Below are 72,089 nucleotides of genomic sequence, written 5' to 3'. Positions count from 1 at the left end.
TAGTAACAGACTTTAGGAAAACATGGAGGTTTTTTTTTTCTTTTGTTAACTGAACATCGAATTTTGCTATTGCATAACATTTTGGTGATTAGCATGCATACAAAGTACTAACAATGTGTTCACGTACCCATATAGATTTGCTGGCACAGTTTGTGCTTATTTCCATTATAAGTCAGAAAATAGAAGAATGAACACTTATTTTGCCCCAAAAGCTTACTTCCATCCATTGTGAAGATTAGAGAGAGTATTGTAATTTATTTCACGTTTTTTTTGTTATTTTGGCTTGGGTTTTTTTTATTAAGCCCTTTTTTTCAATACAGAAAACTACATATTTGAGGGTTCTTTTTTGTTTCATGCAGGATTTTTTACTGATACAGTCTGCACAGAAAGAAAGCTTCAGGAGAAAAGGGAGTGGTTTCAATGTGTAATACATGACAGAAAAAATGCATTTGCCAAAAGTGTGCCCCTGGGAGAAAGACACGTTTGCCATAAAATGAGGACGGGGGTGAAGGATTTGTTTTCCTCTGCAGAGGAGACACATATGAGGTACAGACAAATATGCTGACTAATGCAGTTAGAAGTAAATGTTGAATGACTTCTGCATTCCCAGAGCACACTGCCAGTTCTCCAGTCAGACCCTACCTGAAAAACAAGCTGTGCTAGAGGTGGTATGTTATCCTTGTCACTGAAGAAAAAGAATTTATGCACAGAAGAGGGCACCAGTTTCCTACCCATATATTTATCCAGCCTCGCACATATGCTTACAGTAGGGGTTATATCAGAGCATAGATGGCAGCCAGGAGCCAAAACATTTGAATCTATGAGTTGCTGTCTCAGCTAAATTTCATGCCCACTCTTTTGATACAGCTCATTTTTTCTTCCTGTAGTAAAAGCAGTTAGTCATGAGACTAATTAATCAGAAAGTTCAGTTACTAAGCTGAAAATACTTTTTTCCCCCATTCAGTGTCCAAATTCAGTGGTTTAGCTACCTGATTTCTCACCCATAACAGTAGCATACAAGTTTTTGAGATGCTTGGCTCATACCAAGTTGGATATCCGTGCCCAGTTTCACACTCTGCTTATCTAGCCACTCAGAGACTGATGACTGTTCTTTACTGTATTTCTTACCTCAAAAAAGAAGCTTTGAATAACCTAAACAAGATAGAGGGAAAGTTGACATATAAACAGAACCATCCAACCTGTCTATTATTTGAATGTGAAATAACTAACAAGGATTTAAACAATAACTAACAACCCTTTCTAACAAGGATTTCTGTGTAGGATAAATGAGCTATGGGAAAAGAAGTCTTTCCAGATCAACAGCTTACCTGATCTAAAGAAATCGTGTGGTCTTTCTCACCAAAAATGAAAAATGTGGGATTTAGTAAACGGTATCTTTCTTCAGAGTCTCTAACTATTCCTGTAATGTTTTGAGAAACAGTCCATTAGTGAGGTTAGCATTACTGAGAGATAAATGGCAAATAAAAGAAAACATTTCTGTTTAAGTTTACTCATTAGGTACATTACTTAGATGAGGACACTGGCTATGGAGAATAAGCATTTGGAAAGCATATTTCCCTGCTCTCCTAAAACAAGGAATAATTTTTTTTTTGCTTACAGTATCCTTAATATTTTTGTATCAATATAGCTTATGGCTGAAATAACCGTAATTAAAATCTGCAACTCACCTTTGAGTTGAGTATTTATAGAAATTGTTACAAAGCAATGAGTAGAATTACAAACAATGCATAGTCATGTGAACCCAAGTAAGTTTTCATGTGTTCTACACTACCATAGAGGGACACCCCAGCGGCTAATTGAGGATTTTTCAGCATCAAGTGATGTACTGCCATTCCACCCCAGGAAAACCCAACGATACCAATCTTCTTTGCACCGCATTGTTCCTTTAGATACTTCAAGACAACATCAGCTTCCCTAAGACATATAAAGAAAAGTAAACTAAGGAATCTATTGCAGAGCCAATACTTGACAATTTAAGAAGTAAGTTAAAAGACATACATGGTATTTTTTCTGTGGCTGCACCCTCAATGGCTTAAAACAGAGATTACTTTAAAAAGCACATTTCAGGCTAGAGCAGTGGATTCTATTATTAAATGGGAGTTAACATCTCTGGTCCTAGTTTAGGGAAGTACAGGTGTAGGCACTTAAATACTTACCTGAATTGTCACCTGCTCCTTTGTTTTCAAAATTAGTAAATTTTTATTTGAATCACTTTGTCTAGGACAGGACAACTAAAGACAAGACATATCTGCAAGTAGAACAACATCTTGCATTATGGACTGTAGGAATAGATAAGCTTCACTGTACTATCTCTACAGAGTTCACCTATTTAGATAAAGATTTTTCCTGTCATTTCTGTTACATGAGTTAATACTAAAATATCTTACCAAGCCTACATGCAAGAATGTTATGCTAAAATAGCGTTTACTCAAATTACATTGTCAGTAACAACAATGTTTAAAAAAAAACTTTTACATGAGGTGCAATGAAAAAAAACATGAAAAATATTTTTATTATTGTAGGTGAGAGCAAGTAAATTTTTCTTAAATTGCTGACTTCTGAGGTCTCAATAATTTTATCTTCTTCATGGCCTACAGAGTTTTAAATTAAGTTTAAATGCAGAGTTCATAAACTATTAATTGCATTTTTGAACATTAGGTAGAGTTGTATGGTCATTCAGGTTTGGTTAGGCTGACCAAACAAAACCCAGTATGGCAGTGACATGAGGAGGACATTGTGTCCTGGGCCTGTGGCCATGCTCTCTCAGGTTTGGTTTGTTTGAAAGGAAACTAAGAAAGCCATGGATATGTTGGATTCCATGTTCTCTGAAAGAGCAATGGATCTGAACTGGAATGTTCACCTACAAGTGATTCCTCAGTTAAGACAGCAAAGGCACGTCCTGAGATCTCAATTTTTTCAGACAGTGCCCACATATCTGCTCTTGTTTGGGGGGGATTTTTTACAATTGTTAGTAATTTGTGTCTTAAAAAAATTTGGTCACAGCTTCTGGAATTATATGGTCAAAATCTTTGCTGAGAGTGATTGAAGATAGACTGTGGCTGCTGAATATCTGGACAGGGTCAGAAGAATACTTGTGGCTTGCAGGATGGTAGCTGAGTAATAGGGTGTCATCATCACCTCACTATCATCTGAAGTTTTGAGCTGTGGTGAGAGATGCTGAAGAAACATCAATGCCTCCCATGATTCAGGGAAGCCTTGTTACAGGCACTGTTAGGTTATGCAGATAATGATCCCTCTATTTCACACTGAAAAAAACAGTAGAATTTATCAGATGTTTCTTAGGTTTTTGGTCAGTCTAGCAAATTTTTAGGTAGTGCTGCTCAGTATCTATCATAATCTGCAAGGCAGAGAGCAAGATGGGCATGTGACAACTGGCAGATAGCATCTGCAATCGTAGAAGAATTTTCCTCTTTATCTTGAGGAACTGAGTGCAGAATCAGCACTTGTGGGTGAGAGTGCTGGGTATCTTGTAGCCTGTGAAACACTGTGAGCCTGCATGGCCAGTGTAACATAGTCAGAAAAGGGCTCAGGAACACAAGATGGGGACAATAAGCAGAGTGATGGGCAGAGCAGATGATGCTATTCAAATCTCAGACAAGACTGTGCCCAGAACCACAGAAGAATCACCCAGAACAATAAACTGTGGTTGTGCAGCTAGCTTGCCCTGCTGTGAGGTGCCATTTCTAACATTTCATATACATTCTCCTTGTCTGCTTGATGCTTCTTAAAGTTCAAGTACAAATATGTATCTTACTTGTCTACTTTCATAGGATCATGATTTTTCAACCAGTCAGGAAAGTCAGCCCAGTGATCAGTAGATGTCCAGGGTTTTGTCCCCTTGAAGAAGTCTGGGCAGATGGTTCTGTGTGAGATATGGAATTCAGTCAATTTTCATTAAAACTGTCTAAATGTCTCTTAATATCTTCTAGTTGAGAGTACACATCTACATGTTCACTGTCTGAATCATGTTTTACTCGTCCTATTCTGGTAATCAGCTAGCTAAAAGTATATGTCTTTGTATGGACAACAAAGACACAAATTGTTTCCTTATTATTTCCTTAGACACACTTAATACAAAAATAAAGGGATTAAACAAACCTCCTGATTCTATATTACACATATATACCTCTTTGCTGTTACAAGGCAAAGCAAATATTCAAAAGGTTTGGTTCTGAAAAGTTTATACATATTAAAATAGATACCACTGTTTCTCTTTGGACCACCCATGTTGCTTCATAAGCACAAACACAGGCACTTCAAGACTCTTTGTGCCTTTGTGCTCAGGTAGCCATTTTCCTGAGTCAGTTTTAGCATCTTTGGTGGCTCCATGCAAATATTTTGTTCCTTTTCTTTTTTATTTGCTCAGACTGAAGTGGTATGGTTGTCTGTTGGAAACATCACATGCTATGCCTCACTTTGGGCTTGGTGGTCTATCAGTGCATTTAAGGGGAAGATAAGAAAGAAATTTGCTTACATATATCCATGACCTGCTATCAAATCGACTATGTATCTAATGTCTGGGAACTGCCATCCAAATACATCATGGACCACAATCACAGCTTTGTCCGTGGAAAAAGATGGTCTACAAACATATGCCTTAAGGTAGTCAATTTGTACTTCATGGCCAAGGCACCCATAGTGAGACCTTTCTCCAGTATTATATAGAAAAGGATCAGCCATTTGAAAACCTAAAAAACAAGAAGAATATAGCAAGAATGTAAAAATAATTTGTTAAAAATCATTTAGGACAAACAGGCAAATATTGTCTTCCGAAAGTAGTTTGATAACTTCTGTAAATAACATTGATGTCCTTGTATGAAGAGAGAAAGTAGAAAAAAGCAAAAGCAACGTTCCAGTGAAGAATGCCTCTTCATCTATTATGTTATTAAGCTGAGAATGAAGAGAAATACCAAAATCAAAGTTGTCAAACTACAAACAACCTGGACATGTAGATCTTGACACTCATGTCACATTTGTTTTGCTGCCATGTGGCTCTGTGAGCACAGGTGTGAAGCACTATGGCTTCCCGTGTCACTGTCTCCTGAGGTATGGGGCCATCACCCGTGTCTTCATAGGGAATCCTGTGCTGGCTCCTTTATTTGCAAAGACAACAGCACTCAACTGCTGCATTGAAGTGTGGTGTTCAGTGCTTCTCTTGGTGCTGGTAGCTCATCTGTAGCGCCATCACAGCTCTTCTGAGGGCAGGAGGACTGGGCATAGTTAATGAAGAGCTGCAGGATGGATTTGTAAACTAGATTCCAACGCCATGTGCCCCTATGCCCTTGAGAGGGATTGCAAGAAAACAAGCTTATGTGCAAGCCTCATTCAGAATATTTGAGAGTATATGGTTTTGTCCTTCCTGCAAAAGTAGCAATTAGAGACAATGAGCCAGTTAGATGTGCTAGACAGATTAAAGTGAAAAGTTGTTCTGACTCTCTGTGTCAGGAGTTTGGAATGGACTCTGTGCAAAAAGTAGATTGTGATCCTGTAATTAAAAGTGGTGTTACAATGCATCTATACAAGGAATCCAATTAAGTCTGCAGGGGCAGTGATAATAGTAGCACTTCCTAGCCATATACTGACTTTGTGCTGACTTTGAAACTGTCCTTGGGCGTGCAGTACACAGGCACATACACTATGCCTGTCTCCATCATTTCTACATCAACCTGTTATTTTAGTTTGTGTTGTAACATGGACTTCATACAACTATCTAATCTTCATGGAAGAGCAGCAAATTCCCCTAAAATACATGCCTTCCTCAGCCCTCCATTGACTAGTGCAGCAGAGGGCTGCATTTCACAGAGTGATGGGTAATTTTGCCTGGGCAATGCAGACACATTTGGAACCATGGTATGGACAGACTGAAGAACAGACAGTTGGTGCCACAGAGACTCACCACTTGCTTTTATGCCCTGCACAACACTTCCCAGTTTGCATTATTCACTCTGGCACAATAAAAGGATCCATATTTTATATGCATTTAGACTGCTTTATATCCAAATTTTATATGCATTTAAACTTATTAAATGCTCCTCAATGCATAGTGCAGAGACACTCCTCTCCCAAGCCTGGGGCTGCTATCACCAGATCTGGCAGGGCCAGCACAGAGTTTGAGCAAATATGATTGATTACAACCATAACCCTGGCTAATAGTGGTGTAGACATACAGGAACTGGGCAGACATGGCTACACTGCTCTAATCAATCTCATTCAGATAAATCCACAAGATGGATGATCTCTCATCACCAGTAATCCTCTGTCCTGATAAATGAGAATTGATTACATGTGTAATTTTCATCGCACCTTTCTCAACATCTGTCAGGCTTGGTTCTAGGAAGCACAAAGTAGCCTAATCTTCAGGATTAAGACCTCCATTGTTTTGGCATTATATGAAAGGGAAGGTGTGTCACACATGGGAGATTATCTCCTAGTTTAAGCCCCCCCATAATGCTTGAAATGCCTGAAAATGCTTGAGGGAGGTCTGTTCATACAAAGTGCTTCCTACCTCTCTTTTTTATAACCTTAGCTGAATGAGCTGGTTTAAGCACAGGAGGCTGTCTGGAGAAGCCACAGACACTACCTTCTGAGATGGCAGCCACAGTCTTACTCCACTGTGGTATTTTGTTGAGAAGGGCACAACCTGTGTCCCCTTCAAGGAAGTGTTGCATAGGAGTCACTAAACTCTGCAATAATTGTGAACCAGCCTACTCCCTATCCATTGGTTGCTTCCCAGAAACCATTTCTTTGGCCTGTGCTGACTGAGGCCGGGCCAGCTGGCTCCTTTCCAGGCACCAGGCAGCAGAGAACGTTAGTAAATAGTCAGCCACACCTGAACTGCTTAGAAGTTTGATGGGATCCTGTTCAGTCAGGAGATTTATTTACTCCCGCCTGCTGTGTCCCACGCAATGTGGTGTGGCAAAGCAGCACGCCAGGATATTTCCTACTTTTCCAGTCTCACCTCATTCCCTCTTCCCACCAATTTCATCCACTACACTTTTCCTTTTCCTGCTTTCCCCATGGCACAGTTCCAAGCCGGCAGCATCTCAGCTTTATGCCCCGCTCCGCATCACTGTGCTGCAGCACAGAGGGGATGCAGCACCTGCTGGGAACAGGGGGAAAAGTTATGCTGCTCATAGGGAAAACCGCAGATATTGATGAGTCTTGTGATATCCTACTGCTCCTTGAGAGAAAGGCTTCTTAGACCTTCTACTTCTATCCAGTAGTTCTGCCCTTCTTTGGGTGTCTTGATATCATTCAGCTTTCACACAAGTAACTTAAAAACTGACAAGAGTTATTTACACAACACAAAGGTGGGCTCCACAAAAGGTGGTAGGACAGACCCGAACTACTGCATTTCTGGGAGCAGCAAATCACGTAGTTATATTCTGCTGTCTTAGTTTTTATCAGGAAAAAACAAATCTCTACTTGAAAAGTGAGGTTAAAAATATTTTAAAACACAATCAGGTTAAACAGAGGCAAAGATCCTGCTAAGGACAATCTCCACTTCTCAGAAAGTGAGTATGAGCACGTGATCTTAAAGTGCTGTGCTCTTTGGCAGGACCTTGAACTACTGATGCCAAGATGTGACATCTCTGCCCTTTTCCTGGGTCGAGTGATAACATTTTAAGCTACAGCAGCATTTCATTTCAATGCTAAGAGCTCAGTGGACCAAACAATGAAAAGAATGAAAATTCATTACCATAATGGTGAAAAAAATATTATGGTCCTTTAATGAGAACTTGATGAACATAAATTATCAGTGTCCTCAGAACTACTGCTGTAACCATAGTTTGTAGCAAAGACTCAAAATGAAATTTAGACTTTCCCAAAGTTGACAGCCTTTATCTTCATCTTATCTGCCCCTTGATACTTGTCTTTGTGCATTTTTTACTGAAACCAAAATAATAGTCTCTCTTTAAAGGAGTAGGTTTTGCTGATTGTTTCATGCCTTTTCAAAGAGCTACATCTACTTCCTTAACAATTTCAGATTTTCCCTTTCAGCACAGGTAAAAGTAGTTATCCTTTTCTGCTGTCAACTCAGTCTGCATGGACCAGTTTGCCCTCACATACCTGGAGTGCAGGATCCTGTTTCAGCCCAGCTCACTTCTTCTGCTCAGTGAGACACCAGCTAGATTTCTTTAAACAGAAGAAGAAGAAGAAAACCAGTTCTTGCTGACAGTTTTGCTCTTGGTGTTGCCCATCCAGTTTTCAGGTGCTCTTCAACTCTTCTGCAGATTTTGGGATTGGGAAGCGAGGAGGAGAGGCTTCACTCAAGAGTCATCCCGAACGGAAGGGGTGGGGACAGATCGTGCACAGAGGCAGTCTGCAGCAGGCTGCACATCAGTTGCCTTTACTCCACCTTTCATTTATTTATTTATTATCTATGGAGTTGAGAAGGAAAGATGCACCCAAACACTGTAATACACTATGATGTGTGTAATACAGACAATGAAGACACTGCAAAGGTTTTAGACTTCAGTATTTATAACTGAGACATTTAGCATCAGTGGTGTGTTTGCTGATGCATTTTCTTGAAGCATATTCATATACTTTCTTGACTATAATAAATGTCATTAATGAAATTTGAGGTGAATTAAGATGAATCTGTCCTGGCAAACTTGCAGCTTAAAAAACTTACTAAGTCTCCCTAGCACACACATTTAATATACTACAACCACACCCATAAGTATTCTCAACAAGTTGAAAAGTGTTCCAGGTTATTTGTGATTAGACTTGCATTTGACAAGTGAGAAAGACTGCAGTCTGTGGTGCCTCATTGAAATTTTCCATTCCTATTTCCACAACAACACTGTATGCAATGAACATTAACTTAGCCCTTGGTCTGACATACACTCCTTTTCTCTGTGTGTACACATGGTCTGGGGTGTGTGCATATTGGGGGGGCATGCAAATGAGAGAGACAAAGAAAATTATAATGTCATTTCATGACAGAGGTCAGTAAAGAAATTTTTATTCTTGGTGTATATGAAAAAAAAGTTCCCCAGTCACCCAGCAGATGCCCAGGAGTACTCTGTGAGTTAGGGACCCTAATCTGAGGACTATGTTAAATAGGTGATAGATGGACTCAGTTTTCCAAATTTCAGACATTTACAATGATGATGTCTTCATGTCAGCAAGGTGTCTGACTCCCACAGTGTCATCAATATTTAGAGTATGACTCACACTCCATGGGTGTCTTTTTTTGAATGAAAATAGGTAGTCCCCTAGATGACCCAACTAGGGCAATAAGATTGCTGTGGGGAGTGCATAATAACCCAGGCAAAAGGAGTCCTTCCTCTCTGTGCTCTGGCAGCTGCACACAACTCAAAATTAAGGTTTGTCATGACCAGAAAGAGGGTGTTTGTCCTGTTACACCCGTCAGCAGATTTGCACATCAGGATTGTACAAGAAACCATTAAAAAGATTGCTTGTGTTGCAAGGGAGGGAGTGGGGAGACTTGACTGAAAAGATCCGATTTGTACTTTGATATTAATGGCATCTTGCTTGCCCTTGTGTAACCCCTCCCAGGTGGGTATCTTGTACTTAGAGCCACAAGACTGAAGTATTGTCTTCCTGCCTTGCCCCCATGGAATGTGAATTCATCCAAGCTGCAGTCCCCTGGAACAGACTGGGTCAGCAGAAGTGTGTACCTGATCCCACATGCATCTCATGACTGTAAACCCTGTCCTGGTGCCCAGCCTTACTCGCCTTTTACCTGTGGCTAGGGTAAAAGGAGAGCAAAGGACTCACTCTGCTCTAATGCAAGCCTTTGCCTGCTCATGGTGTTTATGTTCAACCTGCAAACCCTGTATCATTCAGATCTCCTGTACTTGATAAGACTTTTTCCCTGTCAGATACAATCACCTATGTAATGGACTCAGGACTATACAGATCATTGCATCCATGAACTTCCTACAGTCTCAAGGAACTTGTGTATTTAATTTTTTATGCCTGCTGTGAACATTTCTATTTTCAGGGTTAAAAAAAAAAAGAAAGAAGACACATAACTGAGTTGGAATGAGCACAACAGATTTACTTGTTCAAACACACAATGGTGGAATTTCTCATTCACCTGAGGCACACAGCTGGTTTTTGTCTGGTTTGACTTCTTTTGCTCCTTAAGGCTTGCACCATTACTTCTGCAACTGCTCCTCCTGGTTTTATAGAAATGGGCATAGAATAAAGCCTAAAAATTAATCCTCACAGCTGCTGGCTGCAATTTTAGTTGTATGTCAATAAAAGAAACAAGATCCTACGACATGCAAGGCTGCTGCCCTGAGGCAAAATAGAAAGGTATTCTCTCTGAGATGACTACTGATATCTAAAAACCCAGATAGGCAGGCACTCTGGTGGCATCTAGTGCAGAAGTGAAACACTCAGATGGAGAAACCAATGAGCAGGCTTAAACATGCCCAATCTACAGTCATCCCATACAGTATTTGGAGTGCTGCTGGTAACAACAGACTTTGAAGTTGAAATCATTGCAAATGTTGTATTTTATGTTGTGAAAAAACCTGTTCAAAACACCTCTGTTGAGTGACAGGATTGCAGCCTAGAAGCTGCAGATGAGGCAAGAGGGACAGTAGGGCTCCCTCTCCTCTTACACAGTGCCAGCCAGCAGTAGCAGCCTTGTTCAGGAGCTACCACTGCCCAGGTGTCTTGTGAGGAACCGCTGGGGAGGCTCCTGGGAAGGGCCACAGCAGAGGCACAGTGGGATGGAGACAAAATGCAGCTCTGGGGAGCCACCTGTAATGCCACTGGTGAGTCTGTACCCAAGATCTGCCTTCATAGCAAGAGAAATCCTTTGGGACTTGTGTCTCTTCAAGAGGGAGTGTGGAAACCCAGGGCACTGGGAATATTTCTGTCTGCTCTAGGGTGTCCTGACCCCCAGGGGAGCGCTGACTTTGGCCCTCATTCATGGAGAAAGTTCCCTAGACTTCAAGATAGACTAGACTCCACAAAAGTGTGAAATAGATTATAGAGAGTAGTATAGGCATATCACTTAGTGAGAAATTTAAGTTTTGAGATTTTTAGTATAGTTGTAGTATTTTTAGTATTTTTTTATAGTTGTGGATGCAAGCAAGATGAAGGGCATAGGGCGTCGCCCTGGGTTTCTTCTTCATGCTTCTTCTTCCTTCTTCACGGGTTTGGGTGGCGTTTTGCAATTGGGCAGAAAAGTCCACATTGTGGGCTCTTTGGGATCAGTTATTTGGTAAAAAGGGAAAATAATCTAAGTGTCAGTTCTTAATTGGATAGTTTAGTCTTAAAAGAGCTTGTAAAAAGAGATTGTTGGCCATTTTGTTCCTTCTAATGAAAAGCTGCCAAACTCACAATAGTGAGACTGTTTTACTGATAAGAAATAATAAACACCTGTGTCCAAACGTGAAGTACCATCTCAAGTGCCTTCAATCCAGACCCAGAGGAACCGACAACTAGAACCACCACAGGGGCGCATAGCTATTCCTTCTAATAAAGCTTCACTGTAAGAACGGCCTTCCCAGTGAGCTTGTAATTGGGAGCTTCATTTGATGCTTTTTCTTTTCTATAGGTTAACCCAATTCCTTTCCCTCCATCCAGTAAAGTGGTTTGTATCTAAAGATACCTACTGAGTTATCACGTGGGAGGGAAGAAATATTTTTTAACAAATCTGATTTAATACTCCAGGTTTCTTTCTTGGGTGTCCAGTCAGTGTTTGAAAAAAGACCCTTGGAAATCAGGCCAGCTCTTTTTATTGCAAAGAGCTTGGCAGGAGGTTTACATGTACAGATACTTTCTTTATCATCAATGAGAACGTCTTACACTTACAATTCTGTTCTTTACCATTTACTAGCATGGTACTGTGGAGCTGGCAGCTGCCTTTGCCCAGAGCACTACAAAAATTCTCCAAGAAATCCCCTGATTTGGTTAGTAGTGAACCATATCCCCACTCTTTCCCAAGCTTCCCCATGTGTCTAAGAAGAAAGGCTCTGAAGTCTGTCCTCTGTGGGAGTGAGTGACCTTATCTGCTCCATCTGGTGCATCGTTGGCAGGCACCACCGTGTTCCCTGCGCTGATCAGAGCACCCGCTGCTCCTCACAGGGCTCCAGGACCAGGGTGATTGCTGCTTCTGCCCCATAAATCTTCGCATCTCTCACCAGGCTTCCACTCCCTTGTGATTTTATTTGCTGCTAAAAAATAATAGGCTCAATCTGTCATCATCTCTCCTTTTGGCCATCTCCCCATTGCATCCACCCCTTCTTCCTCCTGTTCCACTCTGTTCCATTTATGTAAGTTATTTGAAGCCACTGGTTTCAGTTGGTTTCTGGTTATCCCTTTCAATGTTCCCAGGGTTTTTTGGGGTAGGCTAGGGTCAGCTCTCAAAGCATACAAGTACTTATCTATCTAAAACCAATATTATGACTTTCACCACAGGATGATCTGCAAATTATAGTTTTCCATAGGTATGTTGCTAGTTTGTGACATAGAATTGGTTGACCCCACAGCTTCTGGGTTTCTTACGGCTGTCTTGGATTAATTTTTACTTAAAAATAAATTGTTAATGTTTATTCTCAAATTTTCTATTTTTCCTAAAAGTGTTTGTGGGATTACAGAGGGTGTGCATTGTGAACTTTATAGAAATTGGGTGGAGTACTTTAATTATGCCAAGCAACAACAGGAAATCTATTGTAATGTTGTGGGTGACATGCAAAGAGGGGTATTAAAATCACTTATCACTGGGCAGGTGTTTCTAGGTTATTCAGTTGCTCTTCACTTTATTAAGGAACACTTCCAATTGATTTTCAATACAAAGCAAATTATTCCAAATAATAATAATCTCTATTAATAACAGTATACAGAGATAATAGTACATTCTGGAGCAATGGCTCAAAACCAGGTACCCCAGATCAAAAGTGGCATCTGTTTTTCACTGAAGACTATAAATGCAGCCATGAGCAAGACAATAGAATTAAGAGTACATGGACAACTGCGTGGACTAAAAACTGATTTCCTTCTCTAAAAAACTAGACATCTATTTTGTGCATGATTTAAAAATATGTCTTTTGTCTTTCTCCTACCAAAAATTTTGTCTTCTCTAAAGTAACAAAAATTTTAAATCCAGTAATTATTAAAAAATGCTTCTTTTTTTTCCAGTTATCCACCACTCAGAGTACTGCTTTCAATGATTAATTAATTCATTGTGTTTAGTCTTTGAAACAGAATTTTATATCCAGTATTTTTCTCATAAGAAGACATATATTTGATCAGTTTTATTCCAGGGCATAGGTCCTTTTTTTATTTCCCTTCTATTCCTTTATTTGGTATGTGCTGTCTCACACAAAACTCATCTAATGTTCATTTTATATTTCAGGAACTTTCTGGGATTAATCATCTGGAAGGGAGTGATTTTGTTTCCTTGTATTTGAGGCCATATTTGCATGGAGATGTAAATACTGTTTCAGTCTTCAGTACAAATAAGCTGCCTGGACAAAAAGCTGCACCTTCTGCCCACAGAATTTATCTTAATTTTCAAAAGTGGCAACTTTCATGTATACAAATCTGGCTTCTCCTCTATAAACTCCGAGCATGCACTTAAACAGCTTTGTTTAACTGGGATTTTCCAAGACATCCTTTCTAAAGCCAAGAGGACCCCAAAATTTCCACCTGCATGTGATCCCTTACAGATTAGACATGTTTCAGATGAACTTTTAGGGTTTTTTTCCCAACTGGAGAAAGGGAAACAATCAGGAACACGCATTATTCAACAATCAGTGATAGCAACTATCACTGAATATTGAACAAATCTGGCATAAATTGCTATGCTAATCAGTGTTTTAAACTCCAAAACTTTAAACAAGAGTGCCAGGAAAAAAAACTTTAAGTCTTTTAGTTTTAAAGTTTGCTCTTTAAAAACATGACTTTAAAAGTCCTGTTTTGCAAATATGTCTATGCATTAGTAATCTTGGAATGTATCCAGACAGCTTTGGACTCTATCCCACAAAGTAATACAGACGCCCAAGTGCAACATCAAAGCAACAAGTTTAAGGAAAGTATATTTAAGAGCTTCTAATTATATAACAAGATAATTAACATACATAATTCAGAGCAATCAAGGGGCTTTATTAAATATGTTTGCAGAGAGCACCTGTCTCACCCTTTTTCTAAAATGAGATAATGAACTTTGCCCTAGCAGAAAAAAAAATTACATTTTGGTGTAACCCTGCAAATGCCTGGGACTGTGCTAGAACTGTTCTAAGTCTGTGCCAGTTGACGAAATGAGTTTCTAAGACTCCCTGAGCTGCTGCAAACATGTAATGGGGCATCTCAGAAGACAAAAGGGGTCCAGGCAGGAAGGGGGCCAGCCCCCTGTGTGAGTGCTGACCTGCAGCGCCGTGTGCAGGTACAGGAAGGCACACAGGCAATGTGCATCTCATGTGGGAGGGAGCACCTGGGCCTGGTAGGCCGACCAGACTGCAGTCACTGCCCACCCTACCTGGCTCTGATGCTTGTGGCATCAAACATCATGGTGTGGAAGAGGTTCTCTTCCCCTGCTCACTGGGACAGTTCAAACATTTGCAAGCACTGTGTGTGCCAAAGCAGGGGTGCCAAGAGTGCTTGCTCTTCCACAGCTTGGTTGTGAACTAGCGAGTTCCAAACTGGGTGCCACAGCAAGTAGAAAACATGAGCTTAAGCAGGAAATTCAAGGCCTGATCAGATTTACTCTAAAGGGCTGATATTGGCACTTCCAGACTTCACATTTTCCAGCATGCTGCTTCCTTCTGGTCTGAAATTTGATCTCAGTTTCCTGATAGGCCCACAACGAGATCACAGAGAGCTGAGGTGTTATAAGCCATGAGACAAAATGTTTAGGCCCATCTTATTTAATCCTTTACAAGGTTCATCTCTAAGGTGCTTTGATTTTCCCTTTGTTCCCTGGAGGCTGCAGAGGTGGTAGCCTGTCTTTACTTGACACAGCCAGTACCATAGGGCAGATTCCTTCCAAAGACCTGTCTTGGGCTGCAGCTTAGACCTCAGGACAAGCTCAGGTGTTCATTACAGCCTGTTCTCCTGGTTCAGGGGGAAAACCAACCCAAACCCTAAGCCTCAAGCTGAAATCAAATCCCCAGTCACCTGCCTCTTCAAAGGGAGATTAGTCATCTTCTCTGCAGAAGGAATTCACAGTGTACCTCTACCATCACATCCTTTCTCATGAGTGATAGATTGACATTCATGGGAAGCATTTGTCTGAATGTCCATACAAAATATAAAACTCATATAAAGCAGGTGGGATAATGTTGTGAGAGGAAGTCTTGGACAGAAAGAAGGACCCAGGACTTTCCATCTAAGACATGCCCTCAATGTAGACCTGAAGATTTAACATAAACACCCTGGGTCAGAGATCTGTGCTCAAGCTACTGCTCCACCCTGCTCATTTGTGCAGAAACTGCCGTACCCACATGGCAATTTCTCTGCTTCTGTCTTCTCTGGAAGATTCTGCCTTGGTACAGCCACTTCTGTTTTTATGTGAGCCAGAATCAGAAACCTGACTCCTCTTATTCCAGTCAGATACCAGTACTATCAGCTATTCCAACACTCCCTCTCTGGTTTTAAGCAGAAATTGCTGCCTGCTAAAGATATCTTCTCCAGATATTTGTTCAAAGGTGTCACCAAAACTGAATTTTGACTATGTGGATTTTTCTGATGATGCATATTTGTCCGAAAATAATCACATCTAGATAATTTCAATTCCTCAAGAGTTAAACCTCATGATTTAACTGGGCACAACCACTGCTGTATTTATTCAACAATTGTGAAAGTTTATTCCTGTGAGAAAAAAGACATAAATGCCAAGGTTTTCAAACTTAAACCTCTGAGAGCTAAATTAATTTCCAGGGACAATTACACACGTGAATTGAGAGAAAACAATATGCATGGCCTGACTCAGAAAAACAGCAATGAAACTATACATCCCTCAAGGAACTTGTAAATCATTTCTGTAAACAGAAAATCAGAAATTAAACAGGCTCCTTCTTGGCGTGGCAATTAAGGCTCTTGGTTACCATGCAAGATGCTGTTATAAAAAAGGTTTGTTAAGAGGCCTATTTTTGTTTCATGCTTTGATGGGATAAAAAGATTTTGTTAAGTTTGGGAAACAACTGGCTTCCCTAAATGCAATCTAGATCTTGCACATTTCACCTGGGTACACTTCAAAGTAATTTTTGCTGTGTTTATGTTAATCTTTCAGGCAGCTGAACTACTGTCAGTTGTGTTGATTACTCCTGGAAACCTCCCAGAGAATCAGTGAACTTCTTTAAAACATTGTTAGGAATTCTTCATGTTCTTTAGGTATGGTATCTTTCCAAGGAATTCTTCTTTCAACGCTCCCCCAACAACAGCTGAAAATAAACAGCTGTAATCTCCTCATCGCACTTGTAACTTTCTTTACTCTTGTACTAAGTTACTCTCCATTAAATGGCTCTCTATTTATCTTAAATGAAAATTTTACAAAGAAGAAAATATATTTTTCTGATTTTTATTATGACAGCAAGAAATATATGGGGATTTCCAGTTTGTTATCTCCAAATTTAAAAGAAACACAAACATGACTGGGATGCTGAAGAAGAAACCATGTTCAAGTCCAGCTCAGAAGAGCCAAGTCAGTACAGGTCCTAGTCCTACAACACACAGCACTTGCCCAAGGTCCCACTGATTTTATTCCCTGGGCTCCAGGGAGAGCTTTGATTTATTCATGAGCACAGCACTAAATATATGTGGCAAATTTCTAAGTACAATGGATCCAAGTGAGTGAGAACTTATAACTTTCAGCTTTCAACTTTCATTAAAATATGTTCATAATAAATAACTGAAAATGAGTAGGCAAAGAATCTTATTAAACATCTGTGATCATATATGATACTAAAGCATAGTTCATTATTGCTCTGAATGTTTTAAATATGGTTTTTCAAAAACAAAAAGGGATTGTTAATGTCTTCCTTCTCATGTGTCTTCAAGAAACATTCTAAATTCACACCTTTTATTGGTTGTGATAGCTGCTCTGGAATTGATTCCATATCCAAAACCTACAAGCCAATCTGAAGCATGCTGCAGGTCTAAGAATATTTCAGATATAATCATTAAAGATGTATGAACATAGCTAAATTGGAGTACTTAACATAAGTACACACTCTCAACCCCAAGTTTTGGACTGCAGTCAGAAAATCTGTAGTAGAAAATCAAGCACAAGCACTTCTTGGTGTACGGATTTCCAGCTCACCAGCATTAACAGATCCTTGTTGCTCAGATGATTGGAGAGTTCTGGGTCACCTCTCTTGGCCTCTTGGACTTTCTCCTGTCATTGCAAGGTGCAGGCTGCTGCTGAGAGCACACCAATTCACAGAGGCACGCTGCTCCGTAGGGCTGGGCTGGCATGCTGAAGCACTCCCATACCCCTTCCTGCCCCCTGTGCCCTTCCTGGTGGAGACCTAAAGCATATCTCTTTCCTCTTGGCTTCATACTGCTTTATTACTGTGGACAAGACATTTCAGCAGTTAGCATTTTGCATAGAATTTCCTACATTTAGACCAAAAATTCACTGAATGTCATTGGAGTGACAGGTACCCCTACCTGGGTCCTCATCAATAAGGCCAGCTTAGAAATTTATGACATGTACTTCCCCATATCCCTCTGAACAGGGGGTTTAAGGGCCAGTCCTTGGTATGGGAGCTGGGAATGGTCACCTCTGGGGCTCAAGGAGGGCAGCACTTTCTGCAGCTGAAGCAGACGCCATCAGCCACTGTCACCCCTGGGCTCCCAGGGAAAACCCCAAGTCCCCACATATTTCTCCCAAACCACTCCAGCCCCAGCTGAACACAGGCAGTGACTGACCCAGCTCAAGGCACTCTGGCAGTCATGGGATTTGATGTGGGGACTATTCCAGTGATTATTCAGGAAGATATGGCAGCCTGAGACAAGACAGCAGCTTGGCAGCCCCTGGTGACTCAGTCATTCAGCTGCCACCAGTGCTAGTAGCAAGGTGCAGGGCAGCTGTGCAAGATGCTGCTGCAAATGTTGAAGGCTTTAGACCCCTGGAAATGCCCAGTGGCCTCTCATGTAGAAGTCTTCCTTAATCAGGTGGCAACATTCAAGGCAATAAGTTTCCCAAAATCAGCAGCTCCTTGTTTGATGGCCCAACAAATTGTCGGGTGGCCCCAGCTTGGGGGCAAGCCACCATGGTCCCTGCCTGACTGGCCACTGCAGGCCCCAGAGATGCTCCTTCTCCTCTGCCACCTTCTTCTCAGGGTCCCCAAAATCCTCCTCCTGGGCCTGGAGTAGAGGTGCCCTCTGGTGGCACCCTTGGAGTTCTGTCACCTCTCTGCATCGGTCCATGCTCCTGCTCCTCGTGTCCAGGTCCCTGCTGCCATGAGATTCTTTCACTGCACATTGCATAATCTTGCTGTAGGTTGAGATAAGGCTGACTGACCTGTAGTTCCATGAATTCTCTTGTTTTGCTTTGAAAATTGTTGTGACACTTCCCTTTTCCCTGTTTTCAAGCATCTCTCCCTATTACCATTTTTTACTTAGGATCATGGAATGGTCTGGGTTGGAAGGCACTTTAAAGATCATCTTGTTGCAACCCCTCCGCCATGGGCAGGGACACTTTTCACCAGACCAGGTTGCTCAGAGCCCCATCCAGCCTAGCCTTGAGCAACGCTTCCAGAGATGGAGAATCCACAACTCCTCTGGGCAAATTTTTCTAGTCTTTCCCTTAGCCCCACTCGCACTCCTCCCATCTTGCCCTGCTCATCTTGGCCATGCTATTCACCATGATCCTTTCCACCATGATCCTTTCCACTATGATCCTTTCCACCATGCATCTCTCTGGCTCCTGGCTGATCTTCCTGTACTCTTCCATGGTAGCACCTCTATCCACAGAAGAAGCTGTATTTGCCCAGCTTCTGTTTACCCTCATTGGGAGTGAGTTTGAGGGAGAAAAAGAGTTGTCCGTGAGCCTTTGCTTTCATTGAAGCTACTGTGAGGTTGAGGCCTCCCAAAGAACTCCCTGCCCTTTACTGTATAAAATTCTCCCCTACCTTTCCATAGAATCAGGATCAAGAACTTGGCTCAACATGACCAGGAGCGTAAGGAAAGCAGAAATAAATTAATCTTCTCAAGAATCCATAAATAATTTGAAGACCCCTGATTTCCTTCCTGTAGAAGATCAGTAAAAGAAGAGGTAAAAGGAGTAGAACGAAACTTGGCAATCCAGAGAAAAATGAAAGAGGAGAACCCAGTTTGTCACCCTGAATATGTAAGACCTTACTGGAAATTTTGGTAAAAAATTTTGGCAGCAGTTTCTGCTCTCAGGGCTGATGTGATAGTGAATCAGAAAAGACAGGCTCTCAGAAGACTTTTCCACCCTAAACAGTCATAAACTCCATACTGACTTTTAAGGTAGGAATTTTCCCAGATGTTCTCAATTGATAAGTGCATATTCCAAACAAGGTTGTTCTCAGAAACTGAATGGTGATACTGAATGCAGCTGCTTAAATAGTCTTCAGACCCACTGAGGACCAGGCCATCAGAATGAAATACCATGCACTGCCATTTCTCTGTGTGTTGTCATCTTTGTGAGATTACTTCTTCTTTAGCACCTCTAACCAGGCTGAGGCCCTGGCAGAGGCCCACATTACATGACTACGCTAAAAAGTGAGTCTAACAAAAAAAAAAAAAAGTGTAATTGATACACAAAGGAGAGTGAAGAGAATGTACCTTTTGAGTAGAAAGCATGTTTGACATTCCATATCAGTCACCCAACTGCAAATCTACTTCACTGAGCCAAGCACTTTTTTTAGACAGCAAAAACATTGAGTGGTTTCTTCACTGCATTCATTGACCCTGCATTGAAGGCAGCACACACAGCAAATATGTTCTTACCATAGGGAAATGAGTAAAAGCTGGGGGGTTTGGCTGGCCTGTGATGCACATTCTGTGTGCAAGCTACTGTGAAGTGAAAGTCACCACAGAAATCGGACAACCTCACAAAACAGAGGTCATTGACTCTGACCACCCTGTAATAACTCTGACCTTTAACCATGCCTCACAAACATTTGAGGAAAAGCAATGACAAAGTTACTACAAATCGAAGCCCTTCTGTACTCCTTTCCCAATCAGTGCTGCAGAAGCGCAGGCAGTGACACAGGTGTTGTGGCAGAACGTGTAACTATAGTGACTATGTGTATCATTCTCCCTAGCAGATGCATTTTCTTTTTGGCAACTCTCACGGTTTTAAATGAAGTAGAACTGAACCTTGCCCTGAGGAATTAAATTTAATTTGGTTGCCAGTCATAATGTTTAATATTGCCTGGAAGGTCAAGATAAAGGTTTCTGGGAAAATAAGATTGTTTCTTCTAAATACGGAGGATAATCCTAACTGCTGTCATCTGCAGGGATATTTTCACAGAATTTTAAAGACATGAGAACCAACATGTCCTCAGAAGCACTCATACGCAGTCACTTGATGATGGTAGTGTTTCACACCACACCTTCTATTACCCAGGAGATCAAAGTTCTAGAAGTAGGAAAAAAAATCTTTCTAATCTAATGACACAAATATCTAACTATCTAAAAGATTCACTTGGACATGATGAAAGTGTTTTAGGTGAAGAACTGTATACTTCAAATGATAAGACAGTTACTAGGAATGGGATATTCTGAAAGACCAATACAGCCTTTTTTTTTTTTTTTTTCTTGAATGCAGGAGGCCTCCATCGAGTAACCACAGCCACAGAGCTCTGAATCCCAAGTAGATTGATTAAATTTAAAAGTTAAAAAAAAATAACAGCCATTGGCTCCATTCCCAGCATGAAGGCAGCATCCTAATCAAGCTGATGTGGCCTATTTTTCAAATAGGAAATCCACTGCAACACGTGTGAAAAGATCCCTGCTGTGCTTAAGAGAAATAATTTGGTGAAGCACATTCTGCAGATCTTGAAAAGAGCCATGAGGTTCAGCAAATACTTCTTTACTCCATGGAAATGGCTTGTGTTAATTATCAAAGTATTGCCTAGGTTCTTAAAATCTAGACATATATAAACAGCCTTGTTTGTCTTTTCAGTCAGACTCATTAAACAGTAGCATCATCTAGACTGGGTTTATTTATCTCATCTCTCACTTAAAATGCTAGTGGAAATAGGTTTTTTTTCTTGGTTGAAATATTAATAATCCATAGAACAAACAGGAGATGCGTAGCCAAGCATCTCCTCAGAAACAGTTTCTGAAATAAACAGGTCTAGAGCCTGTGTCATGGCTGTGTCTGATGATGCTCAGCCATTATGCCCATCCTTTAATTTATGTTTAGTGCAGTACTAAACATTTCATAGCACAAAACATGAACCACAAGTCACACATTCATTCAGGAAGTTTGACTCCTGCATTAGCTACTAATCATAGCCCAGGTTCAGTAAGAAGCAAGCACCAGCTGAAGGGAAACACGGTTCAGTAGCTCACATACTGAGGTGTCAGAGTCAGTATTTAGCACCAGGGCAGCAGCCTGGCCAATCTCCTGGTGCAGCAGCAAACACCATTGCATTCACTGTACATCTGAGAGTACTTCTCTCCATCTTCATTCCAGGAACCCATGGCCACAGCAGCTACCTGCTGGTTTGGGATGGTTCAGGAGATGTCACGGCAGAGCACCACTGGCCAGGAAGCACGTGCTCTAAAGCCCCTGAGTGCACAGGGAAGATCCAGGCTGGCAGTGTTTTTCACCAAGACCTCTGTGCTTTCTGATTGTGTCAGGCCAATTTTCTGTGGCCCATATTTTGTGCTACACACCAAAGAGCCTGTTTTGATGGCTTTTCTCCTGCCAGGGAAGCTCTGGGCCTCCCTAGTGATGGTGCATCATTTAGGTACCAGATGCATGTTCACTCCAAATACTGCTTGGTTTGTCAAGAAAAGCTGACATCCACTTCATTTTACTTAAGATAACCCACTGTGTTTTCCACATTTCTGGAAGTTGCTGTTCATAACTAACTGAACCAATTTTGCAGCGCAAGTGAGGTGAACAGCTGAGGGAAAAAAACTAGGACAACACTGAAAAAAACCTCAAAACCACTGGTTGAGAAAATAAATGCATTTTGAAGTGTTCATCTACAGAAAAATTGAAAAGCAGTAGCTTTTGCTGTTTGGTTTTTTCAATGCTCTGAACTTCCAAAATAACTAAGAGTGTAAGGGAATCATTTTTATGAAGCCATTTGAAAATGACAGGAAATATGCAAATGTCACTACAAATGCTGAATAGTTTTCATTTTGCAATTATTATTTTGTATTCTCTTAATATAACTCTTGAATTAAAGTGCATTATCTATGCATTTAAGTCATGTAAAACCAAAACTAGACCATTTTGAAAAGAACCTTGTCTTTTTTTCTACTCTTACTATCCCCACTTATAAACGTGCCTTTCCTTTTGCCATAACCTTCTGTCATTTGGAGTTATATCTATTACTGTCTTCAGTTTACACCTGTACAATTACCATGTTTCCTCCATAATCTAGATAATAACTTGTATGGATCAGAGACTTTGGTTTTTCAGCATATTTGTTCAGCGCCTGTTTGCAGTAATTCTTGACCTTGTCAAGAGTCAAAAGCTAATAATAACCTAACGTCCTTCTTTACCAAAAAATTAAAAGCTACATAAGCCATGGGTATTTCTTAAGCAAAAAACACCTAATATATTACTAAAAAGACAAGGCTTAATAACATGTTTGCCAAAAACACCAAGAAGGCTGAGAGATGCTTAATTTAATTTACCCTACAATAACATACTATAGGTTTTTGGTTTTTTTACTGTTTAAATTATAATGGTCTGCCTCCAACTCACGTTTACTGGTAAGTAAGCTAACTATATAGCCCATATTGAAACACTAGGTATGAACAAAATTTTGGGATAAATTCTCTCTAAATGCTGAGAAGATGGTACAAATGAAATGTTTGGTAAGTAATTTAAATGGCTGAACAGACAGATACACACAGGCATGAAATTATTCACTGGCAACAGACAGCAACTCCTTTCAAAAGCTTTAATTAAATTTCAAGAAGCCTACCATGAGGGACTGAAATTGAAGAATTATATACATTAATCTTGCCATGGTCTTTGAATGCAAATTATAATTTAGAGACTTTTATTGACATTTAATTTACATTTATCACAGCAGAGTAACCATGTTGTAGAAGAAGAATGGTTAAATGTTTGGAAAATAAAGAGTGGGAATTAAGAATATACTTGGAAATTGAAAGTCTCCGTTTCTTGGCTTTTTCTCCTGTTTTTTTCCATTGATTTTTCCTTGCATTGGCAAAATTAGTATTGCAGCATTTCTCACATTCTCAGTACTACGCTGGCAGATTTTTAATAGGCCAAGATAATTTGCTGACACTGAGCAAAGTGAAACTCAAAAATGAGCTTATTTTAAAACAAACAGATTTTTATTGGAGTTATAAGCGGGAATTTTTCCACCTTGCCTTTCAGAGCAGAGGGACACAGAAGAGCTGAGTATGGTTGTCTAGCCCAAGTGTATTTATTGCAGGACTTTACTGTACTTTTTCAGCTATTGGAGAGCTATATGAAGCCTTCACTTTTTCCTTAATTTTTTTGGTTACACAGGCCAGTATCATACACTCCACCAGCTTGAAAAATGTAATTTTGAAGGAACGAGCATGGTTGCAGTTTAGGAAAATAGAGTTTTAAAATCACAAATTGGGCACGTGCCACCTCTGGCCTCTAAGGTCAGACTTGAATTTCCAACCACTCTGCAGCTGACACAGAGCCTGAAGGCTGAATGCAAAGGATTTAATGACTGCCTGGACACAAAGGTCATATGCTAAAGAGAGCTGAGGGTTGCTACGACTCATTGATCAACTATAGGTCTTGAAGCAGCTGCCACAATGGAACGCTAAAACAAGGCACGCATACATTTCATCAGGATGGAATTCATCCCTACCCTGAGTAAAACTAAATTGTTTTCTTCCTTAACAGTATTCCTGCCAACTCAGCAGAGCCCGAGCGACAGCTCTGAGCGCACGTGGCAGAGTACAAAGTTTTAATGCGTGCTGCCCCGGCTATGTAGGGCAGCAAGACATGGAAACATAAATGATTAAGCTAAGAGAGAATTTTGTGCTTTGCTTTGCGGTTTATAGCTCGGTTGAAAAGGTCCAGCTCCGGAAGGGTTGGTGAGATTTGGCAAACAGCACAGGTAACGCTGAGGAGGAGCTCAGCTGTTTCCAGGGCTTACACATCCCTGATCCCTGGAACATTGATCCTCTCAAAATCTGGCCGACTTCACCTAGGGATGCAGCGTTTCTCTCCGGTTTGGAGTAGAACTTAAAACCAGTTTTGGCTACATTTTGTCCGACTCCCATGCTCTTCCCCTGCCCTTCCCACTGCCCTGGACATGGACCCGCGCGAGCCGCGCTGGCAGGGCTGCAGGGACAAGAGCTGAGTCCTGAACTTGGGTCACAGCAACCCCAGGCAGAGCTACAGGCTGGGGGAAGAGTGTCTGGAAAGCTGCCCATGGGAACAGGGCCTAGGGGTGTTGGTCAGCAGCTGGCTGAACATGAGCCAGGGTGTGTCCTGGTGGCCAGTGGCATCCTGGCTTGGATCAGGAACAGCAGGACCAGGGCAGTGATTGTCCCCCTGTACTCAGCATTGATGGGGCCACAACTCGAGTGCCATTTCCAGCTCTGGGCCTCTCAGTTCAGGACACTGAAGTGCTGGAAATTGTCCAGAGAGAAACAGTGAAGTCGGCGACTGCTGTGGAACACCAGTCCCCTGAGGAATGGCTGAAGCAGCCGGGGTTGTTTAGCCTGGAATAGAGGCTCAGGGGAGGACATTATCACTGTGCAACTGTGAAAAGTGCATATTATATGGCTCTACGCAGATATTTAATATATGTATTTTGATGTACTGATTACTAGTGCTGTATCAACATTTTAATAATATGATACATGTAGTCTTGTAGTTAAAAGGTAACTTTTGTGGTTAAAATAAGAATTATGTAAGTGAGATATCTTTTTAAGAAAAGTATGAAGCACTCACACCAGATAGCAGCCACAAGACACCTAAATCTTTCAGAGAAAAAGAATTTATTGTTCTCTTATCAGAAGAAACTGAATTCTTCCTGCCTAGCTAAAGATCGACGGTGCCTTAAGATTAAGAAGTAGTTTACGATGACCAAACCAAATCCTTTGTTTGAATAGAATTTATGCATCATGTAAGAGGTGTATGAATTTTCAACAAGCTATTGCTCTTAAAAGTTAATCCTTTGTTAAGAGGTGTCCTTTTTCGGGCTCGTGCTGCCCAGAAAAACGTACCTGGACATCCGTAACTCTTTGTCTCTATTGTCTCATATTGTCCTAATTCAAATTGTCCAAATTATTATTACTCTAATTGTATTACTATTTTTATAACCATTTTATTGCTATTAAACTTTTAAGTTTTTTTTAAAAAACCCACAAGTGATTGTGGTTGTTTTTCACACAACCACATGAAATGAGGTTGTAGCCGTGTCAGAGTCAACATCTTCTTCCCAGACAAGTAGTGATAGGAGAGAGGCCATAGTCGCAAGATGCAGCAGGCAAAGCTCAGATTGGACATAATGAGGAATTTCTCCGCAAAAAGAGTGATTGGGCATTGGAATGGGCTGCCCAGGGAGGTGCTGGAGTCACCGTTCCTGGAGGTGTTTCAGGAAAAGCTGTATGTGGCCTTTAGTTGACATGGAGGTGTTGGTTCACAGGTTGGACCCGATGATCTCGGAGGTCTTTTCCAACCCAACTGACTCAGTGTTTCTGTGGATGAGAGCGGGGCAGGCCCGCAGCAGCTCCCGCCCATCCCGGCCCATCCCGGGCCCCCAGCCCCATCCCGGGCCTCCCAGCCGGTGTTCCCGGCAGGCGGCGCTGTGGGCGGGCGGGCGGCGCTCCGTCCCCGCGCCGCCGCGCTCTGTGGCCGCGGGCTCGGCGGCGCGGCCGGTCCGTCCGCTCTGCGCGCGGCCCCGCCCCCCCGGTCACACCACCCGCCCGGCCGGCGCTGCGTCAGCCCGGCAAGATGGAGACCGCTGAGGAAGGTACGGCTCGCCCCGCCACCGCCGCCAGTCCCGGCCGGGGGCTCTGCCGGGGCAGCCTCGCAGGGTGGAGGGGCGCGGGGGAGGAGGCGGAGAATGTCACTGGGCCCGCTGTGCGGTCTGGGGGCTGTTCACGCCCCGAGGGGCTTCTCGCATCGGGGCTGCAGGTGCCCGGGCCCTGCGCCCCCCGAGGCCGTGCCGGGCCCGCCGTGCCGCGGGGGCCGGGCCGGACCGAACCGGGCCGGACCGAGGGGGCAGTGTGTGAGGCGGAGCGCACGGGTGCCCCTTACATAACCACGGGGAAAGGGGGGCGGTGCTGGCAACACCCGGAGCGGGGCTGGGACGGGCCCTGCCGGGGCACCGGGGCCTGCCGGAACCTCCCGCTGGCTGAGGAAGTGGGGCCCGGGGAGGAGTGAGAGCCTGGGGCGGGGAGCAGCGCAGCAGCGGGGTGCGCACGCCGGGGCAGCGGGAGAAGGGCACTGCCCGCGGCTCCCTCCTGGCCAGCGGACCCTGTCGGACCCGGCCGGCCCGGGAGCCCAGGGAGCCTCACAGTTCCGCGTTTGGCTGAGGAGTAATAGCTGCTCCTTTCGCAAAGCTGGCTTTGTTACGTGCGCTGGGCAATCTGCTTGAAAAATTGAAACATGCCGGAGCTGACATGTTTTTCTGTCTAATACGTAGTCACTTATCTAACTTTAAAAAGGCTAATATGTAGTCACTTATCTAACTTTAAAAAAAAAAGAATTGTCAAACATATAGTCATGAGGTGGGTTTTGTGTGTGGTATCCATTTCTAAGGGTATTGCTTCATTTGAGATCAAGCATGGATATGTTTAGTCAGCACTTTCGTTATGCTTAGATAATCACAAAACCACAGCACTTTTAAGGTTGTAAGGGACCTCTGGAGTTCATGTACTCAAAGCCCCCTGCCAAGGCAGGGTCACCTAGAGCAGGTGACACAGGAATGTGTCCAGGTGGGTTTTGAACGTCTCCAGAGAGGGAGAGGGACTGTGTCGTTCAAGCAGATGCTGGGGAACTTCGACAGATCAGCACTTCATATTGTAGGGTAAACCAAACTAAATAAAGCATGTTTGTTGTGCTGTGTTTCCTGCAGTATCTGAGTTTTGTTTGTCATCTCAACAATGAGTGCAAATACATATTGCAGTATCAAGGCAGTTCCAAGGAAAACATTTTGTGTTTTGGCTTTTGTTACTTTGGCATCATTTTGAATGTAGTTTTTTATCAAGTGCTTGAGAGGATTTAAAAAAAAAAAAAAGAAAAAATATGAACCACTGGATGAAGTAAGACAGCACCTTTGTAGTAGTGTTCTTTGGGTTGTGCTGTAGGCATCCTTAATACCCATGATCACTGATGGTTTATCAAAATATTAGTGTTTCTTAAATCTAACATTTAAAATTGCTTGCTGCAGACCAAGTCACTTACACCAATGAACTCAACAACAAAGTGAAACTTAGATTGCTTTTCCTCTGGTAGCCCAGAAAAACTGGTTTTTTTGCAAGCTGTGAAGTGGATACTCAGAAATGACCTCCTGATTTTCCACCACTCCAGCAGCTGGTAAATCCATCTCGGTGGATTTAATTCAAACAGCGTAGTTGATAATTTGTTACAGGCTGTTACCAGTGGTAGACTTTGATCATACCTGACTTAAGTAGGTGAACAGACCAGCAAGACAAAGAAGAGGAGGTTTTTAGTTACATCTTAAGGCATTGTTGTCTTTAACTAAACCTTTGTGTTAAATTCCACGCTTGACATTTTGACTTTTCTGGTTTTATATACAAGCACACCCCAAGGCACATGTATATGCAGCCTTAGATATTCTGTTGTGGCCTTATCAGTGTTGACCTCAAAAGCTCCCAGTGGCAGCGTGAAAGTAACCGGTCTGGTCTATATCCTCACTTTCCATAAATACCACCAGAATGTTACAACTTCTTCTACGGTTTCAAGCCTCAGATCCTACTATTAGAACTTCACGGGGCTTGCCAGAACGCTGAAGAGACTTCCCAAGGTTAGAAAGCTCTGAGCAGCAGCAGCAGCAGCAGCAAACACTGTGTTAGTGCCTTGAGGAAGAGGAAATACGATATTATTGTGTGTGCTTGAGCTTCTGCTGCAGAGTGTCAGGTGGACTTTGTGAGCTGGTGCTTGTCTGGTAGCGGCGTTCCTGCCCTGTGGTTCTGATGCGTGACTGAAGTGTATTGAGGAGCTGGGAATGGAGCTGTGTGGTGAGAGCTGAGGTAAGAGAGGCACTCTGGGGTCAGCTCAGACCTGAGTGGGAGCTGCTTCCCCTCAGAGCGAGTGTGAAAGTTGCTTCTCTGCAGCACCTGAAAGCACCAGATACCCGGCTTTGCTGGAGAGGTAATTCTGGTTCTTTCTAGATAAATCACTTTGTTGCTAAATAAGGTAATCTTCACTTTTTGGTATTCCAGTGTTGGATTCAGTTGGAGAGATAATAGGCAGTGAATCATTCTCGGGGGGAACAGGAAAGAATTTATTATTCAAGGTCATTTTTTCCAAAACATGTGCCTGAAGAACAGGATGCAAAGTGTGGGTGCACATAGAGAAATAGTGACTCTTGCGCAGTGCAATTCTCTGACTATGCCTGTAGGTCATAAGGTGCATAGCTTAACACATTGACCCTCAGCAGAATTTATTGATTTGAAGCTATCAGTTACTTAACAGTCCAAACAATTACACTCATAGTATGTTTATTTGGATTTATAAAACAAGTGGAAATATCTAGAAATTATCATAGCTTTGAAAAAATAAAATTTAGGTGTATTTTAGTAAGCTAACAGGCAGTCTTTTCTCAAGTAAAGAGCTCTTTTGCTCACAGTAATGCAAATTGCTTTTCCCAGAACTTTTGACAATAAGTGAAGAGTTTGCTGTGAGAGTCAACAGGCCATTAAATGGACAGATTCAGAGAGCTGTGGGCATCCTTCAGGGAACAGTGTGCTTTCAGCTTGCTTTCATTGGAGCCAGAGTGTCCTTAGAGCAGTGGTTTCGTGTGCTGTCTCGTGCTTGTCTGGCCCCTTGTGAGGCTGAGCCGGCCGCCAAAGCTGCCCAGTGCTGCAGTGAAGCAGCTCCCGTGGAAGGAATGCCGGAGGAGGTGGGCATGCCACAGCCAGGGAGTAGGGCAGGGCCCGCCTGTCAGCTGGAGAGACTGTCCTGTGCCGCCATCTGGAAGTGCTCTCTGGGATAAAAGAATCGTTTGTTGAGAGAAGCAGCGGTTCTGATCATTCTTGTCAGCAGAGGAACCGGGCACTCCTGGTGTTGGCAGCAATACTGCCAATCATTGCTGCTACATGTCGCAGTGATGGAAGTGCTCTTTATTCTCCTTGCAGCATCACTGATGTGGTATTGAATCCCTGCTTCTGTTAATGCTGGGCTTTCATGCTGCATAATGAATTCACTCAACATTTTCATAGATAGAAAATTGTTTGAATTTAATAATTTGAATTCTTATGCTTTATGTGTAGAAACTGTCCTAAAAGTCTATAAACTGTGGGTATGGTCATAATGTGACTTCTTTATAGAAAAAAAAAAAATCAGTCTTTGGTGCCTTTTTGAAGTTTTTGTAGAAAAGCATAAACTTTTGAAGATTTTGGCCAAGAACAAAGATAGGTGATTTAGATTTGGAATTGCATATTTGCAGTATTCTCACATCAGCCGGTATTTTTCTGACAAAGATCTCTGATATTCATGTGTTCCATTCTTGCACATTTGCTGGGTAGTGGCTGATAGAGAAATAATTGACAAAAGATAAAATCTCAAACTCACATATTCTATAAAAACGGGTATTTTATGTTCACTTTCTTAATAGAAGTAAAAGGAAGAGTCAAGGAAAGATGTATCTGTCAATAAACAGATAAAATTTGATTTTTATTTCTATTTAATTGTGTGTTTAGAGCTCTGGCTAACTGAATAGTTTAGATGGAAAAGTTTATGCTCGCTTCTTTATATCCATAAAACCTCTTGCAACCTTTAATTGCAAGAAAATGTCAAAAGTAGGGAATAAAGAAGGTGTGGGATGTATGGAAATATTACTGAAATTACAAAATAAGAAATAGAAAGTGACTTTTCTTACTAGACAGTAGCCTGTCTCCAAGTTGGGTAGCAAATTGTAAAATACCTGTGTCTGTTATATTGGATTTTTTTCCTTTCATCAAGAGCACCAAAGAAATATGTGTGTTAGGTTCAAGCAAAGTATTTAAGTAATTGTTGGACATTTTTAAACATCCAAACTGAGATGGAATTTTTCTGTTTCAAAGTATCCACATTCAGGAAAATTATCCTTAACAGTTTTTATGTTGTTTTAGTGATAACTCTTCAGGTAGAAAACACATCCTCCTGTAGTTTTACTGTGTGTATTTCCTAGAAATCCTAAAATTCTTTAAGACGTGTTTTGAGTTTGTGTAACATGATCAGGCAGATAATGTTCGTGTTGCTCTTGCTGGTGATCTCCCCGTCTCTGTCTTGCATCAGATGAAATCTCTTTCATCCTATTTCAATTTATCCTGGCTTCATTTTGCTACATGGTAAAGTTTCTAGCATGTAATTGTGTAATTTGTCTTGAAGATGTAAGTTCTTTAAGCAGAAGTGTAATAAGCTTTTTGTCCTTGTCAGCAGATATATGCAGAGTGTGTCGGTCGGAAGGAACTCCCGAGAAACCCCTCTATCACCCGTGTGTGTGTACTGGCAGTATTAAATTCATTCATCAGGAATGGTGAGTTCTGTGTCTCTGTGTTCCTTAAATTTTTTTTTTCCTCATGAAAACACATTAATATGTTTCTAAAAATACCTCAAGTCTTGAGGTTAGCTAGTGAAAAAAACAGTTTTCAGTGGAAACATGTTTGGGGTTTTGATGTTGTTTACCTGATAATTTGTTACAATTCAGGAAAAATTTAGTAATTATATATGGAAAGAAAGCACTGATAATTATTTGTATTTGGGACTGCAGTTCTGATTGTATGTCAGCTTAATGAACACTAAGCAGAAAATCAGCATGTTGGGGCTTTTTTACCCACTTATAGTTGTGAACAGAAAAAAATAAAAAACCCTAATGCTTTTTAGTCATTTTGAGGTGTGTTTGATCAGGAAGTGCTAAAGTAAAAACTGTCTTTCTGGTCTATATGGTCATTTCTGATATTTTAATAGTCCTTCTTTCACAAATACAGCAGTTGTAAATCTTAGCTGTGTGCATCCATATGTCATATCTTGAAGGATTTATAAGAGCCATGTCACTGGTGGGTGTCGGTGCCAGGTGTCTGCTTTGATCAATAACATACTCAAAGAATGAGTGTTCTTTAGCAACACTGGGACACATTGTCAGTTTACCTTCTTCTACTGTTTGAAACTTACTTCATGGCCTAAATGGACTTCATAAACATGCTAATTTAAGTCCTGCTTCACAGTACAAATATCCTGATTTAAGTGTGAAAGCAGGGAATTGGTGTGTTGTCCTTAATGGAGGGATAGGGCTGAGAGATGTATAGTGTGTGTTAATGTGATCACTTTTTATTGCAGCTTAGTTCAGTGGCTTAAGCACAGCAGAAAAGAATACTGTGAATTATGTAAGCACAGATTTGCTTTCACACCAAGTAAGTATGTTTTACTTGCTCCTATTTTTTTCAGAATTTTTCTCATATAATATCTATGAAGTGATTACTTTTTCATTCAGTGTGGTCGATCCAAACTTGTGGCATAACTTCTGTATTCTTGTTTTAAATGCAATTTCTATGCATGTTATTGCAGACTCTGAATTGCTTAAATGATGGATAATTTGGTTCTTTCATAATCTTAAGTGAGACATAGAAGTATTATTCTGCACCTTTTTCTGCCAGCCTCAGTCCCATTCTTTTGTTGCCAACAGTACAGAGTGTTGCATGTTTTCAGCTTCATTGATAAATTTGAGTTTTTGGAAGTCTGAATGGTAAAGTGAAACAATTCAAATTTGAAAGGCAGTTTTCAGTTACCTTTAAAGGATCTACTGCAACACTAATACTTGGATTCTGTCAGTTTCAGTTGAAGTGGTCTTGACAGCTAATAGAAATTATGATTATTCCACTTACATTTCAGTCAAGATACGCTAACTACCCAGTTTTAAATTGACTTTTATCTTAGATACAACTAAATAGAATGATGAAGAATATTCATATAGTTCCCAGAGGATTCTTAATTACATTTTGGATGACTGTAGTAGGAATAGGTGAAGTGGCAGGCTTGTGTTGTCAGTTTATTGCCTGTTGAGCAGGTAAAGTGGGTTTTATGCTACATTTTTCCCTTTAAATTTACTGATTTATTCCTGCTCCCCTCTCACCTTTTTTGTGGGTGTTTGGGTTTTTTCCCTCCTAGTTTTGTACTTTGGTAGAGAAAACTCAGGTCAAGGTGGTTTAGTTCATGTATTTTCTGTTCCAAAAATCCCTCAATGGACCTTCTTTCTATATGTTGAGCCTTGGTATAATGTATTCCTGCCAAGAATTAATTAAACACATTAGACTGTCAGAGAAACGTGTGATATTAACTCTGTCTTGGGAGGGCAATATTGTATTTTATTGTATTTTACATTGAACACAGCAGTGCTTTCCAGTTATTATTCTTAAATACTACAGTGACCTGTATGAGGATTGTTAGAGATCATCTGCTTGCAGGTTTTGTTTGTTACATATTTTTGTAAAGGTATTGTATTACTTCTGTATGGAACTTGCACAAACTAAAAGTGATATGCAGTTCTGAATCTCCCTACAAGCTAATTAGCCACTTCCAAAATTGCATACTGTGACCAGGTCCTCTGCAGGATTTAGTGTGCAAGACCAGAAAATGGCATTTCAGTGATATATTAGTTGTTAAGAAAGAAGACTTTGTAGTTTTGTATTAAAAGAAGAAAGCAAATCAAAAAAGTTAATAGTGTTTTCCTTGGGATCTAGAAAAAGAGGATAAGCCATTCCAAACTAAATACATTTGATATGCATGTTATTCTTGATAAGAGGAAGCTTAGTTGCTGCCCTTATCAACAGAGGTGTTCCTGCAGAAGTTAATTCTTTACTGACACTGCTGTTGCCAGCACAGCTTGTAATGTACTTGCAGGTTATGGACAGGGGAGAAAACTTAGTTGAGTTAATGTGGCTCAAAAAAATCACCATTTTTCATAGGACCTTTGAAATTGGTAATAAGCAATCTCATTCTTCCTTATGCAATAGAGTGTGTCCTCCACATTCAGCCTCTAGTAAAGGTCTGCTTATCCTCTGCCACACACTTGTCACTCCCTTGAGTGAACAGGCTCAGCTGATAAGGTTTCCTTCTCAGCTTTCCACATTGCAGTGTGCTTTTTTCTACCGGGCTTCACACAGTGGTAGCAGGTCAGGTACCCTGCACAGATTCCTCCTGCCCTTCCTACCCATGGGATCTTCTTTCACTGTTTCCCTCACACCCAACATTCATGCAGTTACAGTTTCCTTAATTTCTCATATCCCTCTTTCTTTGGAAGATAATGTGGCTGTCGAGTCTGGAAACTGGATCTGCTTGTGGGAGCAGGGAAGGAGTCACAGGTGCTGGAGAGAGAATGATAAGGCAGAAAAAAAAGGTGACTTAAGTGTGTGCCAGTCATCCCAAGCAAAGTGGATCTGGTCTGTAACCATGCCCGGTGTAACACATTTTCAGATAAGTCGATTTCACCACAGGATGTGGTCAAATAAACACATGCATGTAATGAGTATCTGTGCTCCAGCAGACAAGCACTAGTGGTGTAATAGAGTATTAGTGCAGTAATACCAGCAGCTCCTCTCTTGTTTAGCTTGGTTTGCTTGCTAAGGCTGTTGCTGTCCTTCTGTCAAAAATGCTCCCTTACTAGTGGAACTTCTCATCCATGGAGTATTCATCAACTATTTCTAGTGCATTATTCTCTAAGTTCTGTAACATTTTGGGATTTTTTTAAGCACCTGAACTACTAGTTTAGTTATTGCTTGGAAAGAAGGAAAAAGGAGAAGATTCAACTTGTATTTTGGCTGGAGTACAAAGGAACAAATTTTTCTTTTGAATGATAGCATCATTCTCTAAATGTGTTTAGTCATGTTGGTAAATTACTTGATTTCAAATGCATTCTTTAAAGCTAAATTTTTATGTTTTAAAATTAATTACTTTTCTGCAGTTCTACAAGTTAAGAACTAATACAACTATGAAAAAAGTAGCTTTTGATATTTTTTGATTATCAAGGTACTTGTTAATTTTTAATTTGTGAGTTTTCTTCCTGAGTTTTTAAAGACACATGCACTTTCTTTTGTCATGTGCAAGGATGTGCTTCTGTTAGTGCTACACTAAACGTAAGCACCGACACATGAAAGATGGTGAGGCCGTATTTCCTAAGAAAATACAGTTGTCAAAACTTCTCCACTCTGTAGGAGGTAATTTTAACATAAATACTGTCAAAACCACAAATGCAGAAGCAGACTAGGCTGATCTTTGTCTGAGGATTGGGAGGGGTTCACTTCTGCCCTTCCTGTGCAGCTTCATTGCCAGTATGCAGTTCATTCAATGTCTCAAGCTTAGTTAAAACAAAGACTGTAAAACTAAAGGAACCCATATGAGTAGGGTGTTCCTTATCATGTAGTTTGGATATTACATTATTGAAGAATATAATAAACTGATATCTCTACCTGTTTTGATAAACTTTTAACACAGTAGTCCATAGCTTCAGCATTTCTAGAAAGGCTAATTTCAAGAAATAAACTTCTGGAACAAACTACTACATGCTGGCACAGAATTCAGTGTGCCTTCTGCCAGTTCCAGTGTGCAGAATATGCACACAGCTGAGAGTTGTATGAATGTTACTTCATATATTAGAGCTGTGCTTGTCTGAGCAGGAGTGAAGTTTTTCTCCTTTTACCTTAGTGGTCTGAAGCAAAGTCTGCATGTGTTTGAAGGGTGTAAAACACAGAAACATAGAGTGGTTTGGGTTGGAAGGGTCTTATGAAGATCATCTAGTCCAACCTAAAGAATAACTCACAAGCCCTGTTTTACCAAATCAGTGTTTCCACCCAGGAGCTATCAAGTATATGGTTTTTACTTATGAGTTACGCAGTCTTATTTCACGATCAGTGCACGAGCATGACTGAGGTGGCATATAAATGGCTTGCAAATGTAGTAGTAAATAAAGAACCTGTGGGTGAGAGGGTTGCAGGTGTGATGATTCTGTGAAGTAAGCTAAATAGCAGCTTCTAAAGCTAGCCTTGTGGTTTTCCTACCTTATTTATGTCAGTGTAAGAGCATATTTTTTGTCATACCATCTGTTTTGGAGAAGTAAAATTAATAATTGTGTTCCTGGAAAAGTTAGGCTTACAGGAGAGGAGGGTAGAAGAAAACCCCACCTCCTGAAAACAACCAGCCAAACAAAAAAAACCCACCTAAATTTAGGATTCACAACTAAATTAGCAGTTACACTGCATAGCTGTGACCTAAGTATCCAAAAAGCTTTTTAGTAGTTTTTCTATAACCTGTACAGCTCAAAGAATTTGAGCTAAACCTATGAAAAACTCACCCAAAGTCTGTTTGAATTTCATACTGTCATAGAAAAAAAAGACAAGCTGTTGTTTCAATTGGTCTCTAGTAGAAAGATCTTTACTTGGAGGAACTGTGGTAAATAAAGTAGGAATTTGCTTTCTCAAACTGAGTTAGGAAAGGTTACTGGGTGGAAAGTAAGGGATGGAGGTGCAGTGAGGAGGATGGATGCTGTGGTGGCAGGGGTCAAGGTCTCAGGCCTCAAAGTGGTGGTGGGGAGGGGGTGCAGGGAGCTGCAGTGTGGACAGAAAATGGCACTGGGTGACAGACACAGGTGGGGAGAGAAGTTATGAAAATCACTGGCAGCAAGCTGCAGTGGTGCAGGATGATTGCACACCAGGGGTTCCTGTCATGCTGGGAATTCCTGCATTTCATGCACCTCAGTGTTGCAGGACAGCAGGATTTTACCTTGTCATCATGATATAAAGCTTCTAGTGGAAAAAGCTGTACATATTTTAAGGTGTGCACAGGACAGTGCACAGAAAAACCAGCTTTCTTCCCACCCTCAGCTTCTCAAATCACAGAAAAACCAGCTTTCTTCCCACCCTCAGCTTCTCAAATCATCAAAAATCACCAAATGGTTAAAATTTGGGGGATATAGCTTGTGTTCTCTGAGTAGTAGCTACATTGTGCTTTTATTTGAAAAAGCTCTGTTGTAACTCTGAAGCCTTTAGAAAAATGAGCGCACAAAAATGCCAACTTCTGTAAGCACTTTCTGCTTTAAGTTAGGATGGACATTCTTTCTTATAGTTCTTTGTGTGTGTTTGGTAATTCCTGGAAGATGCATTTTTAAATTTCAAATCTTTCCAACTTAACAACTTGTCCCTAACAAATTAATCATTAATACAAAGTTAATGTTTTCTGTGTAGTCCTTGTTGCAAAGTGTAGATCAAAATACATTTTTTGAAAATGAGAAGGTTCTCAAAGTATCTGCTGAATTGTCTGTGAGTGGTGCCATAAATATTTAACAGATGCACTCTAAATAGATATTCTCTTGCACCCTTGACAAAGCTTTTTTGTCTCTCCTGTGGCAGAAATTTTCCAGAATGTTTGTTCAGTGTGAGCTGAGATCATTAGTTAGACTTCGGCTGGCATTTTCTATAGTTCCAAATTGTGTACTAAATCTGTTTCTGTAACAAGAAAATTCTAAGACAATGTCAAAATATGTTTGTGTCCTGCTTTCAGTTCACTACTCTGTGCTCTCACAGCTACAGTTCCCTAGTGTTATACTTTCAGTCCTGTGTTTCATGAATTCCAGTTCCCTGCCAGATACCTGGCGAATAACAAACTTTGAAATTTCAAACCAGTTACTACTGGGGTCCTGTGCTGTTGTTACTTTGTGTCAGTTGTAATCCACACATTGCTGAAATGCACCAGTCTCTCCCCATTCCTTGACTGCTTCTGGATGTTGATACTCCTTGTCTGTGTTCTTGACTTCTCTTTACAATACAGAAACTGAAGGAAATAGCTCTGGAGAGAAAAGAATTTTTCTCCTGTAGAGGCTTCTTCTCTGAGCCTAGTAAAAGGATGATTGGGAATGTAGGTGAAGGAGCTGCATGTAGATAGCATAAAGCAGTATTTATTAGACACTTAAAGGATTGCTCATGTAAGGAATTGAAAACTTCTCTCTATTTATTCTTATAAAAATTGAGTATCCTTGTGCAGTTAGAAGTATGTAAGGTTTTAAAAGACAGTCCATGATGTTAAACTCTTCAAGCACAGATGTTTCCAACATTACAAACATCCAAGCAGAAATGTCTTTGTGCAACTCCCAAATATAGTTTATCTTCTTTATTCAAATCTGTTATTGATGATGTGCATTACCACTTCTTAGTATCCATGTAAGTGTGCAGAAGCTAAGTACATGTAATGAAATTTTTACATGTTTTCTAATTGCAAAAGAACACTTCACCACTGTTTTTCTTGGCTTTTGAGTAGGGATGGACCTATGCAACATATAGGTGTTGACTTTAAAAAGTCAAGAAAATCTAGTATATGAGAATATCTGTGCAGGATCAGAGATTTGCATTGTGCTCTGTAGTAGGAGCGTCCCTAGAAGAAATTCTGCCTGATATGAAGCAGATATTTGTTGAAAGTCAGTCATGGTGTGTAAATTTCAATGTCTGTGGATACTTTATCAGTTCTCTCCAATTTTCCTCCCTGTGTGCTGCTTTTATTTTGCTGGGTTTTTTTTTTTTTTTTTTTGGTCTATGCTGTTGGATGGCAAGTAGGATCTAAATTATGTAGCACAAACAAATGGATAGTGTGCAAAATTGCTAATTTGTGTTATTCCTCGTGCCCTGTCCATGAACTAGGTTTATAAATAACAGAGGGAATCTTTGAGGTAGTGTTGAGTGAGAGTTACACTGATTTTAGAATCTGCTTTTTCTTGAGCTTATTTTTAGGTAATTGGAGTTTACAGTTAACAAATAAAGCTATTAAAAAAAACTTCTGTTAGGTCAAAATTGGCATGGAGCTTAATAATTTTCCCATTCCACTCAGTACACATTGAAACAAATGTGTTATGTGAATTTTCTTGTTGTTTGGAGTCGTCTCCTGAGAATATACAATATGCTTATTCTTCTAGTAAGCTTTTGTGAGATGCAAACAGTTTGTAGTTGGCAGGACTTTACATAAATGCTTCTCTAAAGGGCAAACTGTTTCATAAGTGCCTTTTTCCACACAGTTTATTCCCCAGATATGCCTTCACGGCTTCCAATCCAAGACATCTTTGCTGGACTGGTTACAAGTATTGGCACAGCAATACGATACTGGTTTCATTATACACTTGTGGCCTTTGCATGGTTGGGAGTAGTACCTCTTACTGCATGTAAGTATTCATTTTCTGTACATAATGCTCTTATACACATGGAAATGTGCTGCTTCCTGCAACAAAGTTTTGTAAGACCATTATTGTCTATTAAAAAATAAAAATTCAAGGATGCTATTCCATTTATTTTCACTCAGAAATTCTACCTGTTTGATTCTTAAGCCAGTAGTGCAATGCAAAAATGTTAAGACATAGGAGAGAATGCATGAAAGAGCTTTTAAATGTCTTACTCCAATAAAATGCCTCTTCATTATCTTCTTTAAAATCTACATGGAAGGTTTTTATGCCATTTACTAATATTAGGATAGAAGAATTGTCCTATTTTTATTAATCATCTCTAAATGGAAGTGCAGGGGTTATGTGAAAAGTAAAATTCCTTTACAATCGTGGACAAATTGATTTGTGAAACTTTTAAATATCAAAGTCATGTAAGTAGTAAAGGAATTCAGAAAAGAGAGCACACATTTAAATTACTGTAGTATACAGTTTGAAATTTACTTTCCAAATAGATATTTGCAGTGATACTTCTTGTGTCTTTAACCTGCTTCCATATTCTTCCTTAGGCATCCATTAGTGTGACCAGTGCTGGACACAGATCTAGATGAATCTTGGCTCTAAGCTAGCATGGCAGTTGTTACACTTTGACTGCATACTTTTTAAAGATGTGCAGCTGAAATGCAGCTTTGTTCCACTTGGTTGTATATGATCTTGAGTTCTGTTCATGCACTGAAAGTTGAGATTTTCTTCCACGTCATAAATTTAGTTGGCCACCAGGTGACAAGAGGGTACCTGGGGGTCCTTTCCAAGTGAAGCTATAGCCAAAATTGAATTTATATCAAGCTTCTGTTTATTCCCGCAGGTCGTATCTACAAGTGCTTGTTTACTGGCTCTGTGAGCTCACTACTGACACTGCCATTAGATATTCTGTCCACGTAAGTACTTCAGCAGTTTGATACAAAAACCTGTTTTGGTCAGGTTATCTTGAAAACAGGAACTTTGGACCTTAGTTTCCCTTTCATCCAGTTACACTTGCTGTCTTCTACCATCTTAATAAGCAACTGCCCATTACCCTTTGCAGCCAGATGTATGGACAACACCATTACAATAGAAATCATTTCCCTTTGGAGTTCCATTATTCAGGATCTTTGGAGCTGGAAAACAGACTTTGCAAAGCAGGCCCTGGTTAATGAAAATTTGTATTTGATGTCAAGAAAACTTATGCTGCAAAATTACACTTAAAAATTTAAAAAATCAACTTCCTATGGTTTAAATCAGATACACAGTAGAATATTAAGAAATGTGTCACTAATAATGTCACTTGGTTTTCTTTGTTGCATTTTTATATTTTGAATTTAATTTTATCCATTCTGAGTCTCTTATGTGAGAGGGATTTTTTTTATCAGATTTCCATCTAGCTGATACTTGGGTTTTTAATGCTTCAATCACCATCTGCTATTGCACATTGTATTTCCTTGTCCTTTTTAAATCAATTTTGCCTGTAGAATCAATAAATACCAAACAACAGAATTCCAAGCTTACTTAAATTCAAGCCTCTTACTTTTTCCTTATCTTGAACATGAGGAACTGAAACTGAGTTTAAGTAGAATCAGCTGCACATCAAGTAAATTTGGAATGAATGTTCTCTGTGGTTCATCTAAATTATCTCAATTGGGCTATTTGATTTGAGAAATCAGGTCAAGTTGCATTTAACTTATTTTCATTATTGGAGAGACATGCTTGTTTCAGTGTAATAACAGTATATTTCCTGTTAATTCTGTAGTGTAGATTGTATTTTTATATTTTGGAGAAGAGTCTGTAACTGAAACCTAGAGCACCTCATGTCTATTACAGTCTAGGGAGAAAATAAGAGACTCAAGTGTTTGTCAGATTTTAATGGTGTGTGGAACTGTTTTGACATTTATTTCTTTGGCAGAGTCAATTACAGTAGCTTCTTGTGTCATCTTTTCATTTTGGACTTCATGTCCCCATGGTATTCATTGTGCTCTGCAGGCACAAGTTTGCAGCTTCAAGGGAGACCCGACTGATGCTTCTTTGGGGATGGCAGAGTACTATGATGCCATCTTTCTTACTTATTTTTAAGAACAGATTGTCGTTTTCCAAGGAGGAACCTGAAATTAGGGATGAGAACTGCTTAAGATGATTTAAGTACCTCTTGCATTGCATGAAACCCTAGTTTTGGTTGGCTGACTGAACTTTGCTTTGCTGCTGCTATACAGTTATGTATGATCTGATTGATTAAGATTTTTAAGGTACAGAGATAATATCTGAGGTAAAATGCTAGCTGAAATGCAGAGCAATTGAAGGGGAAACCCAGCAGTTCCATTCTGCTGGTTCAGGTAGCTCAGCAGATAAAATGCTTTATCTGGATGGACTGGTGGACTGGATATTATGCATTTTGCCATGTAAGTGAACCTCTTACTATATCAAACCATTTACTTAGTGACTATTGTATTTCCTTTGCTGTTCTGGAAGATTGTTTTTCTGAGCTACTCTGTAGTGTTCCCAGCAAAATATTGTTTTCATTAGGTTTTGTTTTTTGGTTTTATTTTTAACAGGGAGAACTTACTGGCTGACTGTTTGCAGGGCTGCTTTGTGGTAACGTGCACTCTGTGTGCATTTATCAGCCTTGTTTGGTTACGTGAACAGATCGTCCATGGAGGAGCACCACAGTGGTTGGAACAAAATCAACAGCAGCCACTCAATGGGGTTGGTCAACAAAATGAGGTAAAACTCACTGCTCATTAGTTCACAGTTAATTTAGAAACTGTGGTTCTGGCAGTAAATACTTTATCAGAACACAGCAGTAATGGTATTTTACTTCATGGTATCTTTATTTGTTAGCATAATTTGAGCACTTTTTGCTATATAAACTCGGTGACACCACTGTTCTGTTTTTGAAGTTGTTTTATTGTGTAGCATTGCATAGATTTTTAGCTCTGTATTGGCACCATTTTTTAAGATAACTTTATGCACATAAAGCTGAATTCTCAGGCATAGTCAATGAAGATACAGCTTGCTTTTATTTTGTCTTTTTCATAAGTATGCTAGTAGTTCATGAGGTAACAATTCACTGTTCTCAAAGCAATTGGAAGTTTTGTTGACACCACTGAAGTTGGAGCTTCTGTGCCCTCTTCCCACTCCCCACACACCACATGCACTCCTTCAGTGCTTTCAGGAGTCTCTTGGGTGAAGAAGTGATCATATAAGCAATCCATGCATAGGGAAAAAATAATTCAAAATGTTGTTTTCGTTTTAGTAAATGTCAGTTTTTAAAAGACAGAGATTCTCATCTTGGTGACTGACTTGAGTTGGCCTTGAGCTATCATCTTCCTCATGTAATGATAGTTTCCATGAGGGAATTCCCTTCTATTAAGCACTGGTGAAACCACATCTGGAGTGCTGTATCCAGTTTTAGGGTCCCCCAGTACAAAAGAGGCATGGACAGACTGGGATGAGTGCAGTGAGGAGCCAACAGAAATTATTAAAGGACTGGAATGTCTGACGTTATGAGAGGCTAAGAGAATTGGAATTATTTTGTTTGAAAATGGGAATGCTCAGGGTGGACCTTACCAGTCTGTATGAATGCCTGATGGAGGACTGTGAAGAAGGCAGAGCCAGGGCAGTAGGCTTAAATTAAAATGCAGGAAATTTCATTTAGATTAAAAAAAAAGGTGGGTTTTGCCTTTTTTTTAAATATACTACTACTGTGATCACCTACTGGAAGAGGTTGCTTAGAGAGGTCATAAAGTTTCCGTTTCAGGAAAAGGTGGCTCAAAAGCCAAGTGGAAACAGCACTGACCCTGCCATAGCTGACCCTGCTTTGAGTAGTCAGATTGGCTAGATGATCTCTAGAGGCCCTTTCCTACCTCAGCTACTCTGTGAAGTTATCTGACTGTTTCTTTTCCTGTTTTAGAGGTTTAGTTGTCCCAAGTTTATTTCTTATCTAGAAAATATATTATTGACTTTTTTTAATACTGTTCAGTTTCATACATATACAGGATAAAAGCATGAAGAGTGCTCTATCAGTTTAACCAAGTACTAAATCCTGTTTCTGCAGGCTCAGGCTGCTGTAAATGGAGGTGTTGATAATGCTGTGCTTGATCAACCTGCTAACCCAGCTGCTGAGAATGTAGTTGTAGGTGAGAACCCTGAAATTCAAGAGGAACAAGTAGATGAAGAGGAGGAAGATAATGAAGATGAAGAGGATGCTGTAGTAGAAGATGCAGCAGATGCAAACAATGGAGCACAAGGTAACAGGTGACTCAAAACATTAATGTTCTAGTTCTTATTAAATATAAATTAATTGAATACCCAGCTGTTGTAATTGAAGGAAGCTGTGTAAGTTCCCACTTTAGCTTATTTATCTTGCCTCTGCAATTTTCATGCATTTTGAGTGCTAAAGCATCTGCTTGCTGAAAAGCTGTCAACAGTTACAAGATGGATATTTTGCACTAAAGTCTTTTTGTTCACTTAGAACATAACATAGAGTGGTTACATCTTGTTTTGAGTGATCTAACAGCTGTAAAAATGGCCATTGTCTCTTCAGATGACATGAACTGGAATGCTTTGGAATGGGATCGAGCAGCAGAAGAACTTACTTGGGAGCGAGTGAGTAAGAATGATTTTCTTGAATTTAATAATTCAGGCTCATACTTGAAATTATTTGTAGTATTGCTGTGTTAAAATGCACCTGGGATAGATTTGGAAATAATTCTTTTGTAAGAGCCTTTAGCGATCTAGAAAAGTTGTTACATTATAAACAAAATGGTATTATGTTACTTCTTAACCATTATAGAAAGCATTTTTTTCAATTTTAAGTATAGGAGCAGCTTATAAGTATATAGTAGCAGCATAAAACATTTTTAGTAGTCTTTTCTGAAGTCTTCCATAGAACTGACTTGCAGCTTGCTTTGAGGACACTGGGCCAAATTAGGAGTGCAAAGATGTTGCGTTAGATGTAGTTTAAGGTTTAATTTTTGTGTTCATGAAAGCATTAGACTAAAGAAAAGAGAAATGGAATGTGTTTCTCCAAAAAATGATGGAGCATTTTAATGTAACATGTTTCTGTATTGTTTATGGATCACAAATTCCATAACTGGAGCACGACATGCATGTACACTGTAATCATGGAGTAGAGTAGAGACTTGAAAATTAGGGTTTTTTAAGCTGGTCTAGAGGTACCTAACATCTTGAGTTCTAAGCTCACCACATGCAAAATCTGCCTGAAGGTCGGTGCAGCAGCTTCATGTGATTTATCAGCATCACTACTAGGCTGTGGTATACTTGTTGTCTTGATTGCAGGGTGGCAGAAATACAGTTTTCATCATAGAGTGGCACATCTTGATATTTGTTTTGTATCTATTGAAAGCTTCTTAGTGTGTTTTGAAAGGTATTTCATAAAAAAGGATGGACATAAATTCAGGTTCCTGAACCATTCTCTTGTTTATTTCAGGATGGAAGTGCTGTATTTCTGAACCCAATTTATTTGCTAGAAAGTGCTGATATATTCCTAACTGATGATATTTTGTTGCTTTTCCCTGAATAGAGAAGTCAGTTTCAGCATACTCTCATAACCACTTCCAATGTTATGTGCTGGCAGGGGCAATAGATGTGTAGTCGACATTTAGCATTGAAATGCGGGTAGCCTCTTTTATTATAACATCAAAATACCATGCAAGTTTTCTGAATTTTCAAACATTTTTGCATCTTAGTTTGATTTGTAAAATATGTGCAATTCTTATATCATGGAACTTAATGCCAAGTCCTCATACAAAAGAGCCTTGAACATGGAACTTTACAGTGGTAATTGTGGATTAGGAGTGTCTCAATAGAAATAGTAACATACACTCAAAGTGGGGGGAAAGGAGATTTTTTTTTTATTGTGATAGATGCTTTATTTTTGACTGCTCTGTGGATGCTTCCCATAACAGCTGTGCTGAGTGATGAAGAATTTGTTTCCAATCTTCCCTAGCTGTAAAACAGTTCTGTTCAGAAGTTAATAGCATACAGTGTAGCAAATTACCCTGTTAGGAGTTGCTTACACATCGAGGGTAAAATACTAACTTTTCTCAGTGCAGCATAAATTGATATTTTGCAAGTAGGATGAAACAAAAATTTGCTCTTGTATTTAAATATTGAGTTGTTTAAACATGTACTTAAATAGCCATTCAATCACTAAAATATTTTGTAAATACAATATCTTTGTCAAAGTCTTCAAAGTCATGGAGAGAAACAGCTTATAAATTGATTCTGTGATTGGTTTGACTAAACACATATAGATACATGTGTATTCAGATATTCCACATGTATATCACTGCCTTTGAGCACCTGAGTTTTCTGTGTTGAATGAGAACTTAGTTTCTCTCTTTATTGGTAAGAATTTACGTGCCAATACTGTTGTTTGAGCCATTAAAAAACTCTTCGACTGCATTGGACAATAAAGGTCAATGTGAAAGAGGCTTATTTTAGATTCAGGTTAGTTTTTCTGATAAGTAAAAATAATTTTCTTACCTTCACAGATGCTTGGACTTGATGGATCTCTGGTTTTCTTAGTAAGTGCAATCTTGCTTTTCAAGAATTTCTACTGAAGGATTTTTTTTTAAGTATCTGTATTTTTTGATATACATAATTGTATTTAAAGTCCTTATTTTCATATTATATATATATTTCTTTAAAGAGACTTACATATGATGTCATGTTCAAGCAAACTGGGATTTTAGGAGTTTCACAAATTAGTGGTGTGTGTGTAGCATAAAAGTGGAATTTCTTAAAAGATATAGATAACTTTGGATCACTTACTCCACTGAAAATAAAAACTAGACCTTTTAAAAAGCACGCACTGAAAATACATATGTGTTCTAACCTTACGTTTTGATCTTTGTTATAATTAAAATACAGTTCTCATTCAAATATATTTTTTGTCCTAATACCACCATAACTGCTACATCTAGTGTAGACTAGATTTTAATACCTAAGCTCTTCAGTTGACTCTATTTTCAAAATACTCTTAGAATCATTCAGTTTGAAAAATGCCTCAAAGGTCATTAATGTCTCTTATTTAAATGTGATGCCTTAGGTTTACAATTATGTTATGAGTCATTTACCTTGAATATTAATATCAAAAGTAGTAAAAATCCAGTGTACTTGAGGCTGAGGTCACATCTTAGCTAAAAGTAATATTAAAAAATGGAGTTGTGCTGTCATTTCTAGAGTCAGAGCTGTCAGTTTTGTTGATGCATTTGTTGTGGCAAAGGCTAATTGTTAAAAGTTCAGATGAACATATCTCATTTATAAAAAAAAGTATCCACATACATTTCATGTAATTCTTTTTAAAGATGGAACTATTTGTATAGACTTTAAAATAAAAGCCTACTTTTACAAAATGTAAGCAAGAGTAAGTGCACTTATCTAGATAAATGTTCATGAATGTGACTGAGCTGCATGTTAGAGCAAAACTTCCTGGCTCTGACATGAGATGTGCAAGTCCTGGTGATAATAGACTCTTGAAATAAGAAGTTGAGATACAAAAGTCAAGTCACTTATTTAAAAGCTGACATTTATGTACTGTTTTCTTGTCACTTCCTTGCTCTTTCTCCTGTACTCCTTACAGGAACATGTGTTTTGGGTGGTGTCTTTAAATACCCTGTTCATACTTGTCTTTGGTGAGTATTGCTTGCTCTTAGGTTTTCTTTGTGAATTGGTAGTGCAGGTCTATTTTAAGGCTGTTCTAGAAAAATGAAGATGTGACCTCTAAAAACAGAACCAAAAATGAACTGGCAATATGAATAACAAATATTTATTTTTTTCTAGTTTTGTCATTTTAATTTCTTTAAGTGAATAGATTTAAAATAGGAAACCTAGCAGAACCTTAACCATGTCAACTAAAGCACAGAAAATATTTATTTCCAATATTGTTAAATTAAAGGAGGAATCTCAGGGATTTAAATTTGCGAGGAAATGCAGTGCTTTGAGGAATAGCTAAGACTTTTTTTTCTCTTCATAATTCTTAGTAGATAGTTATACAAATTTTTCCATTAAGAATCTATTCTTGGAGCTCACACTGAAAGGGAGGGAGGTATGCAAGAATGTACCATTTTAGTGACAAATGAAGCAAGTTATACACTTCAAAAAATACCAGACAAAAATACGACAAAGTTTCACTTCCTCTGAATGAGCAGTTTAGAAAACAATTTTGTTATGTTGCTTTGGTGTGTTTTCAGTGGTCTTTCTTGGCAGAAGGGTTTGAGGTTGAAAAGCTGAAGTACTGTAGATAAGTTTTTACTGACAAAGTAAAGCTCATGACACTGAACCAGTAATTTGAGCACCTAGATACTGAAAGAGAACAGCAAATCAAAAGCAAATAAACATAAGTACATTGTATGTTTAATTCATGAGAAACTGTAACTGTTCTAAAGTAAGAGGTGGAAAATACTTGAATTATTTCTTTCTGATAATTATTCTATTTTAATACGTTGTTATCAGAAGTTAATTGGAATTTTTTAAGCTGCTATAATACATTGGCTTTTTTACTAAGTAGATAATAACCATGGAATTTCTAAACCATAGATTAAAATTCAATAATAAGGAAGTAATAAGAATGCTTAATGAGGCTGTTGTATAGAAACATTTTCAGTAGCGGCTTTGCCAAGGGGAAACTCCCAAATAGAGAAGAGAATGACTTTCCTAAGTAAGCAGGAGGTCTGGGAATTCAATATGTGCCTCTCTAGCCTATTTTTAGTATCTTTCCCATTAAGTAATACTGCTTAATTTGCAACTGCCAAATCTCTAGTAATTTGTAATTATAGTACTTGTGAGTTCAGATGTCACAGGAGGTACTTGATAAAACAGAAGGAAAGCATTTGAAATCTTAATTAGTGGTCCAGAAATTCTCCTTGGACAAATTAATTCATTTCAACTTAATTAATATTTTCTATAGCTCAGTCTAGTACTCACAGAGGAGTTTGTACTCCTTTGTGCTTTTTTTTTTTTTTAAGGAATCCATTAGAAAATGTTTTAAATAATGTTATTTTAAAAGCATGACCAACTGTGCACTATATTCTCATAAAATGTCAAAAATGCAACTTAATTTATTAGTCTGATATCTGTAGGAGTTGTGAGTGTGATCTTTGTCATCTCACTTTTCTTCCTCTTGTTCTTACTGGACAGGGAGAGTTCAAGTCCTCCTCCCTTTATCTTTTACATGTTTGCTTTTCCCAATAACTGCTGATTTTCCTAAAAGAGACATAAATTAAAACTTTTCTTATCATTGATTAGGGTAATATGAATCCTGCTAAATCTTTTCCTGTAGTTTTTTGTTGGTTTGTTTGCTTCTTGGGTTTTGAAGTTGGAATTTTTTTTTTATGTTTGTCATACAGAAATGAAGAGAGAGAAAATCATCACACTTTTCATTTGAGGGGATGTTTAGTCTGTACAGTTCCCAGGGTGGGCTGCCATGATGTAGTGAAGACAACAGAGGTGAAAACAGAAGCTTGCCACCTCTGCAGCCCCTTCTCTTTATACTGATGCACTCTGTTCCTGTAAAACAATTACTTGAATTCTGTAGTCCTTCATAACTTGGTTGGAAGAAAACAGAGTGAGATAAAGTAACTAAAAATTTGATTTAGTTGCAAATATACAGGTTACTAAAAATGGGGAAGTGCTGTGTTTTCTAATGCATTTCCCCTGAAACCTCAGAATGGTCAGGAGTGAGTTCTCAGGAATAATGAACAGTTTTCAGTACATTAATTCAAAGTAAAAGACTTCTCAGTTGCTCCTCATCCCTTCACTGGGTGTCATCTTTCTCCACCTCCTCTTCCCTCTGCAAATTTCTGCAGGGCTTCCATTTTTCACAATATTTTAAGTATTCTTAAGAATTAAAGTACTGGAACTGAAGCCTTGCTAAAGCAAGTCCCATCTCACCAGGCTGTAAAATGGCTACTGAAATCTTTTAGTGCACGGGAAAAAATGAATATACAGCATAGGTTCCTTCAGGAGTCTGACAGATGCCATCCTAGTACATAACTCTGAAAAGTGGAATTAATTTACAGAGTGCAATGTGAAGTAAGAAGGAAAAGACTGTCCTCTTATTCTGTGTAGTTTTATATTGTTTTAGTCCTTAAGTGCAAATTATGATCTGATTTCCAGTGTTTGTAAAATTATAGGAATCTAACACTTGCAAATACTTGCACAGAAATTATTTTTTGTATTTTTTTCATGAAATTTACAAGAGGTAGAATAAGACCATGTTATAATATTCATCCTGCAAATAAGGGTCCATTTACCAGTTTTCATGGCCTTTTTTTCTCCTTTCTGCTTACATTATACAGCATTTTGTCCATACCACATTGGTCACTTCTCCATTGTTGGCCTGGGCTTTGAGGAATATGTGAGTACTGTTTTATAATTGCAAATGAAAAATAAACTACCACTGTTTATTCAATCACAATATTTTTGTAGCATCTTTCCATTTTCTATTTGTGGTTGCAAAAGTAACTTTGAGTATGTCTTCTTACTAGTTCTTCAGCCTTTTTGAATATATGATTGAAAATGTTGTCCCACTCTTTTCCACTTCCTCCATTATTTACATCTCAAGTCAAGTTTTTACTATTTGTAAAAACTGTGTGTGTCTTCAGGGTTTTTTAACAACCTCTTGTTCCTTGTGTACATTTTATACTTGTTTACCAAGTTTCATAATGGATGATACTGAGATGGGGAAACTAGGGGATGAATGAAACAGTGTAAGGTGGCACTTTTTGTTTCATATATTAAGGTTGTTTTGGGTTTGAAGAAAGCAGTTGTAATGTAAATGTAAACATTATCTATTCTTGATGAAGTACAATGATGGTAGATTATTAAAATATGTAAAAACTAGAGAAACTTGGCATTCTTCTTGAAGAGTTGAAATTTGGAATTTATCTTAGTTACATAAAAAGGACATGTAATCTTCTAAGAGACTGATAAACTTTCACCTGTTTTCCTCTTTGCTCCAGGTCCAAGCATCTCACTTTGAAGGCCTGATTACAACTATAGTGGGATATGTTCTTCTAGCAGTGACTCTAATTGTTTGTCATGTATCCTTTTGTCAGTACTTACCTGGTTCAGATTTATGTGTCAATAATTTTTTCTGACTGTGCTTTGTGGAGGTGATGTAGGTGCACTTAACTCACCATTTTTCTCTGCTCTTTTGGTGAAATTGGAAGGAAAGATCTCTTCTGTTCTCTCGGAGATTTAGAAGTTGTCAGTGTGACTGCCTGCTTTCAAATACTGTCACATGCTTAGCAACACAATCAAGGGCTTTTATGTTTGCTTGAAAGTCTGTCTAAGAAGAGTGTAGAATCATTTTTTCCTCACTATCTGTAGGCTTCTGCTGTGAACTGTAGTTCCAGCAGAGCGATTATAAAAGGAGGTATGATGGGAAATTTATTCAAATATTTTTGATCCTGCCAGTTTTTTGAATAAGAATTATTTTAGTTTCTTTGTTATGTCTCTGAACTACTGAGAGTTTGCAGCAAGAATTTCTTTCTCATTATTACTTTCTCAGAGAAAACTACTTTCTCTTAGATGTAGAAAATAAAGTACTGGAAGCTGGAAGGATTTATTTGGTCTCAAGTAAGAAAGCTGCAGTCAAGCTGCATGGTTTTTTACATCAGCTTCAATTTGGAAGAATATACACTTGTTACCAGCTTTCTGTGCAAAAGTAAATGAAGTTAACATTGCCTTTCCACATCAGTATACTGATGTGCAGTGCATGTGTAAAGCATTAGTAGATTAGCATGTAGGTTTTGCCTCCTGAAAAAAAAAAAAACCCAAAACAAACTCCCAAAGTGCAATTGCATCCAACTTTTCTTGAAAAAGGTGAGAATTTGATTTACACAGCAGTGAAGGGAAAGCTGCTATTTAAAATAGGTCTTAAATTTTTAAATTTACTTATTTGTAGCAGATGTTTTCAGAGACAACTATTTATTTCTCGAGAAAACTGCTGGTTGTTTAATTTAAGAAAGGTCCTATTATTAATTGATATTTATTTACTTTAGATGCATGTTTAGGGATGTTACTCAGCACACCAGATCATGACTACTGGAGTCACAGCCAGTTTTGGAAAGAGAATCCTGATAGTACACCTACTTACTATTTGATTTTTCTCTTTTATAGAATTTCCTATTGCTAAAATCAGTGTAATATAATGTTTGATATTAGACTATTACAAAATGTTTTCCAGTGCTATTTTCTTGACAAAGTTATTCAGGGTTTGGCAGCTCTTGTTAAGTTTCAGCGATCACGTCGTTTACTAGGAGTTTGCTATATTGTTGTCAAGGTAATCCTAATTTTTTGTGTGCAGAAAAAAAACCCTCTCATTTTAAGCTGACATTATCATTTTCTTAGCAATTTTTGTTAAACTAGTGAGATGTTATTTTCTGTCTTTTCCTAAAGGTTTCCTTGTTAGTGGTGGTTGAAATTGGTGTGTTTCCTCTCATCTGTGGCTGGTGGTTGGATATATGCTCCTTGGTAAGAACAGAAACAAATAATGATAAAATCTTTTGTAGCTGTTTATATTTGAAGCAGAAAAAAAAAGTTCTGATGCGAAGAGAGCTGTTAATGTGAGTTTGACAGCACTCTTCTGTTTTCATAAACAGCATTTCCAGAGGGAAATTTCTCAAGTTTTTTAGGTACTGCCTAATGCTAATTTTGGGGTTTTTTATGTTACTAAATACAAATTAACATGCTATTACTAAAATCACAAGATCCTAATCCTTTTTAGTGCTGTTACAAGATCACTGTGATAATGAGCTTACTTATAGGCAAACTTGTGCTCTGAATAAACCTCTTTATGTAGCCATCTTATGTGGAATGGTAATGACTTTGTATTTTAAGTTGTCCAGTCTCTTTCTGTTTCGAAAAAGATCTTTGCTGCACTTGTTTGGAATTGAGGACAGTTTTTCTGTCCTGAAAAATACTGAGTGATGAATTTGAAATTGACAAAATTAGTTTTTTTCAACCTTGGTAGAAATAGAATTTTACTTAGGAATTATTTGCTTCCATCATAGTGTCACTTTGTTTGAATTGATTTATAATTTATCTAGAGTCTGTTAGTGATTGAGTTCACATATTTCTTCTTTCAGAAGAAATAATTTGATCAGGTATTGATCTTTATTTGCTGTTCTTATCATAAATAATCCCTTTTTTCTATAAATTGTATTTATGTGTTAAAGCAAACATTTAAATTATGCTTAGTATATATATTTAACTGGGGTAAACAAAATGAGTACGTGTGGATGTTTGCCAAACTTTATTCAAATTTGTCTACTACTTACCTTCTTCTAGGAGATGTTTGATGCCACTCTAAAAGACAGAGAATTGAGCTTTCAGTCTGCCCCAGGCACCACAATGTTTCTGCATTGGTTGGTTGGAATGGTTTATGTTTTCTATTTTGCATCCTTCATCCTTTTGCTAAGAGAGGTGAGTCTGTAAAAGCAAGATTGGTATGTAACACAGTTAGAGGCTTATATACAGAACTGTTAAATCTTTCATGTGTGGGTGTTGCTTCTACCATTTTTTGTGTGTCTATTGGATTCAGTTTTATGTAAAAAGGGCCATGCTGGTACTTACTGTAGTGGAAAAATTATGATTTTGAGTACATTTTACTTAGAGATTTTTGTTTAACTGTTAAATCTGAGCGTTGCCTTCAAATGAATCCAAATATGTTTTAGTTGTTGAAGATCAATCAGTACTTGAAAATTAAGCTTGTATTTGGTTATTAGTTCTCTAGTTCCCTGTTCTATTTCTGTGCAATTTTGGTGAATCTTGTTCAACCAATATCCCTATTATGGTAAAGCTTATTTTCTGCAGCAGTGTTGTTCAAAATGAAAAATAAATACAAAGATTATGTTGTCCTCATATTTTTTTTATTTCCTACTTCAGGTATTGAGACCTGGTGTCTTATGGTTTCTCAGGAATTTGAATGATCCAGACTTCAATCCTGTGCAGGAAATGATTCACTTGCCCATCTATAGACATCTCAGGAGGTTTATCTTATCAGTGGTGAGGACTTGTCAAAAAGATTTCTTTATTTGGAAATATAGCTTCATATGTACTGTGTATATAAAGAGGAACATTTTCACCATGGAAGTGAACTGGTACTGGAACAGGTTGCCAGCAGAATCTGCATCTTTCAATACTCAAACTCAATAAGATATGGTTCTTAGCAGCCTGATGTATGTGGGTCTGCTCAGAGCAGGGGTTTGAGGAGAGTTGGTTGTACTTCAGAGCTCTCTTCTAAACCAAGTATCTTATGCTAAGTCCCAGAAAATGTTTGGATATTCAGAAAACAAGTGTTGTTATAATGATTATTGTAAATCGCATAACTTTCATGATGCCCTCAGTTACTGCAGTAAACATTGTGTGTCCAGTTCAGCCAAAGTAGTGCAGCAGAGAGAGTAATTTTCTGGACAGATTCTGGATTGGAGTCTGCTGCTGTAGCCAGTGGTGGCTGTTTCCAGATTATCACTGTAAGACAGTGAAAACTTTGAGAGTTTTTTCCCTTTGGTTGTTTGTCTGAGGTTTGCTGAGCACTGCTGAGCATGCAGTGAAGGAAGGGTCGCAGACCATCTTTGACATAAATGTTACATGAACTGTGTAAGCTGACACACCAGAAACATTGTTTGATGTACTGTGTTGTTACACCTGAGCTGCTTTAAGCAGTGAAAGCTCAGAGAGATCCTGGTTTGTTAGAGAGCCCTTCAGTATGAGTGGAGTTGACCTTTCCACCTTTCTGAGTATTCTGTCCTTAGATAATGGTAATTCTTCAGTTGCATGAAATTTCATGGTACATCAGGTGGCCCAAATACAAGCCAAGATCTACTGGTTGCTCATGATCTCACTTATGTTGTCACACATAAGTGTTGAACAGGCAGTTACTTGAACTTCACCTTTTGACTTGCTCAGCTGATTAATTCAGAATTTTCACTAGCCTCGTGCTAAAATATGGGGTCCAGAATGGTAATCATTTACCATTTCAAAGAATAAATCACACCTTTCAAGCTCTGTTTATCTTTCTGTATTTTAAAGAGATGTCTCGTGTATGACATAAACTATTATTTTTCAAGAAGGGGATTTTTCTATTTGACCTAGTTAAACACAATTTTTTTTTCACATCTTTAGTCTATTTTATTTATATGAAATGTAAGAATGTACTTAATTTTTATTAATGTAAAAATGTAATACTACATTTTTTAAAATGTACTTAATTTTTCATCGGCTTCCTTAAGGAAACAGGAATCATAAAAGTGCATTGTCTTCAGGCACTTGATGTCCCCTACTGAATTTTGGTCTTTCAGTCAATTTGAAATGTGAAGAAATAGGAACTGAAAGGTCTTTTGATGCTTCAGCAGGTTGCCTAAGAAGTCAGCCACTTAGAAAAGAGAGGAATACAAAATAAGCAATCCTGTTGTTGGGGAAGGGGAAGAAAGAACTCTCTGACATTGCTCTAGCTGTCAGGAGGCTTATTCTGGTGCTTATTCAGCTGCAGTCCTATTTGGCAAGGGCATCACAGTCAACTGGTGTGCCTAGGATGGATTTGAATTTCTTCATAGTGTCTTCAGATGTCCTTCTGCACCTGAATGGGCAGCTGGAACAGTGTTGCTGACACAGGCCTGTTGGCTATGGCTGGACAGTACTTGCTCAGCATCCAGGCATTTTCTTTGCTGCTCTGCCCTGCTCCCTCACCTCCAGTGAACAAGCTGTAGGCTGGAAGGAGGGTATCCCTGGAACAGCTGGCCTGAACTGACCAGAGGGATATGACATCGTGCTCAGCAGTAAAAGCTGTGAGAAAGGAGGTTGGGAGGGGATGTTCATGGTTATGGTGTTTGCCTTCCTGACTTCCCAGGAAATTGTTGCTTGTCTGTCTGCTGATGGGAAGTAGAGAGTGGATTCTTACTATTTTGATTGCTTACTTGGTGCTTTCTCTAGTAAATTGCCATTATCTCAGTCTTGCCTGCCTTCTGTTTTGCCTTCCCCTTCAGCTGAAGAGGGGAATAAGCAAGCAGCTGGGAAGGCATTCAGCTGTTAGCCTGGGCTAGCCCACTACCCCAGGGAACATGTCAGAGATGAGTGGGAAACTAGGTTTGGTAGTTTCTACTTTTTGGACTAATTTGTTTACTTTATAATTGCAGATTGTCTTTGGATCAATTGTACTACTCATGCTCTGGCTTCCTATACGCATTATTAAGTATCTCCTGCCTAACTTTCTTCCATATAATGTTATGCTCTACAGGTGAGCATTTATTTTAAAAAGATGGGGATTTTTTAATGTTTGTATAACTGGAAAAAGTGTATTTGCTCTCCCTGAGCATTAAAGTAACACTTTTTGTTAGGTTATTTTGTCTTCCATTAATCTAATCTTCGTTGTTCTAAGAGAAGTAAAGGGTAAAGGACATGGCTGCATCATACAATGTGACAAATTAAAAGCCGCTTGAAAAAAGAAGAATTTTGTATTCCTTCCATAAAGATAACTATTTGGGGCTTTATGCCCTCAAAACACTTCCCATTTCAATTTTCTGATAGTGAAGTTCCTTTTGTGTTTGCTTTTGTAACACACTCATTCTTGATTGTCATTGCTTCAGGAGTAAAAGAATATCTGTAACTGCATTTTTTTAATGGTAGCAGTTTTTTCGTATTTCTGAAAAATAATTCAAAGAGTAATTATAGATGCAAATAGGGATGCATACTATATTCTTAGATATAATCTTTCTCAATGTTTTTTTCCTAAATTTGTTATAAGCTGAAGTGGCTAACCTCTCTGCTCAGGGTAGTATATAGGGAAAAACCATAACAAAAAATGAAGAATTTTCCTTTTTGGCAAAATACAATGTGTTTTTGTATTGTAGTGGCATTAATAGGATTCAGTGTAAAATATTTCTATTGGGATGTTCCTTGTGTTTGATTTTGTGCTCTTTCCATTGTTTCCAGTGACGCTCCAGTAAGTGAACTTTCCCTAGAGCTGCTTTTGCTTCAGGTGGTGCTTCCAGCTTTGTTAGAGCAAGGACATACAAGACAGTGGTTGAAAGGTCTTGTACGAGCATGGACTGTTACTGCTGGATACTTGCTGTAAGTACAGAAATCCAAAATCAGCTACTACCACTGTTCCCAGTTGGGCCTTTACACATGAGGGGAGCTTTCCAAAAGGTTATCCCAACAAGTAGGTTTAATAGCTTTTCTACAGATAAAGACATTATGAAAAACTTCTATAGTGATTGCTTTCTTCTAAGCAGTAGATGTACATACTTCTGGACTAGCCTTTGACAAGTAATTCTTTTGGTATACCATTACAGCATTTGCTTAGTGAAAGAAATCTGTAAAAGTATGACTGATATCTTCTTCACTCCCTTATTATATGAAAATAAGGATATAAATATCAGCAGTGTGTTTCCATGAATCATCTAAATAAAATTCATGTGCACTTCTTAGATTTCTTACTATAAGAAGGAAAAATAAAGAAAAATAATTTAGAACGTTGAGCTGAAGAAGTAAGCAACTTAAATTAGTGGTTTTAAAGTTGCAAGTTCAGATTTTAGAGAAGGATAAAACCATTTCTTTGTCAAATAAAGTAAGTTAATGTACTGCCAGGCAGAGTTCTAGCACTTGAAATTATTTTTTAGTTCATCACTTGTTTGCCAAATTAGTCAAGAAAAAAGTAAGGTTGATTTTGTTTCTGTACAGTTTTCAGTTTAACTTCATAGGATATTGGCATTCTCCCACCATGTTGCACTCTTAGAATAAGGAATTATTCTTTGCCAAGTTATGTCTGAGAAAGTGAGTGAATGAATGAAAGATTTTTTCTTCACTGTAACCCAAAATGTTTATTTTAGTTTCTCATAAAGAAACTCTGCTCACCTCCTCTTCTCTTGGTTTACATTTTGAAGAAGTTTTAATTATTTTCCAAGTTTTGATTATGTTTAAGTATAGTGTAACACGAGAGTTTTAGAGATTATGATAGAAATGACTTTTCTTACTCCACTGTTGCCGCTCTTTAGGACAATTGCAAATTACCTCCTCAGTAATTTTAGTTTAGCACATATGAAAATCTTCTGCTCTGTCGTTCCCAAAAAGCAAACTGTTGGGTAAATTTCATTGCTAATAGAATATCTGCACATACTTTACTCTGCTAAAGCTGAGGAAAACTAAGTTCTAAATATTCAGTTTTAATCAGACTCAAATTTTGCTAATTGTATGTGTGGAAAACATCAACAGAATAATTTTTAAGTAGATTGATTTTTTCCTAGGATTGATATTCTTAAAAAGCTGTGAACAGGTTTGAGCAATTTAGAATCTTCTTGAAAGGCTCTGCCTGCCTCTGCAGTTTGACAGCACGTCCATAGCAATGCAGCACCATCCTTGTATGGTTTAGGTTTGAAGGCCCTTGTTTCCTATAGAGCTTGGTGATGGTAACATAAGAGCTGTTAGTAGAGCTGTGTGCTTACATGAACTGAAATATCCATGTCATTTTCCTTTCATGTGCACAACACCTTTAATACCAGGTGGTGTTTTTAAAGCAGTCAAACAGATACGTGATCTTCCCTTGTGATGGGATTCTGACTGCATCCACAGCAGCACTTCCCTTCTATATCGTGTTTATGATGATATTGAGTATGTCACCAAAAAAGGCTTATTTTACTTAATCAAGATTCTGCCAGCACTCCTGTATTAGTTTTGTACAACCTGTATGGATTCTGGGTAGGCCTATATTTCTGTAAGTTTCTCATTCATACCAAACAGAACAAAACTGAAATTTTGACTGTTGCAGGGATCTTCATTCTTACCTACTTGGTGATCAGGAAGAGAACGAAAACAATGCAAATCAGCAACCTAACAACCAGCATGCTCGCAATAATAATGCCATTCCAGTTGTGGGAGAAGGTCTCCATGCGGCCCATCAAGCCATACTTCAACAGGGAGGACCTGTGGGTTTCCAGCCTTATCGTAGGCCTTTAAAATTCCCACTCAGGGTATGTATACCTAACACATCAAGAGAAAAGAAAAAGGCATTTGAGAAGTTTTCTTTTCTAAGAAAGATTTAGCCCATGTTGTCAGAATCACACGGTGGGTCCTGTTTTATATGGTTTGCAGCTTTCAAAACATAGAGTTGCAGTCGTGCTCATATATATATAAGCCTGTAAGATCTTCAATTACAATTTTATTTACAGATCCCATATATGTTGAGTATTATGTGTCAATTACATCTTATTTTCTTTACACTAAGTAATGGAGAGAAAGACAATAAGCCCCTCTCAAACAGGTAGTTCAGGTGTGCCTCTAACAAGGCATGGCTTTCAAGGGGGCATACTTTGGTCTTGTAGCTGAAGGGTGTTTAGAATGATTTTGCTTTATTAAGAAAATAAACAGAGAACTTCTGTTGCTTCTACATCTGTATTAAACATAGAAAGGCATCATATAATGCTTGAAAGTTATAAATCCTTAAAATTAGAAAGGAAATTTTATTGGCAAATACTTACATTTCTAGAACAATATACAGCTTAAAATAGATAGCTGTTTTGTTGTTAGTAGAACTCTGAGTTAAATATAAACTGCACCACAGCTCACTTAGTGTGGTTTGAGGTGTAGCTGAAGAATGGAAGTAATGGCTAACATTGGGTCAGTGTGGTATTGCATCTGAAGGTTCCTTCCTTTATACCCAAATGTCTTGTCAAGGAAAGTCTGTTCCAGATTGAACTGTCTCTTGGCAGTCTGTTGGAATAAGGTGTTAGCTGTCCCATAGCAAGCTTGCTTGTTGTGTGGCTTTGATAATTAGTGAAGCAGAACTTCATAGCACCTGGTGCTTGAAAAATATTTAAAAAAGTCAAGTACATAGTAATTCTCTGGTAAGGTGAAAACCTGGCTGAGGAGTAATCAGCTTCACTGTCAGCTTCTGGTCACAGAAACCTGAGCACATCTGGAAGAACTTTGTCAGCAGCGTTTTCCTTTTAAAACCACTGTCTTGCTTATGTGGCATACAGAGCTAGAAATCTTTCAGGATTATATAGGAGTCATGCTGCTCAGTGCAGAAATTGAGGTGGTCTTTTTTTATGTGACAAAGCAAAGAACTTAAGTCATTCTGGATTCATATGATATTTTTTAATGTTGGAACAGTTAATGGAAAGTCTTAGAAATACACAACACTGCAGGTGTTCTGCATGTACTGGGGTTAGGTTTCTTTTTGCTGATTTATTTATAGTGAAACATCAGTTAGTATTTGAACATCCTAGTTTAGCTGCCTTTCTAGGATAATGTATTTTTTGTGCTGGGATTTCTTGGGGTTTGGTTAAATAACTTTCTTATGCACTTCCCTTCCTTTTTTTTCCCCTTTTTCAGATATTTCTTTTGATTGTTTTCATGTGCATAACATTACTGATTGCTAGTCTTATCTGCCTTACCTTACCAGGTGAGTCTATTACAGTAAACTATCATTAAGAACAACTCAGTATGTTGCCATGGCCAACCATGGCAGATGTTTTGAAACCATTGTTTGAAATCAAAAGGCAAAAATATGGAAACTAGTTTAATTTTTAATAATTTGTCATCAAATTGTAATCTAAAAATCTAAACAACGGAGATTGCCATTCCCTTTTTGTTGTAGAATAATTTTCTTCTGAGGACAGGGCTTCAAGTGCTTCAATCTCAGTAGTATTGACTGGAAAATAATTGAAATTCTTGCACCTGTTTTACTGTTTCGAGAAGGAAAATATGTAGATTGTTACCAGGTCTTCTACAGTATTTTCTTTAATTAAATATTCTGAAGGTGCCATTTTTGAGTACTGCGAGGAGCAGGGGGTTGGACTCCATGATCCTTAGGAGTTCCTTCCAACTTGAGATACTCTATCCTTCTGTGATCTTGACACATCACTAGGAGATTTTGTGAAGTGGCATGTATATCACTTTAAAATGTCCAAATAAGTACTTCAAGAACACTTGGTATTTTTAAAAATAATTTGGAGTAAATGAAGCCATGTCAACCAGCATAAATTTCATAACCTGTCTGCTGTAATACTATGTAATTTATTACCTTCTTCTATTAATGAAGAATTTCATAACCTGTCTGCTGTAATACCATGTAATTTATTTCTTCTACTAATGATCCTAAAGTCAATAATGAGTTAAGATCAAAGTTATAAATTCTGTGATTGTTTTAGTAGTAGGACATAAAATAATTCCACTGTAATACTAGGGAAATGAAAACACTATTAAAAAATGAACTGTAGCAAATCAGTCTCCCATTTTTGTCAGAGAACTTCAGAAGCCCCATCAGTAAGTCTTAAAAAATTACATGAGACAGTGAAACGACCCAAAGATAGCTCGTATAATTTAAGTTCAAGCTTACACACTAATGCATGATCGCTGTTGCAGTTCTGAAGATCAGTATTTAGGCTCTGAACAGTGCTTTGTTTTGCTGTAGCTCAGGTCAAATTGCTGTCCTAATGAAAATTTAGGTGGAAAAGGATTTCTATGTGTTTATTTGGCATAATTTTTGAAGCCCTTTGCATAATACTTCATACCTTTACGCATTACGAGTATAGTACCAAAATAACTGTTTTATGAGGAATAATATTTATGCAGGAATATTTCAAATATATTTGCTAAGTACTTTTTTAATGAGCATCCTTCCCTAATAGGTCCAGAAGCATTACTGTATGTAACAGTGCTTGTGTTTGCAGTGTTTGCTGGCCGGTGGTTAATGTCATTTTGGACGGGGACTGCCAAAATCCATGAGCTGTACACAGCTGCCTGTGGTCTCTATGTCTGCTGGCTGACTATCCGAGCTGTGACAGTGCTGGTGGCCTGGATGCCACAGGGTCGTAGAGTCATTTTCCAGAAGGTCAAAGAATGGTCTCTCATGGTGAGTCTTGAGAAAAAGTTCTACTGAACTACCAAAATTTAGCTAATGGCACTTGTTTTATTTTTTGCTTGGAGGCTTTACTATGTCATATGTACTACATTTTGCTTTTCAGACCATTTTGAAGCTTTTGCAGCTTACGTTCCCATTGCCTAGGCTAACTATTTTTGGAAGGCAATCAGTGTAAATATGTTTGTGTATATATGTTTAAATATATGTGTATGTTTTTCTGTTTTCCTTTAAAAGTGAATTTATTGCATTATTATGGCATATGTTACATGTTCTCAAAAACATTTACATTTTCACATACACCTGGAAACTTAACTATTTACTTGTTTAGTTACATGAAATTATCAAATGGGAAAACCTAATAAAGCTGATAGATGATGATGACCATATCTCTACAAAGTAGCTTGATGCATATTTTCAGGAAGATCTTTATCAGCTGTTGAACTTGCATTTCCTTTCCATGCAAAGGAAAATAAAGATATTTTCCTCAAAAATATTAATTATAAGGAGTTGGCAGTCTCAGCCTGAAAACAAATTCATACCCCAACTTTTTATCTTGGTGTTGATTTTGAGGATTTCTGTAGTAGATTTCTTGCTAGTTCCTTTAAACATCAATAGCCTAAATGTATCTTGTTATGGACATTTTAATGTGTTTATTGAATTGTTACACTGTACATGTTCTTCATGTACTACCATGTTTCCCAAATACCTCATCCATCATTTTGATTTTAGCTTCTTCAAGAAAATTCATAGCTAAAGCTTAATTTCTACTTGTTCTTTGTTACTTCTTATTATCTTGATTAAGTCAGGCTACTTTGTATGATGCAGTTAAATTAGGAGAATTTTAGAAGAAAGATTCAAATACTGTGTTCTGAGTCCTACATTTTTAAGTCAAATATTCCATAATGACTGAATTTTTAAGGTTGGTTTTGTTCCAGAGAAAAAATTTGCAGCCTTGGATTTTTTTTTTAATTTCCCAACATATGAGCGAGCATATGCAATATATTGAAGTGCCTTTGGACAGTATTCCCTATTGATAACAGTCAGTGTGACTGTGGTTTAGAACTATATGAATACTAGTAGGCACAGTCATTATTTTTTCTGGAATTCCTTTTCCTATGGAATAGGAACCAATCTTGAAAACTTGCATTGCAAAACTATGTATGTAGTGAAAATTGTTTCTAGGAGTGTATATGTGTGAAATAGAGGTTTATGTAGTTTTGGGGTTTATTTACCGGGGCTGTGTGTTTATGTTCTAATTACATTTTTTAATTTAAACTAAGAATCCTCTGGCAAATACATTAATTAAATGTCTTGGGATTTTTAGATAATGAAGACATTGATAGTGGCTATACTGCTCGCTGGTGTGGTTCCACTTTTGCTTGGTCTTTTGTTTGAACTGGTCATTGTCGCACCTTTGAGAGTTCCTTTGGATCAAACACCTCTCTTCTATCCCTGGCAGGTCAGTTGCTCCCACTCTTTTGCTGCTGTTGATGTAAGGAGTATGGGCTGCCTTGCTTCATGTGGATTCGGTGCTTCAGAGCATTTTCCACAAATGTGTTTGTATGTGGCAGAGAAAAGGCAGCTAGTCTGGATGTGAGAATTATTTGAACCAAAAGGATATGCTGAGGAATTTAAACTATGAAAAGCTGAACTGTTGTGAGATGACATCAGAGGTTGCATTTCAGTGATCAGCTATTTTTCCAGTAGCATAATTGTAAAGTTATGTAAGAAGTTAGTATATCTATATGTATGTGTGCACAGATGCACATACTCTAATCCTGCTGGAAAGCTTTCTGCATACAGTTATGCAGCAAGAGGTTCTGGTATTTTTTTTTTTTTTGTCCTGGAAAGACTTTAATTCAGTGATGAGGCACATTATGAATGTAATTTTTAAATTATTTAGGGTCGTGCTGATTTTGGCCTGAGTTGTCAAATCATTAATACAAAATTTTGAGGTAGTTATGTGTTATTACTCTTCAGTCACGTCTCACAGGCTGACTGCAAATTTCTGTCCTGCAAGTTGGGAGATGAAATGAAGATACAGGATTGAATGACAAATGCTTCCATCACTTTAGAAGTCATAACTCAAACAAACCCATCTGAGGGAACCATAACTCAGGCATCTAGAATGCCATTACTAAATAAGAAGAGAGTGTTCAGGGACAGTGACTTTCTAAGCTGCCCTAAGCTTTCATTTACTTTCAATGTCCAAATGTTTAAAAGCCGTAATGCAAAGGAGAATTTGGCTACAAATTTAATTATTCCATTATTTTAAAATCCAAGTATATTTTTGAGCTGAGTAGATGACCAGAAAATCAGGACATCATATAATTACAGTGGTAGATGATCATGGTTTCCAAACAATTTTGGAAAGAATTTGTAATGGTAGAGATTATAAAAATTCTTTAATATTGCATAATAGTTCCTTAAAAGTTTTAAAAGAAGTATACTGATAAGCTTTATTTTCATGTAGCAGAACTTCTTCAAAATATAGGATAAGTGTGATTTGAGACTTGTTCTACATGAACAAGGAACTATCAAAATTGAGACAAATTTCCATTTTTCCCAAAAGAGTTATGCAGAGGTTACATTCTTAAATAAACATGAATCAACTTTAATACTGGTGCTTTTTTTGTAACAATTTTTAAAATCCTTTAGAATTGGCATTAACAAAAGTTGTCTTTTTAAATAATCAGTTCAAGAAAATGTATTTCCCCAGCAGGTTAAGAAAGTTAATTTTTGGCAGGTTTTGTTGAAAATCTCTTACAAATATCTGTAATCCAGAAAGGATGGACTTACGATGTGAAGTGTTTACTAGAAGCCAGTAGTTACAGTGTCCTAATTCCATACCATAATAAGTGCAGTTTATGTCAAAACAAAAATTTTCCACCAAAGAGTATGACTTTTTTTGTTAAGACCATTGTTTTGCTTTAAGCTTTCTTACATTGGGTAGGGTTTTGGGAATAATTAAACTTCAGAAGAACTTGTTTCCTAATGCATGTTATCATCTTTGTATCTTTTTTTATTCTTCTATAGAGAAAGGAAATTAATTTCCTTTTATGTAAGTTAGTTTTTAACCAGAATGTTAGTCAATTGCTTTAAGTCTAATGCTTTTATTTTGTATTTGCCTTTGGTTTAATAGAAGTAGTGATTTTCCTGGTCCCAGGGAGCTAAATTTACAGATGTCAGTTAATCTTGAGAGCATTCTCTTTTTCATAGGAATTTGCAGATGATGTCATCTCTGTGGATCAATGTCCCATGTAAATGGAAAAGTAATTATATTTTCACTTATAAGTAATATTAACACATTGCTCTTAAAGCTTTTGGTTGTCAGACTTTTTAAAGATATGTTATTGCTCACACTATACATTTTTACAAAATTAGGACTGGGCTCTTGGAGTTCTGCATGCCAAAATAATTGCTGCCATAACACTGATGGGTCCCCAGTGGTGGCTGAAAACTGTTATTGAACAGGTAGGAAAAATTCTTCATGTGAATTGTCTGCAAAATACATTTTTTATGTTTCTAACTGTGTGTCAAAAAACAGTGTTACTCTTGCAGTAATGGGTAATTGAGTAGAATTCAACTAGTCTTGTAAAAACCTTTTAAATTGTATAGCCTAATCCATTAAGGTACACTTAACAGTAAAACAAAAAATCAGAAATCTGAATTCAAGAAAATGCTTTGTATACATATATGCGTTTTTCTCAGGTTTGTAATAAAATTAGAAAGAAACATGATTATTTCTTCAGATGAAGTGCATGTGTCCAAATACTTGTCCAAATATTGGGCAGTATTTACATCCACAATTCAAGAACACAGAATTTTGCTTTCTCTGCAGCTGTAGGGATTACCCCATTCATAGATCACTAGAGATGAAAGACACAATTTCTCTTCCCCTTTAATTATTAAGCAACACAGAACAGTTTCTCTGAGCAGTTTAGAGGCACATGGCCTGTAGCTTTGTTAGAAGTATTTTTTTTCTTGATTATAACTGTTAAATTCCATAGTTGTCATCTCAATGAAGTATCTCAGTTGTTAGTCAGAAGGTAATTTTTCAGCCCTGCACTGTATGTGATGCCTGTGGTGCATGTCCCAACCTCTGTACACAAGGTGCCCCTCATGAGTAAGTCTAGCACATAGTCCATTATTAAATCACTTCAGCTGCCACAGTGCAGAAATATAGTCTTAGTCTGGGAGTATGTTTGATGCACACCACGGCTCCCTGTTCCATTCTGAACGCTCTCCATGGGCTGTTTACCCACCCTCCTGAGCCTTCCAGGCTGTGGCACAGCCTGGCTGTGGCCATTGTTTAGCTGTAGCTGGTAGCCATTCAAAACTGCTTTTTTCCCATGCTTAATCTGGTTGTGTTTTGACCTTAGCTTCTGGTAGTAACTGGAGAAGCTTAAGAATGTGGAGGCCTTTTTTTCAGGCACAGACTCTATGTACAGAGGCTCTGGTCTGCCCCTCCAAATAAAATAGGATCCTATTTTCTGCCCATTACAAAATGTAATAATTTATTCTATTAGCCAATACAGGCTCCTCTTCTAGTAAGTTAACAGCACAAAGTGATCCCAGGTCACCCACAGAACCATTGTCCACAGCTCTATGAAATGATCTTTCAGAAGGTCTCTTGCATTCCTGCAGCTGAATCTCAACTCTGTTCCAGTTTAAGTTGGTCTCTTGGGCATTGTTTAAATGATTTCCTGGAACCTTCATGATGTAAATTGGCAGAGTTTTTCCTTCTTCAGCTGTGGTCATGGAAACACCCATTTCCTTTCATAAGGAGAATTGTGTTAAACCTTCTAATTATTACTGTAAGTGCAAAGCAAGTCTTTCTTAATTGATCTGTTCTAACTTGTTCCATTTCAGGTATATGCAAATGGGATTCGTAACATTGACTTACACTTCATCATCCGTAAACTGGCAGCGCCCGTAATCTCTGTCCTCTTACTTTCCCTGTGTGTGCCGTACATCATAGCTTCTGGTGTTGTACCTTTACTGGGTATGTATGCATTCAGAACACCTGTTTGTCATCTCATGGTTTACAGCAGGGTAGATATGTTTGTGGAAATAAAACTTCAAGCTTTAATTTATTAAAAAAACAAAAAAACCCACCACAAAAATGCAAACAAAAAGCTCCTGCTGAGAAGTGTAAATGTTTAAAGACTTCCAAGAATCACACCATTTTCCAGGAATATTGTCCAAATGCTTCTTGAACTCTGTCAGGCTTGGTGCTGTGACCACTTCCCTGAGGAGGCTGTGCCAGTGCCCAGCCACTCTCTGGGGGAAGAACCTTTTTCTAATACCCAGCCCAAGCCCTTCCCTAACACAGCTTGAGGCTGCTCCTTGGGTCCTGTCACTGGTCACCGCAGCGAAGAAATCAGTGTCTGCCCCTCCTCTTACTCAAGAAGAGGGGCAGACACTGATTTCTTCTCTATGCATTTTAGGTATCTAGCTAGTTTGGGAAAGGAATGATTAATTAATTTTTTTCTTTGGACTATCAGCCTTTGATTTTAGTCCCTCTAGGAGCTATACTGAGTTGAGGCCATCTTTTTCTGACTTGTGAGATTCTAAATAAAGCTTAGAACAGGTGAAAATCATGGGTTTGTTTTGAGGTTTTAATAGTATTAAAATGTAATTTTAAATATATAGGGTTTTTTCAGACTTTCCTATCTCCTAATAATTGAGGTAAATAATTTGATTAGAACCAGGGTATATAAGCTTTTTCATCAAGACTTGTCTTGTACTAGTTAGTTTTGATGTTAACATGTTCAAGAAGTCCCGCTTTATTCTTCAGTCTCACTTGAATGCCGACCTTTATTGCGTTGACTTTTCTGACACAAGGACAAGTCAGTAAGCAGATAAGCAGAAGTTAATAGGCAAAAAGAACTGATAAGCTCTTTTCTTTTTCTACTCTGGATTTTCACCCTGTTAATGGAAAACTTTACACTCATAGTGCTTCAGATTAAAAAGAACAGCAGCTGTCACATTGGATCTTTGAAGTAAATGGATGTGTCATTTATTTCACAGCCCTTGTACTGAAGTTACAGTATAGCAAAAAGTATGGAAGCAAGAAGAGAAGCAGAAATATGTTAGTTCAGCAGTATTACAAAGTCTAAGGATTGTGTCTTGTTTTGTAGGAGTTACAGCTGAAATGCAGAACCTCGTTCAGCGACGCATTTATCCTTTTCTGCTTATGGTGGTGGTTTTGATGGGAATTCTGTCCTTCCAAGTCCGCCAGTTCAAGCGCCTTTATGAACATATTAAAAATGACAAGTGAGTATATAGTGGGGTTTTTAAAATTTTTCCTCTTTATATGTATCTATATATGTGAATACTTCAGGTCAAATTCAGGCATTGTAAATACGTAGGACTAAAAGGGTTTTTAAGAAGTTTTGTAGACAAATGACGCTCTAAAACAGACAAAGTGTTCTTGGCGGATGTTTTATCTGTGGTTCAGGTAGATAAACACAGGGATAGACTGTCTTTATAAAGGGAAGACACTCCCCCATGTCTAACATGAGTGTGTTTTCCCACAAATGAAGCTGACTGTTGGTCTCACCTGTAGTCTTGAATAACAAGTGACTGTAATGAATTACAACATACGTGGAAGTTAGAATAATGTCTCAAGCTGCTGCTTATAAAACCATTTCTTCAACCTTTTCTGTATAACTGTTTTTCTTACTCTTTCTACTTATTAGTCCAGCTAACCTGTTAAAGAATGTTCAGTTGTTTTGATAGTTTGTCCTTACCAAATTTTGAGTGATTTTCTGATGTTTTCAGTAATTATTACTCTGTATTACTCAGAAGCCTGATAAAAATAATAATTTTCCTATTATTTTCTGGTTATCTTGCTTAATTGAACCTTTTATTGGTGTTATTAAATTATTTTTGGTGTTACCCTAATTTCCTTTTTTATGGATTAAGAAGATTAGCAATTGACCTAGCAACTACTTCATAGGTGTGTAGGGCTCTTGTACACACAGAACTAGCATGCAAATAGGAAGCATGAAAAGAAATTTAGGTGGCAAAAAGCGTGGAATAGTGATATAGAGGAAGCAAGGAATAATGTGAAATGTATGAAAACTGTTAAGCTGCTGTGATAGTTAACTTTCTTTCAATATCTCACTAAAGGAAGCCTGCAGCCCTTAAGCTTTCCATGGAGTAGCATCAGGATATTTTCTTTCCCTTTAAGAAAGCTTAAGGACCAGCTAAAGTTGTTCCTTTACAATTTATAGAATAACTTTTTATTGAAATGAAAACATTACTTTGGCAGCAAAGGAGATAGAGTGGATTTGTGTTACAAAATAGTATTCTCTTGTGTTAAATTCTGTTTTTACTGTGATCCCAGGTACCTTGTTGGACAACGACTTGTGAATTATGAACGGAAGTCTGGTAAACCAGGCACATCAACAACTCCACCTCAGTCTTCACAAGAATAGATGGTCATATTAAACATGTTGACCTTCCCTTTGCCTTTACATGTCCTTTTTTCATAGACTCTTCTCGTCTTTGGATATCTCTCCCAATAATACTCTCAGCAGTGTTTTGGCTTCTGTTGGTAGCATCAAGATAGCAGTTAAGGCTCTGTTTCTTATCTGCATTTTCTGATGTTGTAAATGCTGTCTGAGATCTGTATATGTGTATATAGAAGTGTCCTGACACCCTAAAACCTTGGATTAAAAAGAATGTGCATTGTACATCTTTAAAAAGTATATTAATTTATTAAATCTAGTTGTCACTTTATTTTGGACTGCTGTTCTGTTGACAATGTGCCACAAAGCAATAGTGCGAAGAGGCAAGATGTTTTTATAAAATTTGGAGCTTATTTTATGGTGTTCATAACAGTTCTTATTGTAGTAATACAGTATGATTTTTCATGAGTGGAAAGGCCACGTAGAGAGTATCAAAAGTAAATAACTGTCTTACAGTCAGCAATGAAGTTGCTGTGTTGAGAACATAATGAACTATGTATCTTGCTGTCCAGTCTTTTTTATTATTTTGTATAACACCAAAGCTGTTGTACATTTTTCTATTGCCTGATTGTTTTTCATGTGTCAGAGTTTGTAATATTGTACAGTTGCTGTTAAATCAAGAAAATATTTCCTCTTCTGAGAATTCAGATGTACTTGTTGAGGCTCAGCTGGATTTTTCTGTTTGGTTGAAAGGGGGTAGGTGGGTGTTTGCTTTGGGATCAGGAATCCATTAACTGAAGCAGTAAGTAAAAATTTACTAAGGCTAGGTGATGGAAGTATTTAAAGGTACCGAGAAAAATTAAATAGGTTCACAACTTAAATTGTAGCCAATTTCTTATCAATATTAGAATTTTTCAGGATCTCAAGAAAAGGGGTGAACATTAACTGATGTGCTTGCACAGCACGAAGAGCACAGTGTGAGCAACGTCCTGACCTGATCCTTAGTTAAATGGCGTGAAATCTTTTTTCTGTAAGTTACCAAAGTTGAAAATTGTAGTATGAATTTTATATTGCACAATTACTTTAAAAAAAAACCAAACCCAACCAAAAAAAATTCTCTCAGAATTGGTCACTGTGAATTTTTACAGGAATAATGCTGAGGAAGTGATTTATCATGTACCATTTATGGCCTGAGGGGCAGGGAAATACATATGCTATTAAACAGGCAAGGAAAAGTTAGCAGATTTCTTTGCAAGAACACAGTCAAACAAGAGCCACCAAATCAAGTCTGTGTTATTTCTATATGTAGATAGTTCTTTTGCAGTAATATTTGGGGGTGGGGGTTATGTAGATAAAGAAAACACATAACAGTATCTCAAAGCTTTAAGTAGCATCAAATCACATGCTTAGATTGCAGTATCTTTCCTGGACCAATGTGGAAAATGTGAATATCCATTGCTGTAATGAGAAAGTGAATGGAACATTTAACTTGCTATTCAGTACACTCTCCTTCAGTATTCTGTACTTTACCATGTGTGTATATAATTAATACTTGAGAATCTGGCAGGTGCTTTTAAAGTATCATCTCCTTTTATTGTTGTTGCATCTCTGATCTGACATGGTGTGAGCTAATGTGGTCCAGGCTGTGATGGTGGTGGTTCATTCTTTGGTGTCTGGACTCATGTTCTAAGGCAGTGAGCACAAGCCAAATGCATCTGAATCTAGTGGCAGGAGGATTGGGCTGTCACTCTCAGATCCATACTATTTTACAGAATCACTGTTGTCCTGATGGTTTTGAACCACAAATATTACCCTTTGGAGTGATTTATTAGAAAATTTCCAGTGAAATGAAATCATAGAAAAATAGCCAAAATATTTTTTTCATTTACTGTTGCTGATTTAATGCTGAACTGAGTATATATTCGCCCCATATATTTTTGATGTGCATAAATATTGCATTTGATTATTTACAGTGGTGTACATTGTGGGACAGATATATTTTCACAATAATAAATTCACTGGTAACATACATTATTACTTATGCCAAGATTCTGTTTTTGACCTACCTTTCACAAACAGTTCCAAAATGGTCTTGCCACTCAAATGTTGCGAGCACTACTGTGCATCATGCAGAATTTGCAGTAGTGTGGTACTTGTAACTGTGTTTTTATCCAGACAAACTGGTCTTAATATTAAAATTTATTAAGGAAAAGCCTTTGTGCTGTTTCTACTGGTATTTTACAAGTCATGAAAGAAAACAGCAAATCAGGTCAGTCATGCAATGCGAACTGCAGCTATTTTGATGTAGCTTACAGTATCTGTAATTGCTTTTTTTTAAATGGAAAACTGGTTTCAAATCCAACTGTTGTGCCGGCATTTGCACTGCTTTACAGATCCCAGGTAAAGTTTGTTTCCAGAACTGTCCATTGTGAACTTCTCAGAAATCTCATCTCCTCATCTTATTTTTACACATTTTCGAAAGAATATGGAGGTTGTAGAGAACAGGAATTAAATAACAGTACTTTATAAATTGTTTTAAATTTCAGTGGTTTGCCTTATTGTGTGCTATGTACTCCCCTGGCATAGAAACCTGATAAGTAAGCTTGTAAGTGGCTGTTTCTGACACAGCTGATGAGCCCTGTACCAGTGGCTTCCATCTGTGCTGGAGTGATGCAGAGTGGTGTGTGCTCCTGTTACTTTTCAAGTGGGAAAGTGAAAGTGTGTGAGAGGGTGTGTGTGTGTGTGTGTGTGTGCACTCTTCCACCACAATTTGTGTTGACCTTGGTCTTGACTGGAGGTGTTGGAGGTGTGTACTGGCACAACTGTGTCCCCTTTGTGTGTTGAGAATCTGATGCTGTTGTTAGTTCCACAAGCCTTCATCCAAGAACTGTCAGATGGCTCTGTAGCTATCTTGTGCATATTGAAAAAAGTTAATTGCAGAATAGCTTTGACTGTTTTTACACAGGTTATTTTATATTGATTAAAAATAGTTAAAATTCTGCATCTTTTCTGTCTGCCCCTTCTCTATTGAGTGAAGCCGAAGTTACTTGATTTTGTTTCTGAGGGCCCTTCGGTGCCTGTAACTGCTCTCTATCAGTGACTTCTCAGTAAGGTGCCAACTCCAGCCTATTTCAGTGCTCACATCACTTTTCTGCTGAGTGCATTAATTCTTTGCTTGCCTTCCCCTATACTTGTGTAAAGGTCCTCATAAAAATCTTCACAGCAGCTGCGCTGTTCTTCAGAGAACTCTGCAAAAAGCTTCACAAAGGCCTGTACCTCACAAAGCACAAATGGCTGGAGTTTGATTGCCTGGCATGCTGATCAGCATCATTGTGTTTCCTTGGACGTCACTGTCCATTTTTCTACATCCACATTGGAAAGGTTTTGTGGTAGGATCAGTGTTCTTGTTCTGCTTGCCTTGGGAATAATGGCCATGGTACAGCCTGGGCAATGAGTGAGGCTCTTGGCAGAAATGATGATACAAATAGTAAAAACATTAAACAATGAATTCAGTCTTGGTAGTGTAATGAAGTTCTGGGTGCAAAATAGAAGATGCTGTTTTCTGAAAAGAGATGAGGAAACAACTTTTACAAAGCATAATGGTAAGTTAGAGCTGTCTTACTGTGGCATTTCAGTTCTTAATTAGTAGCTGGAACTAAAGAATTGCATAGTTAACAGCATTTTTTAAAAACTGCATCTGGTTTTAATTTCTTCATTAAGAAGTAACCATAAATTGAGAAATCATATGCAGAAATCAAAGTTATTCAATAATGGAAAATTTTTAAAGATTGTATTTCTAGAGGTCAAATACCATTTCAAAATAAACTGAATGCTTTGAGTTCAGTATAATACTGAGAGATGGAGCAATGGCAAAATTATTTCACAGCTCTGCATATCAATTTTTCTGCTTATCTGCATACCTGCTGTTATCTCTTACCTGTTGAGTACTGGCCAACACCAAAGCTGCAGAGGCATTTTCCCCTATATAAGGTGAAGTCAAACATCTGCAGGTGTCTACATCAGGCATGGGAAGAGTGGGTGGTATTTAACATTACTTGCCTTTCAAGGGCTGTTTGTGTTCCTGGAAAAGGACACTAGTTTTACTTAGAATTCCTTGTTGCTTACAAAACCAGAGAACAGTGCAAAGCTCTTTTATTTATATTGGATAGAATTTCTGTATTAAAACCTAAATAGTGCAGAGCTGCACTGGTGTGCCACGTTCAGCAGATACAAATT

General features: G+C 38.4%; 2 protein-coding genes across 3 annotated transcripts in view; one reads left to right on the top strand and one right to left on the bottom strand.

Moving 5' to 3' along the window:
• LOC131087958 (carboxymethylenebutenolidase homolog) overlaps positions 1-4,722 on the bottom strand; it is a 5,409-nt gene extending 687 nt beyond the window's left edge. The window contains exons 1-4 of the mRNA XM_058031696.1: positions 4,517-4,722; positions 3,797-3,904; positions 1,793-1,935; positions 1,329-1,420 (exon numbers count right to left, since the gene is read on the bottom strand). Coding sequence (XP_057887679.1) covers positions 1,329-1,420; positions 1,793-1,935; positions 3,797-3,904; positions 4,517-4,722 — 549 coding nt within the window. The remainder of the gene's footprint in view (positions 1-1,328; positions 1,421-1,792; positions 1,936-3,796; positions 3,905-4,516) is intronic.
• Positions 4,723-26,067: 21,345 nt separating this feature from the next.
• MARCHF6 (membrane associated ring-CH-type finger 6) lies at positions 26,068-69,882 on the top strand. 2 transcript variants are annotated; one of them, XM_058028455.1, is made up of 26 exons: positions 26,068-26,132; positions 30,770-30,866; positions 31,667-31,740; positions 38,379-38,522; positions 39,382-39,454; positions 41,099-41,267; positions 42,601-42,793; positions 43,090-43,151; positions 45,062-45,094; positions 46,153-46,204; positions 48,869-48,927; positions 49,532-49,612; positions 50,788-50,856; positions 50,973-51,047; positions 51,864-51,998; positions 52,461-52,580; positions 54,710-54,810; positions 55,506-55,643; positions 57,340-57,541; positions 58,905-58,974; positions 60,245-60,426; positions 61,760-61,894; positions 63,820-63,909; positions 65,308-65,440; positions 66,579-66,714; positions 67,790-69,882. In XM_058028455.1, the coding sequence occupies exons 1-26, from the start codon at positions 26,114-26,116 to the stop codon at positions 67,878-67,880; spliced, it is 2,733 nt and encodes a 910-aa protein (XP_057884438.1). In that variant the 5' UTR covers positions 26,068-26,113; the 3' UTR covers positions 67,881-69,882. The 2 variants fall into 2 exon arrangements, with proteins under 2 accessions (XP_057884438.1, XP_057884430.1); XM_058028447.1 differs by having other exon boundaries at positions 26,090-26,132; positions 30,767-30,866.
• The last annotated feature ends 2,207 nt before the right edge of the window (positions 69,883-72,089 follow it).

The sequence above is a fragment of the Melospiza georgiana genome, chromosome 1 (assembly GCF_028018845.1).
Source record: "Melospiza georgiana isolate bMelGeo1 chromosome 1, bMelGeo1.pri, whole genome shotgun sequence".
NCBI classification, from domain to species: domain Eukaryota; kingdom Metazoa; phylum Chordata; class Aves; order Passeriformes; family Passerellidae; genus Melospiza; species Melospiza georgiana.
This window is presented reverse-complemented; position numbering and strand designations above follow the sequence as displayed.

What these genes read in the sequence shown, in the direction of transcription:
- MARCHF6 (XM_058028447.1), top strand. An exon ending in CAGATTTGCTTTCACACCAA is followed by an intron (nt 31,741 to 38,378) that starts GTAAGTATGTTT and finishes TTTTCCACACAG; the next exon opens with TTTATTCCCCAGATATGCCT. An exon ending in CCATTAGATATTCTGTCCAC is followed by an intron (nt 39,455 to 41,098) that starts GTAAGTACTTCA and finishes TATTTTTAACAG; the next exon opens with GGAGAACTTACTGGCTGACT.